Below are 69,915 nucleotides of genomic sequence, written 5' to 3' on the forward strand. Positions count from 1 at the left end.
CCCCCACCACCACCACCACCACGACCCCCACCACGACCTCCACCACCACCACCACCACGACCCCCACCACTACCACCACCACGACCCCCACCACTACCACCACCACGACCCCCACCACTACCACCACCACGACCCCCACCACTACCACCACCACGACCCCCACCACTACCACCACCACGACCCCCACCACTACCACCACCACGACCCCCACCACTACCACCACCACGACCTCCACCACTACCCCACCACCACCACCAAGACCCCCACCACTCCCACCACCACGACCCCCACCACTACCACCACCACCACGACCCCCACCACTACCACCACCACGACCTCCACCACCACCACCACTTTTACCTGTCGCCCAATCTATCTATCGTTGTCTATCTGTCTGCCTCGCATATCTATCTAGTTGTCTACACATTACCCCGTCTATCTGTCCTTAATCCTCCCCCCCCCCCCCACCACCACCTCCACCTCACACACCACCCACAAAACCTCACCTTCCCACACACACACACGCACACACGCACACACATCTGTCCCTCCCTTCACCTGTGCATCCGCCTCGCTTACCTGCCGTCACCGCAAGCCGTCTAAATTACGTGTTTATCTCGCCATTTAAATACTCGCTCGCCGCCCTTCCGCCCCCCCCCCCCCCCCCGCCCCCCAGCCAGGTGTCAGGGCAAAGGTGGCGCGGAAACGAGGTGTATCAAAGCCATTCATCAGGGTTAATTGATGTTGGGGGGAAGGGGAAGGGGGGAGGGTGGTGGTGGTGGTGGTGGTGATATTGGTGAGTGTGTGTGGTGAGTGTGTGTGTGTGTGTGTGTGTGTGTGTGTGTGTGTGTGTGTGTGTGTGTGTGTGTGTGTGTGTGTGTGTGTGTGCGTTTGAGATAAAGACACTCAAGTACTTGCTCTTCTTACCTACACACACACAAAAAAAAAAAAAAAAAAAAAACGCAAACGGAAGATAAAGAAAAAACAGGGACAAACACAGACAGACAGACAGATACAAAGGGTACGAAAATTGAACCACCTCAGCATTCCCACATCCTCAAATCCCTCATCCATATTTAATCTCCCAATAATACCTTTCTTCCTCTCCTAATGAATCACCTTAACCCTCCCTCTCATCCCTCGCTCCCTCCCCCCCGCAGACCACAAGACGAAGAGGAGGAGGAGGACAGACCGATCAGCAGGATGTCCCACCACGCCCAAAGCCTTCTGCCCCTCCTGCTGGCCTTTCTGCTGGCTCCCTGCTGCCCGGCAAGACCCACGGTAGGAGGTAAGGACGTCAAATACGGGACGAGGAGATGGAGGAGGTATTGAACGAGGAGGAGGAGGCGAAAGAGGATCAAAAGAGCTTGTTGAAGAGGGCGAGATGAAGAAGAAGGAAGAGGAGAGGCAGAAGGGGATCAGATTGCGCGGGTGGAGAAGGATGAAGTGGAGGAGGAGGAGGAAGAGGAGGACAGAAGCAGAATAAACAGAACTAGAAGATAAATAGAAAGAGAAGTAAGAGAAGAAGGAGGTGGAGGATGTGGAGTGAGTAAGAGAAGAAGAAGGAGGAGGAGGAGGAGGAAGAAGAAGAAAAGAAGAAAGAGAAGGAAGAGGAATTGAACTAAGAGAAAGAAAAAATAAAAGGAGAAAGAAGTTAAGAGAGATAAGACGGTAAGGAAAGAAGGAGGAGAAGGAGGAAGAGAAGAAGAGGAGGAGGAGAAGGAGGAGGAGGAAGAAGAAAAGAAGAAAGAGAAGGAGGAGGAATTGAACTAAGAGAAAGAGAAGGAGAATAAAGTGGAGCAAAAATAAAAGGAGAAAGAAGTTAAGAGAGATAAGACGGTAAGGAAAGGAGGAGGAGAAGGAGGAAGAGAAGAAGAAGAGGAGGAGGGGGAGGAGGAGGAAGAAGAGAATAAGTAGCAGGAGGAAGAAAATATATGACAGGAACATTAGCAGGAGGAGAGATAAGAGGAAAGTGATGTGACAATTTCAATAGAAGACATGAATTGAAGAGATAGGAAAGGAAAGTTAAAATGAACTGAACTGAAGACCACCATCATCACCACCACCACCACCATCATCATCATCACCATCATCACCACCATCATCACCACCACCACCACCATCATCATCATCACCATCATCACCACCATCATCACCACCATCTCCACTATCATCATCACCACCATCATCACCACCATCATCATCGTCACCACCACCACCACCATCATCATCACCATCATCACCACCTCCACCATCACCACCATCATCACCATCATCATCACCACCATCACCACCACCATCACCACTATCATCACCATCATTATCATCACCACCATCATCATCGTCACCACCACCACCACCAGCATCACCACCATCACCACCACCATCATCACTATCATCACCATTATCACCACCACCACTATACCTTCACCATCACCACCTCATCCATCCTAAATCACCATCACCACCACAATCACCTCCCACCACAACCATCTCCGTCACCACCACAACCATCACCATCACCACTATCACCACCACCACAACCACCATCCCATCACTACCACAACCCCCCCCCCACCCCCACTTACATCACCATCACTACTCACCACACTAACCCTCCCATTTTCCCACAGATGACTCCAGCAACGAAAAAGGACTGCAGGGGCGGGGGGCGGGGGGGCTGGACCCCTTCTGCGGCGCCCCCAATGGCCTGTTCCCCCATGAATGGCACTGCGGCCAGTTCATCTCGTGCGCTAACGGCCTGGGCTGCCTGCTCGAGTGCCCCAGGGGAACACTCTTCCACCGGGGGCTGAAGATCTGCGTGTGGCCCTTCCAGGCGAAGTGCACCCCTAGTAAGTATTGGGGAGGGGAGAGGAGGAGGAGGGACAGGGGAGGAGGAGAGAGTGGAAGGAGGGAGGAAGGGAAGGGGGAGAGAGAGGAGATACATGGTTAGATAGATAGATAGATAGAGAGAGAGAAATAGAAAAAAACTTTCAAGAATAAATTTTCCCCGTGTGTGTGTGTGTGTGTGTGTGTGTGTGTGTGTGTGTGTGTGTGTGTGTGTGTGTGTGTGTGTGCACTGCAGCCCTCCCCCCGTTCACGCGTGTTTCTTTGTGCTGCAGAGCAGGGCGCGATGCCCCCCACCTGGCCACCCCTCGACAAGTGTTCAGAGCTCAGCCACCAAGGGGGGCAGCGTCCCCACAGCCCCCCACACAGCATCACACGTCCCCCCATCACTGCCGCTCCCATCACCATCACCCCCAGGCCCCCCCGCCCCCCCATCACCACCAGGCCCTTCACCCGCCCCCCCTACCCCATCACCTTACCTCCCCACACCACTCCCGCCCCAATCCTACCCATCACCCCCTACCCCTGCACCTGCCCCATCGTGTACCCACACCCTCACCCACACCCTGGACACCCTGCACAACCAGGACAGCCGGGTCAACCAGGGCAGCCGGGTCAACCAGGGCAGCCGGGTCAACCAGGGCAGCCGGGTCAACCTGGGCAGCCAGGACAACCAGGGCAGCCGGGTCAACCAGGGCAGCCGGGTCAACCAGGAATGCCTGGACAACCAGGGCAGCCGGGTCAACCAGGAATGCCTGGACAGACACCTCACCCCGGCTGGCCATTCCCTCTGCCTGGTCAGCCGGGTCAGCCAGGAACACCGGGTCAACCAGGAACACCGGGTCAACCAGGGACACCGGGTCAACCAGGAACACCGGGTCAACCAGGGACACCGGGTCAACCAGGAACACCGGGTCAACCAGGAACACCGGGTCAACCAGGAACACCGGGTCAACCAGGAACACCGGGTCAACCAGGGACACCGGGTCAACCAGGGACACCGGGTCAACCAGGGACACCGGGTCAACCAGGAACACCGGGTCAACCAGGGACACCGGGTCAACCAGGAACACCGGGTCAACCAGGAACACCGGGTCAACCAGGGACACCGGGTCAACCCGGAACACCGGGTCAACCAGGAACACCGGGTCAACCAGGAACACCGGGTCAACCAGGAACACCGGGTCAACCAGGAACACCGGGTCAACCAGGGACACCGGGTCAACCAGGAACACCGGGTCAACCAGGAACACCGGGTCAACCAGGAATGCCTGGACAGACACCTCACCCCGGATGGCCATTCCCTCTGCCTGGTCAGCCGGGTCAACCAGGAACACCGGGTCAACCAGGGACACCGGGTCAACCAGGGACACCGGGTCAACCAGGGACACCAGGTCAACCAGGGCAGCCAGGACAACCAGGGACACCGGGTCAACCAGGGACACCAGGTCAACCAGGGCAGCCAGGACAACCAGGGACACCGGGTCAACCAGGGACACCAGGTCAACCAGGGCAGCCAGGACAACCAGGAACACCGGGTCAACCAGGAACACCGGGTCAACCAGGACAGCCAGGACAACCAGGGACACCGGGTCAACCAGGAACACCGGGTCAACCAGGGACACCGGGTCAACCAGGAACACCGGGTCAACCAGGGCAGCCAGGACAACCAGGGACACCGGGTCAACCAGGAACACCGGGTCAACCAGGGACACCGGGTCAACCAGGGCAGCCAGGACAACCAGGAACACCGGGTCAACCAGGGCAGCCAGGACAACCAGGAACACCGGGTCAACCAGGGCAACCTGGACAACCAGGAACACCGGGTCAACCAGGGCAGCCAGGACAACCAGGAACACCGGGTCAACCAGGGCAGCCAGGACAACCAGGAACACCGGGTCAACCAGGGCAGCCAGGACAACCAGGAACACCGGGTCAACCAGGGCAGCCAGGACAACCAGGGACACCGGGTCAACCAGGGACACCGGGTCAACCAGGGCAGCCAGGACAACCAGGAACACCGGGTCAACCAGGGCAGCCAGGACAACCAGGAACACCGGGTCAACCAGGGCAGCCAGGACAACCAGGGACACCGGGTCAACCAGGGCAGCCAGGACAACCAGGGACACCGGGTCAACCAGGGCAGCCAGGACAACCAGGGACACCGGGTCAACCAGGGACACCGGGTCAACCAGGGCAGCCAGGACAACCAGGAACACCGGGTCAACCAGGGACGCCAGGACAACCAGGAACACCGGGTCAACCAGGGCAGCCAGGACAACCAGGAACACCGGGTCAACCAGGGCAGCCAGGACAACCAGGAACACCGGGTCAACCAGGGCAGCCAGGACAACCAGGGACACCGGGTCAACCAGGGCAGCCAGGACAACCAGGAACACCGGGTCAACCAGGGACACCGGGTCAACCAGGGCAGCCAGGACAACCAGGAACACCGGGTCAACCAGGGCAGCCAGGACAACCAGGAACACCGGGTCAACCAGGGACACCGGGTCAACCAGGGCAGCCAGGACAACCAGGAACACCGGGTCAACCAGGGACACCGGGTCAACCAGGGCAGCCGGGTCAACCAGGGCAGCCAGGACAACCAGGAATGCTCAACCAGGGCAGCCAGGACAACCAGGAACACCGGGTCAACCAGGGACACCGGGTCAACCAGGGCAGCCAGGACAACCAGGAACACCGGGTCAACCAGGGACACCGGGTCAACCAGGGCAGCCAGGACAACCAGGAACACCGGGTCAACCAGGGACACCGGGTCAACCAGGAACACCGGGTCAACCAGGAACACCGGGTCAACCAGGGACACCGGGTCAACCAGGGCAGCCAGGACAACCAGGAACACCGGGTCAACCAGGGACGCCGGGTCAGCCAGGACAACCAGGACAACCAGGAATGCCTGGACAGACACCTCACCCCGGATGGCCATTCCCTCTGCCTGGTCAGCCGGGTCAACCAGGTCAACCGGGTCAACCAGGGGAGCCGGGTCAACCAGGAAAGCCGGGTCGACCAGGTCAACCGGGTCAACCAGGTCAACCGGGTCAACCAGGAAAGCCAGGTCAACCAGGAAAACCAGGAAGGCCTGGTCAACCAGGTCAACCGGGTCAACCAGGAAAGCCGGGTCGACCAGGAATGCCTGGACAGACACCTCACCCCGGCTGGCCATTCCCTCTGCCTGGTCAGCCGGGTCAACCAGGAAAGCCAGGTCAACCAGGAAAACCAGGAAGGCCTGGTCAACCAGGTCAACCAGGCAGTCCCATAGTCTTCCCACAGCCTGGCCTGCCCATCGTCGTTCTCCCACACCCTCAGCCTGGCCAGCCTGGCAAACCGGGTCAGCCAGGAAAGCCGGGTCAACCAGGAACACCGGGTCAACCAGGAACACCGGGTCAACCAGGAACACCGGGTCAACCAGGAATGCCGGGTCAACCAGGAACACCGGGTCAACCAGGCAGTCACATAGTCTTCCCACAGCCTGGCCTGCCCATTATCGTTTTCCCACACCCTCAGCCTGGCCTGCCTGGCAAACCGGGTCAACCAGGAAAGCCGGGTCAACCAGGAAAGCCAGGACAACCAGGAAAGCCAGGACAACCAGGAAAGCCAGGACAACCACCTCACATCGGCTGGCCCTACCCTCTGCCTGTTGCTCCCCAGCCTGAGCCACACCCACAGCCTCCCCCTGTTGTGCCCCAGCCCCAGCCCGGCACGCCCAAGCCGTGGTACCCTCACCCCGGCCGGCCCCAGCCCCCGCAGCCCACACACCCCGCCCCGCCCCCGCCCTCCGTCATCATCGTGCCTACCCACCCGGCGCCGCCCCCGAAGCCGCAACCCTCCCACCCACATGACCGGCCCACGCACCCGACGGGGAAGCCGGGCGTGGACACCTTGGTGGGCGGCGGCACCAGCGAGGAGGACACGAGCAAGGAGGACGACAAGAGCAGGGAAAAGGAGTGCTGCCGATGCGAGGACGAGGACGAGAAGAAGGGGACGACCGACGACGACCGGAACAAGAGTGATGGGGATAGGAAGAAGAGCAACGAAGAGAGGAACAAGAGCGATGAAGATAGTAATTCCAGTAATGGTGATGATGATAGGTACAGGCTAGGCTGGCCGGCTGTCCTACCCTACCATGGCCTGCAGCAGGGTTACCACGCCTACCCCTACCAACACAGCCCTGCCACCTCCTACGGCCTGCACAACATACCCTCTGCAAATGATAGAAAATCCGGGAAGTAAGTTTTTTTGTCCTTTTCGTCCTCTTTTTTTCTTCCTTTTCGTCCTCTCTCTCTCTTTTCTTTCTCTTCTTCCTTCCTTCCATCTCTTTCCCTCTTTTCCTCCCGACTTCCAATTATGTTAGATAGGTAAAGTAAGTGTTTTGTCTCTTTTCCTCTTTTGTTTCCTTTTTTTTCCTCCTTTCCTCTTTTAAGTTAGATAGGGAAAGTAAGTGTTTTGTCTCTTTTCCTCTTTTTTCCTTTTTTTCCTCCTTTCCTCTTTTTCCTCCTCCTCCTTTCCCCTTTCGATGATATTATTAATTCCTTTTCTTCTTCCTTCTTCTCATCTTTTATTTAGTTTCTCTCATTTCCGCTTTTTCTTCCTCCGTTTCTTTCATTTTGCGTCTCTTTCTCCTTTCCTCTTTCTTCCTTCTCTATCTTTCCTGTCCTTTTTTTTTCTTTCCTTACTCCTCATATACTCTCCTCTTTCTATGACTTTCTCCTTCGCCCTTTTTCTTCCTTCTCCTTTCCTTTAATTCCTATACTCTGTCTATCTCCTTTACCTCACAATTACAGATTAGGGAGTTTTTTCCCTATACTAAGGTAAGTAGTTTTTTTTCCCCACAGACTAAAGTATTTTTCTCTCTCCCTAGACTGATACATTTTTTATTTTCTACCCCAGACTAAGGTATTTTTTTCTTTTTCCCCCTAGAGCCCCCGTGGTGATCGTGGTGGGGGGAGAGGGGGGCGGCCCAGACATGAACTGGCTCAAGAGACTGCTAAGGGAAGGGAAGTAAGAGAAACAGGAGTGACAGGGGGCAGGAGGCGATGGCACGGTTTTAGAAAGAGGAGAAACTGTCTGACAAATTTGTGCGAAGTGGATGGTAGAATTTTTTAGTTTTTATTGTTTGTTTCTGTTGTTGTTTTGTGTTTGTTTTGTTTGTTTTTGTTTGTTTTGCTCACTCATGGCGTTGTTTTTGTTTAGACGTTAGTGTTTGTTTGTTTGTTTGTGTGTGTACAGGCGTGTGCTTGTATACCTGAGTTCAATACGTGTATGGTATCAGAGCTACAGGTGAACGTGGAAGGTATTAGTACACACACACACACACACACACACACACACACACACACACACACACACACACACACAGCAAAGTAATCTACTGTTATTCCCATATCTTCCCCCCCCCAAAAAAAAACATACAGCTTCTTATTAACGTGGATTCTGGGCATTGTTTGACATTATGTGAAGGAAAGTTTGCTAATGCACATGAAGTTTGTTTGTTCGTTTTTATTTAGCTACGAATGCATTGCTGACTCTGCTGCTGTTAAGGAGAGAATGAATTTGAAAGGAAGTGCAAATATATCTGAAGAGAAAGAGAAGGAATATGTTTTAAGAGGAAGAGGAGTGGAGGAATGAAAGAGAAGGAATATGTTTTAAGAGGAAGAGGAGTGGAGGAATGAAAGAGAAGGAATATGTTTTAAGAGGAAGAGGAAGAGTGGATGATAGAGGAAGGGAGGAATAAAAGAGGGATATGTTTTAAGAGGAAGAGGAAGAGAGATCAAAAGTGATGAACGAAAGGAGAGAAATAAGGTTTAAGAGGAAGAGGAAGAGGAGGAGCGAGTGTTTGCTTGCGTGGCTTTGAGGAAGAGGAAGAGTGGATGATAGAGGAAGGGAGGAATAAAAGAGGAATATGTTCTAAGAGGAAGAGGAAGAGAGATCAAAAGTGAGGAACGAAAGGAGAGAAATAAGGTTTAAGAGGAAGAGGAAGAGGAGGAGCGAGTGTTTGCTTGCGTGGCTTTGAACGCAATCACAAGCTAAAAGATTATCTCGTTATCATCTTTATTATGATTATTGTTACTATTATCATTACTGTTATTATTATTGTTGTTGTTGTCATTATTGTTATGGTAATGTTGTTGACGCTGTCGCTGTTATCATTGTTATTCTCGCTAAATGTTGATTGCGAAATGAATAAAGAAGAAAATATTGATGTCTTTTTTTTGTTATCATTGAGATTATGAGAGAAAAAAGGAATTGATGAAAAATTATATAATATGAAGACAATAAAAAGAAAAGCATTGGAAGAAAGACACAAACAAAGACCCCCTCCAACCCCCCCCCCAAAAAGAAAAAAAACATACACCAATACCTATAATAAAAATAATAATAATAATAATAATAATAAAAAAAATAATAAAAAAATAATAATAATACCAATACTACTACTACTAACAATAATTATCTTAAAAACATATGAAAAAAACAACATCAAAGAGAAGAAAAAACAAAAAACAACAACAATATAAATAAAAAAAAAAACTTACCTGGGCAGAACGGACGAGATGGTTAAAGTCCTTTCTCTCAGGTAGAGGAAGAGAAGACTGACTGTAGGAAGACGAGGAGCAGGAAGAAAAGGAGGAGGAGGAGGAGGAGGAGGAGGAGGAGGAGGAGGAGGAGGAGGAGGAGGAGGAGGAGGAGGAGGAAGAGGAGGAGGAGGCCGACCAGGTACCCCAGACTCGCTTTCACCTGCCCGGGGAGAGAAAGTTACACCAGGTGAGACAAAAATAATTAAAGGGAATACTTAAGGATAAAATATCAAGCAGGTAAAGATAACAAGGAGCCAATTAGTACAGGTGTTATAGGAAGGTGTGTCAATTAAGGTGTTTGTGTCTAATTAGCGAGGGACAGGTGAGGTACAGGTGAGGATATTTGGAGTGGCAGGTGAGTATGTGCAACCCCTTGAGAGAGAGAGAGAGAGAGAGAGAGAGAGAGAGAGAGAGAGAGAGAGAGAGAGAGAGAGAGAAAAAACTGACTCTGAATTTATATCTATCCTGTTGAACCAAGGGCCCATGTTTTTAAATATAGTCGAGTTTACCTTTGAAAATCCGAGTTTTCTTCAATGTTCACGATAAAAAAAAATAGTTTTCTTTAGTGCTCACAATACGAAAGTTATACATTATACCTCTCTCTCTCTCTCTCTCTCTCTCTCTCTCTCTCTCTCTCTCTCTCTCTCTCTCTCTCTCTATATATATCAATCTATATATAATATATATATCTATATATATATATATATATATATCTAAAACTTCGTCGACAGACGACTTGGTCGACAGATTTCGATCGCCGATAGAGTTCGTCTTTGGTTGGTCTCTCCTTACGGGCCGCCTTTTGCAAGGCCCGCGCTCTCTGGAGCAATCTTTCCTCTTCACATATATATATATATATATATATATATATATATATATATATATATATATATATATATATATATATATATATATATATATATATATATATTAAGAGTTAAAGCACAAACACCATAACATACATCAATGACATCAACAAAAGACAAATAAAGGATTGCAGAAATAATTGTATCTTTATTGTATTATTTTTATCTTCTCTCCAAGGAGTCCCAGGAAACAGCATCCGGCTTACTATCTCTCTCTCTCTCTCTCTCTCTCTCTCTCATCCGGTCTGCCCTTTCTCACTTATCTAACACAAATCAGTCCAGTGGAAGCAGCCAGCAACACTACTACTACTACTACTACTACTACAACAACTACTACTACCACTACTACTGCTACCACTACTACTACTACTACTACTACTACTACTACTACTACTATTACAACTAGAGCATGGCGAGTTTCGAGGTATGGCAAATAATAGTTCATTCATAAGTAAATTAAAAAAAAAAAACATCACCCATTACTTATACTATTTAGAAGCAAAAATATAAGTGATGAAGCTAATACTGTTGAAATAAATAAATAAAATAAGTTAGTAAGAAATAGTTTAGAGGACGAAAAAATATATCATGTGAGATTTTATTATTGTCATTAGTAAGGTAAGGTAAGGTATGGTAATGTCAAGCATAGGTAAAGTAAGAGTAAGGTAAGGTAAAGTAAGATACGGTAAGGTAAGGCGAGAAAAGGTTAGGTAAGGTAAGGTAGGATAAGGTAGAGTAAGGCAAGTTAAGTTGAGGTTAGGTTAGGTAAGGTGAGGTAAGGATAGGTTAGGTTAGGTAAGATAAGGTAAAGTAAAGAGAGGTAAGGTTAGGTTAGGTTAGGTAAGGTAAAGTAAGGTGAGGTAAGGATAGGTAAGGTAAGATAAGGTAAGGTAAAGTAAGGCAAGTTAAGTTGAGGTTAGGTTAGGTAAGGTAAGGTAAGGATAGGTTAGGTTAGGTAAGGTAAGAGAAGGTAAGGTGAAGGTAAGGCAAAGTAAGGTAAGGTAAAGCAAGGTAAGCTAAGGTAAGGGGAATGGGGAAGTAAGGGGAAGGGAGAGGGGAAGAGAAAGAGAGGGGGGAGAAGATAAAGGAAGACAAAGGGAGGAGGGAGGCGGCTTTAGCAAATCTAACAACACAACCTTAAAAAAATAACAGTCAATAATTTTACACAATGTTAATACTTTTTTTTGGGGTGTGTGGCATTTCCTCCCTGCTTCCTTCCCCCCCACACTCCCTCACCCCAACACACACCCTTCCCCCTTCACACCCTCCCTGACCCCCACACACACACCCTCACACCCCTTTTCCCCCCCTCACACCCACACTAACACTCTCCCTGCCCCCCACACACTAGATACCTCCCCCACACCCCCCCTCCTTCACCAACTCCCTCATCCCCCACACACACCCTCACACTCCCTCTACCCCCCTCACACCCACACAAATACCCTTCCTGACCCCCCCACAATAGATATCTCCCCTACACTCTCCCTTCCTCACCCACTCCCTCACCTTCCCTCACACACAAACCCATTCTCCCTCCCCCTCCCCCCCCCCCCCCTCACACACAAACACACCCTCCCTGACTTTCTTTCCTCACCCCTACAATTCTCCCCAAACCTTTCCCTGACTCCCTTCCCTCCCTCCTCCTTCACAGACCAAACCCACCACCACAACCGCAGACGAGGAGGAGGGGTGGAGCAGCGGCCTCTTCTCAGCCTTCCGCAACAAGCCCTTCCCGTCCATCTTTCCGCCCCATGCCACACCTGTCACCTGCGATGTTCTCTACGTGGGAATGATGTGCGGCTTCATCGTCATCTTCGTCTCCTTCCTCAGCATCTTCCCCACGTTCATGGGCGCGAAGGACGTGAGTGAAGGAGAGAATGGGAGAGTGGAAGGAAGGAAGATAGGATGGGAGTGGAGAGGAAGAAGGGGAGAGGAAAGAAGTGGATGAGAAAAGAGAGAAAGGAGGGAAGTGGAGAAGGGGAGAAGGGGAGAGGAGTGAGAAAAAGGGAGAGAAAGGAGAAAGGGAAGAGAGAAAGGAGGGGATTGGAGGGGGTGAAGTTGAAGAAGGGGAGAGAATGAGTGAGAAAATGGAGAAAGGGAGAATGGGGGAGGTAGAAAAGGAGTGACGGAGATGAGGAGGAAGAAGGAGAGAAAAGGGAGATAGGGAGGAAAGGAGAAAGGAGTAGGAAGAAAGGAGAAAAGAGGGGAGTGAAATGGGTGAGAAAAGGGGAGATAAGGAGGAAGAGGGGAGATAAGAAAGGGGAGTAAAGGACAAAGGTAGAAGAAAGGAAGGAGAGGGAAGACGAAAGAGAAGGGAGGGAGGAGAGGGAAGAAGAGGAGGAGGAGGAGGAGGAGGAGGGGAGGTAAGGGAAAGGGAAAGTGGGTCGTGCAAAGAAAAAAGAAAAGGGGTGGATGGTGATGATGATGATGATGATGATGATGGTGATGATGATGATGATGGTGATGATGATGATGGTGATGATGATGATGATGATGGTGATGATGATGGTGATGATGATGATGATGGTGATGATGATGGTGATGATGATGGTGATGATGATGATGATGATGGTGATGATGATGATGGTGATGATGATGGTGATGATGGTGATGATGATGGTGATGATGATGGTGATGATGATGGTGATGATGATGATGCGACAGGTAACACTTATTTCTCTCTCATTATAGAAGGCGAAGGTGTTTTCAAGGGTCGTCTGTGGCCTGACTCTTGGCACGGTGATCATGGGTGAGTTGAGGTCAAAGGTCACTCTCTCTCTCTCTCTCTCTCTCTCTCTCTCTCTCTCTCTATTTATCTATTTCCATCTCTCTCTCCCTTCATATCTCTCTCCATCTCTCTCCTTTAATCTCTCTCCCTTAATTTCTCACTTCATTCATCTCTCCATCTCTCTCTTTTCCTTTATTTTTCTCTCCCTCTCTTTTCATCTCTCTCCCTTTATATCTTTCTCCATCTCTCTCTCTCTCCTTTAATCTCTCACTTAATTTATCTCTCCATCTATCTTTTCCTTCATTTTTCTCTCCCTCTCTGTTCATCTCTCTCCTTTAATCTCTCTCTCTTCCTTTACTTTCCTCTCCATCCCTCTCTCCTTTCATCTCTCTCTCTCCATCTCTCTCCTTTAATCTCTCTCTCCCTTCATTCATCTCTCCATCTCTCTTTTCCTTTATTTTTCTCTCCCTCTCTGTTCATCTCTCTCCATTAATCTCTCTCTCTTCCTTTACTTTCCCCTCCATCCCTCTCTCCTTTCATCTCTCTCTCTCCATCTCTCTCCTTTAATCTCTCTCTCCCTTCATTCATCTCTCCATCTCTCTTTTCCTTCATTTTTCTCTCCCTCTCTGTTCATCTCTCTCCTTTAATCTCTCTCTCTTCCTTTACTTTCCTCTCCATCCCTCTCTCCTTTCATCTCTCTCTCTCCATCTCTCTCCTTTAATCTCTCTCTCCCTTCATTCATCTCTCCTTCTCTCTTTTCCTTCATTTTTCTCTCCCTCTCTGTTCATCTGTCTCCTTTAATCTCTCTCTCTTCCTTTACTTTCCCCTCCATCTCTCTCCCTTCATCTCCCTCCCTCTCCCTCCCCAGCCTGCAATTTCGGCCAGGAGTGGGAGATCGGCTCTATAAGGACCCACACACCGTATCGAGCAGGCAGCGGGCAGGGGATTTACGCTGACGTGGGCCTGCGTCTGGGCCTCCGATCCGTCAATATTACGCTCAAAGGTGAGATTGAGGGGGGGAAGGGGGCGAGGGGGTGGTGAGGTGGTGGTGGTAGTGGTGGTGATGATGGTGGTGTGGTAGTGGTGGTGGTGTTACTGCTACTACTGCTACTATTACTACTACTACTACTACTACTACTACTGTTATCTCTGTTCCTGGTACTGTTCTTATTCTACTGCTTTTGTTACTACTACTACTACTATTACTACTACTGCTACTACTTCCCCTACTACCACTACTACTGCTTCCATTCCTACTAACCATTCCCATTCTCTAGCAACAGCCTTCCACATTTCTCTAACACTCGTTCTCCCCTCTCAGCTGTGGAGGCGCCGCGTGGCCACCTGGCGGGCGAGAAGATCAACTACAATGAGCGGTTCTCCTGGGCGTGGGGACAAGGCAACCCCGGCTTCGGCCCCCAAGGTGAGATAGATAGATAGATAGATAGATAGAATGATAGTTACTGATATATATAGAGATGTGGATAGGTAAAGAGATGAGTAGTGTAGAGAAGTGTTAAGAGAGAGAGAGAGAGAGAGAGAGAGAGAGAGAGAGAGAGAGAGAGAGAGAGAGAGAGAGAGAGAGAGAGAGAGAGAGAGAGAGAGAGAGAGATATACATAGATAGAAAATCAGACCACACAGACCCCATGGTCCAGACTTGGTGGTCTGTCCTTAAACCTAAGTGATTTTACATTAATCAGAAGACTCCAAAACGTTGCATTTCTACTCTAGTTGATATTAAGTTGAAGGAAGTGACGGTCGAGCTTATTTTTGAAGGAGTCAATCGTGTTACACTGGACCACTGACGGTGGGAGCTTATTCCATTCTCGCACTACAACGTTGGTGAAGAAAAATTTGGTGCAGTCTGAATTTACTTGTCTACATCTGAGTTTTACGCCATTGTTCCTCGTGCGCAAAGTGTCATCGATCATAAACAATGTTGATCTGTCTACATTCGTGAAACCATTAAGTATTTTAAAACATTCGATCAGTTTTCCTCGGAGGCGACGTTTCTCAAGAGAGAACATGTTAAGGGTAGAAAGCCTTTCTTCGTAGGATTTGTTGCGCAAGGAAGGGATAATTTTCGTTGCCCGACGCTGAACACCTTCTAATTTAGCAATATCCTTTGCATGGTGGGGAGACCAAAACTGTACCGCATATTCCAAGTGGGGTCTGACTAAACTGTTGTAGAGCGGGAGTATTACATCTTTATTCTTAAATGAAAAGTTTCTTTTAACGAAGCCAAGTATTCTGTTCGCTGTATTTGCTGCATCGATGCATTGCTGTGAGAATTTGATGTTTGACGATATTTTGACCCCAAGTCCTTGACGCATTGAACGCTTTTGAGTTTAACGCCGCGCATTTCGTAATCAAACTTTTTATTCCTCGTTCCAACTTGAAGGACCTGGCACTTGTCTACGTTAAAGGGCATCTCCCATCTATCCGACCAAGCTGAAATTTTGTGCAAATCCTCTTGGAGGCTTTGCCTGTCTTCTTCAGTGAGAACCGAGTTGCCAATCTTTGTGTCGTCTGCAAATTTACTAATGCGGTTATTGAGTCCAACATCCACGTCGTTGATGTAAATAATGAAGAGCACTGGGCCAAGAACCGAGCCCTGAGGGACGCCACTAGTGACAGGCGCCCACTCTGAGTTAAATCCGTCAATCACTACTCTTTGTTGTCTGTTGCTCAACCAATTCGCGATCCATTGGTTTACCTGACCGTCAATACCTATTTGTTTTAATTTGTAAAGTAATTTATGATGCGGGACTTTATCAAACGCTTTCTGAAATCAAGATAGACTACGTCCAGTGATTTGGTTACGTCATAAACAGTGAAGAGGTCGTTATAAAGGTTAATAGATTTGATAGGCAGGATCTTTTGTTTCGGAAGCCATGTTGTGAGTCCCCAATTAATGAGTGGCTTTCAAGGTAACTCACAATTTTGTCTCTAATTATGCCCTCAAGTAGCTTACCTACAACCGAAGTTAGACTAATGGGCCTGTAATTACCTGGTACTTTTTGTCTCCTTTCTTAAAATCGGTGTCACGTTAGCCTTTTTCCAATCTGAAGGGACAATGCCTTGTCGCAAGGACATATTGAATACGGTTGTGAGGGAGGAGAGTATTTCGCTCTTTGTTTCTTTCAGCAGAGTTGGATATACTTTATCAGGTCCAGGACTTTTATTTGTTTTAAGTGATTTGAGGGCTTTAAGGACTTCATCGGGTTTTATTTCAAAGTTAGACAATGCATGCTCAGGATTTACATTAGTACTGGTGTTGGTGGTGGTGGTGGGAGGACTGTTATTATTAAACACCGAGGAAAAGTAATTATTTAATAGGTTTGCAACGTGTTGGCTGTCAGTCACTAGTGCACCGTCGCTGTTTATTAAAGGTCCAATTCCACTTCTGATCGCCTTTCTGTTGTTTATGTAACTGAAGAAGGATTTCGGATTATTTTACAGTTGGCTGCAATATTTTCTTCATATCTACGCTTTGCCTGATGCACTAATCTTTTTACTCGTCGCCTTGCATCATTGTAAAGTCTAATGTTTTCGGGCGTGCTTTGGTCTTTCTTTAACCTGTAAGACAATTTTCTCTCCTTGACTGAGTGTTTAATTTCGCTATTAAACCAAGGTGGACTTTGATTAGTGTTAATTCGCTTCTCGCACAAGGGGACAAATGTGTCCTGCTGAGTGAGTAAGTGATTTTTAAAGTTTAGCCAGGCGTCCTCTGCATTGCCGTCATCTGATAGTTGCATATCTATTAGTTTTCGTCGGATTTCTACGAAGTTGGCTCTTTTGAAATTGGGCACCTTAACTTTATTTTCAGTCACCGATGTTTGAGCTCTAATGTCAACGCGCACTAGTTTATGATCGCAGGAACCGAGGTGTTCTCCTACCGTGACATTACTGACTAGGTTATCTTGGGTCGCTATAACAAGGTCAAGTATGTTATTTTGTCGAGTTGGTTCAGAAACCATTTGGCTTAGATAATTTTCCTCTAGAAATTCGATCATTCTATGGGACTCACCTTCTGTACCCGACAGTGTCGCCCAGTCGATATGGGGGAGGTTAAAGTCTCCTAGTATCAGTGAGTCGCTGTTATTAAGTGACTGCCTTAAGACGCTGTACATATCAAGATCGCCATCAAGTGATTGCCCCGGCGGCCTGTAAGTGACAGATATATTTAAATTGACTTTTGCAATGTTTACTCGCACGCACAAATGTTCAACGTTACTGTTTCTTGGTGTTTTGTCAGTAGGTTGCAAGTAGCTTTTGACAAAAAGGCGACACCACCCCTCTACGGTTTACGATCATTGTTGAAGAATCTGTAGCCATCTATGTTATATTCGGAACTTAAATCAATATTAGTGGTGTCGATAAATGTTTCGGTTATAGCAATTACGTCAATGTTTTCTGTCAGAGCAAGACATCGCAGTTCATCAAATTTGTTTCTTAGGCTACGCGCATTGAAACTAAGGACTCTTAGGTTATCTTGAAGCTTGGTAATAGAGGTACTGGAGGGTTCAATGTTACGAGTCTGTTGCGGTGTGAGGTGTCTATTTACACGGGCGGGATGGAAGGACGTGGCTGAGAGTCGTTTTTTGTTGTTCGGGCGTTACGTACGGCGTTGTTGAGGAGCCTTCCAAATCTGGCTGCCCCGATGGGGGACAGGTGTATGCCGTCCCTTTGGAAAAGTCTACTCTGGCCGTAGAAATCGTTCCAGGCGTTAAAGAATTCGACGTCAAGCTCTCCGCAGAGAGTCTGCAGGCGGTTGTTGAGGCTGAGAGAGAGAGAGAGAGAGAGAGAGAGAGAGAGAGTTCTAATCTACTAGTAGCTGAGTAAACCGCCCATCCCCAGGTAAATCATATAGTACAGGTCGGCCAGGTAGAAGTGGAGGCATGCGTCCACACCTGTCTAATAGCGCTCAGGTGTGGGGAGAAAACCATGCCGAGGGTGATGAGTGGATGGGTGGATGGTTGACGCTAATTGTAGGCTGATTATAATTAAGTATACCTTGCTCTAACACCTGGATGAAGGATTGGTAATGGATGGGTAGAGAGATACAGATAGGTGGTTAGATGAATAGATAGATAGTTAGTTAGTTAGATGGTATGGTAGGTTAATAAGATAGACGGATAGAGGTTGATAGGTGAACAGATACAGATAGATGGTTAGATAAATAGATAGATAGTTTGCTAGTTAAGTGGTTTGGTAGGTTAATAAGATAGACGGATAGAGGTGAACAGATACAGATAGATGGTTAAATAAATAGATAGATAGTTTGCTAGTTAGATGGTTTGGTAGATTAATAAGATAGATAGAGATAGATAAATGAACAGATAGGTAGATAGTTAAAGGTGGGTAGGTGCATACTGAGAGTTAGATAGATAGACAGATGGATAGATATTGAAGATAGTGACACAGATGAATTAATAAGAAGATAAAAAGATATAGATTGATAAAAAAATGGATGCTTAGAGAGAAAGATAGACACGCCTATAGAGAGAAAAATAGACCGCTAAACAGATAGATAGATAGATAGACAGACAGAGAGAGAGAGAGAGCGTAATAGAAATGCAAACCGAGAGATAAACAGGCAAGCAGACATGAACACACACACACACACACACACACACACACACACACACACACACACACACACACCTGTCTACCTATCTACCTAACTATCGAATTATACACATACATTTCCTTCTATGTATTCCTTGTTGTTGTTGTTATTATTATTATTATTATTATTATTATTATTATTATTATTATTATTATTATTATTATTATTATTATTATTTCATGTTATTCCTTATTTTTCTCTTCATTTAGTATATCATTCCCCTTTCTATGTATTGCTATGTTTCCTATGTATCCCATCAACCCTTCTATTCCTAAGTATTCTTATGTCCTCTATTAACCCTTCTAATCATCGTTTCCCTTTACCTGTACAATTATCTACCCATTTGTTCACCTGTCCGCAGCGGGGGCCATCCAGCGGGCGTACAGGGCGGCCCAGGTGAGGGGCGCACCGCTGCCTATCCTGTGGGTTGCGGAGTACTTCACCATAGACGGGGAAGGACTCAGGTTTGGCAGGCACTACAGATTGGCTGGCTGGTACGCCCATATATGTGTCTGGTGAGTGGTGGTGAGTGTGGTGATGGGTGGTGATGGGGTGATTGTGGTGGTGGTGATGGTGGGATGATTGTGGTGGTGATGGTGGTAGTGGTGGTGGTGGTGGTGGGTGCAACAACAACAACAACAAAATCCTACAAACCTATCCTTCAGTCCTGCAAACACACAGCGCCCCCTCAAAAAAAAAAAGAAACACTAATCAAACATATCCTACAAGCACATCCTACAGTCCCACGCATCTATCCCCCCTTAACAGGACCGCCTTCCCGCTGTGGATTCTGACGCTGATCCTATTCAAGATGGTGGTGAGGCTCGGCGCGCAGGCCCTCACGCTGACAGGGACAATGCTCACCTGTGCCTCGCTCATCTGGGCCTTCAACAGGAACCCCATTGAGCTGCAGATCCCGTTCGAGGCCGGAATACTAAAAACGCACTTCGGGATCCACTGGTACCTCTCGCTTGTTGTGGGTACGTGGGGACAGGTATGGACTGGACAGGTGTGTGTGTGGGCGCTTGTACAGGTAAGATAAAGGTGTGTCCAATCAACTACTCTTCGGAATCCATTGGTAACTTTTGCTTCTGATTGGTATGTATGGACAGGTGTGGACAGGTGTGTGGGGGGTGCTGGTACAGGTAAGATAAAGGTGTCCAATTAACTACACTCCTCGGTATCCATTGGTATACCTCTCGCTTATAATGTGGACAGGTGTGGACAGGTGGATGGGTTTGTACAGGTTGAGGTGAGGAAAAAAGGTGTTGTTTTGTGTATATTGGGAAAGTAAGATGAAGGTGTGTTCAATTACCTGTATGTGTCTGCCTATCTATCACTTTATCTATCTACCTCCATAGCTATCTTACTGCGTCTACTACTTTGCCTACCTATCAATCTACCTACTTATCTATATTATTAACTGTCTACTTCTCTGGCTATCTATCAATTTGCTTATTTACCTGCTCAACTATCTTATCTTTCTATCATTTTTTCCTATGTACGAATTAAGCGGGCTACCAATTAACCTGTCTCATCGTCTTTCTACCTATCTACTACTTCACCTATTTACTATTTTGCCCAATTACCTGTCTACCTAATCACCTAACCCATTACCTGTCTACCTGTCCATCTACCTGCTAACCTTTCCCATTACCTTTCAACTTTTCAACCTATCTACCACCCTATTCATCTGCCTGCTCACCTACCAATTATCATCTACCTGTCTGCCTTTTCCCCGCAGGTGTGTTGTGCATGGTATCAGGTATGACGATCTACCTGATTGATTACCACTTCCCAGGTACGCTGAGCTCGGTTTTCGGCAACAACCCGCTCAGCATTGTGGAGCAGGAGACGACAGGTGTGTGATATTGGTAGTGGTTAGAGTAGTGGTGGTGGAAGTAGTAGTGGTAGTGGTAGTAGTGGTAGTTGTTGTTGTTCTTGTAGTAATGGTAGGAGGTGAAGGAAGTGAGGGGGAAATACTAACAATTTAAATAATGAAAACAACACTACAGTAATGATGTTGATGATGATAATGGAAGTGATGATAGCAATAACTTCGCCCTTCCCACAGAGGAGGAACAACCCCAGGCGAGTGATGAGCCGGGGACGAGCAAGAGGATGAGCATGCAAGCGGCTGGGGTGAGTGTCTGCATACAGTTAGACTCACTCGCTCTCTCATCCCAGCCACTTCTCAATACCTTCCCTCCCTTCCCTCTCTCACTCCTTCCCTGCTGCAATCTCCTCCCCCTATACATGTTCCCTTCCTTCCCCCCCTCCCTTTCTCTCCCAACTTCCCTTTCTTCCTTTTCTCCCACTTCCCTCTCCTACTTCAATCTCCTTCCCCTTCCCTTCCTCCTTTCCTCGCTCAACTTCCCTTCCGTCCCTCCCACTGCCTTATCTCCCTTCCTCTCCTACTCCATCCCTGCAGCAATCTCCTCCCCCTTCCCCTACACATGCTCCCTTCCTTCCCTTCCTCCCTTTCTCCCTTCCTCGCCCAGTTTCCCTCCTCACACCTCCTCAATGCCTTCCTTCCCTCCTCAATCTACTTGTACTCACCTACTTGTAAAACACTACTTGTATTCCCTTCACGCGCGGGTCACACTTGTAATTCCCGGGTCTGAAGGTCTTGAAAATCACTAAAAATATAAAGAAAAATTCCTAAGAGTAAAAATAATTATAGAAGTAAAAAACAAAAATAAAAACTTACATGAAAAACTGCTGAAAGTAAAAATAAAACCGCTAAAAGTCTGAAAAAAAATGCTAGACGTAAAATTACCTGCTGAAAGTATATAAGAAAAAATCCCCCAAAACGGCAAGTTGTAAAAAAATGCTAAATGTAAAATAAATGCTTAAGTAATAACCTGTTTGAGGTATAAAATAAACTGCTTAAAGGAAAAATAGTGAAAAAAACTGCTAAATGCTGAGGCTGCTAAAATTGAATACTAAAAAAATGTAAAAAAACAAAACAAAAAACACCAAAACCAAAGACAAAGAAACAAAAAAAAAAAACGACAAACAATAAAAAAATTAAGTGTAAAAAAACAAAACACCGAAACTAAACAAAGAAACATGAACACACAAAAAACAACAAAACAATAAAAAACAAAAACAATGTAAAAAAAAAGAAAGCAAAAAACACGTAGACAAAAACAACAAAACAATAAAAAACAAAAAAAACAGAGTAAAAAGAAAAAAGCATAGAAACACATACACAAAAAACAACAAAACAATAAAAATAAGACACAACCTCCCCTTAAGACCACTGGATCCCTCTGCACACATCAATCTGCTAAATGCAAAGTCTGCTAAAAGTGAACACCAAAAGACGTGAAAGCAACACAAAACACCGAACCAAACAAACAAACACACACACAAACAATACAATCACCCCCCCCAAGTCCCACCCACCCCCCTCGAATCCCACAAGCTCCCCATATTGAAGAGCATCGGGTCCCTCTTGGCAGCGGTGCGTGGTCACTACCCTGAGGCTCGTGGGCAGCAAGAGGCAGCTGAAGAGGGTGACCGACTACCCACAGGACTTGCGAGGTGAGTAGGGTAGGGCAGAGGAGGGAGGGATGGAGGGAGTGAAGGGAGTATGTATTTGGGAGTGAGTGAGTGAGTTAGTGAGTGAGTGAGTGAGTGCATAAAAGGAGAAGGAAGATAAGGATGTGAAGAAGAAGTACTTACATATATTTTTCTCTCTCTCCCTTCTACAGCATCTCAGAGTACCGACAGTCTGGTAAGCTATCTAATTCTTTCCTTTATCTTGTGTCTCATTCAACTGTATTTCGTAAAGCAGTAAGCAAAAAACATGAACAGAGTTGCTATAAACTTACTACTACTACTACCACTACTACTACCACTACTACTACTACTAATACGACCCCTTGTCTCACTCTCCCCAAGGCCAGAGTTGAGGAAGACGACGACGACGAAGAAGGGACAGAAACACAAACAGAAGGAGAGCCACTACGGCCTGTCCAATCCCTCCTCACCTGCCCGGCCTCGTACAAACACGGAGAGGTAATGATACACCTGGACGACGAGGGTACCACCGCCTCTACCTCACAACCCACCACGGGCAACGACAACCCAGCCTATGATGGTGGTGATGGTGATGGTGATAAGGTTGTTTTGCGGAAGTAGTTGGTGGTTCGTATGGATTGTTGAGTGGATGGTGATGGTGATGATGATGAGGAGGAGGAGGAGGAAGATATGATGATGATGATGATGGTAATAAGGTCGTTTTGCAGGATTTGGAGTAGAGGGGAGTGTAAAGCGAATGAAAATGATGATGATGATGATGATGACGGAGAGGGTAATAATAATGTGTTGCAGAATCAGTCGGGAGTTTGAATGACATGAAAAAGTTGTGAAAAGAAATATGAAGTTGATTACAATTTTTAAGAAAGAGAATGTTTGATTTTTTAGTATAATATGAAGATTACAATTTTTAAGAAAGAGAATGTTTGATTTTTTAGTATAATATGAAGTTGATTACAATTTTTAAGAAAGAGAATGCTTGATTTTTTAATATAATATGAAGATTACATTTTTTAAGAAAGAGAATGTTTGATTTTTTAATATAATATGAAGTTGATTACAATTTTTAAGAAAGAGAATGTTTGATTTTTTAGTATAATATGAAGATTACAATTTTTAAGAAAGAGAATGTTTGATTTTTTAGTATAAGTGTAGAGGAGATTATGTAATTTTCTTGTTGTTTTAATGATTTGGGTGTATTTTTTTTCTTAGCAAATTTTCAGATCTTTGGAAAAATGTATAGACAGTTTGATTAAGGTGTATATGAAAAGATGATGTCCCTTTTTCGTGTGTGTGGTGATAAATTTGATGTCTAATTGGGTTAAGTATTTTTTTATATATATTACGGAAGGGCGATTTAATGAGGGAATGTTGAAGTTTGTGGATTTAAGGGGAATATTAATTCGGGGGATTTAAGGGATGAGAATGTTGAATTTTGTGGATTTCATTTAAGGGAAGAGAATGTTGATCTTTAGGGTTATAAGGGATGAGAATGTTGAATTTTGTGGATTTAAGGGAAAAAAATGTTGATCTTTAGAGTTATAAGGGATGACAATGTTGAATTTAGTTGATTTTAGTTAAGGGAGGAGAATGTTGAGTTTTGTGGATTTAAGGAAAGAGAATGTTGGTTTAGGGAGCTTTAAGGGAAGAGAATGTTAGTTTTATGTATTTAAGAGCGGAAGATGATTTTTTTGGATACATTTAAGAAAAGAGAATGATACCTTTCTTTGGATTTAAGAAGAGAATGTTGATTTACTTCTTGATCACTGTTTTGTTTTTTCGTGTCTTAACTTCAGTGACCTGTTCTCAAGTGTATTCCATGTTTTGTTTTGTTTTTAATTTCTTGGCTATTGTTTTGTGTTCCACGTCCTGACTTCCTGATTACCGCCTTTACGAAATATATTAAAAGCTTCACACGTTTGTTTCATTTAAAAAGACACGATGCAAGTTTCGACTCTATACATTTGTTGGGTTAGATTCCTTGATCAACATGAAGGGCTTGTTTTATAACGAGTAACGAAGGATGTGGGAAGTGTATGGAAATATCGAGGTGGTAACGGAGGAATGGGTGTGAAGGGGAGATAAAGAGAAAAAAGGGTATTGAAAGGGAAGGGGAAGAGAGGGGAAGGGGGAATAGAAGCTGAAGGGGAAAGGGAGGATGGGAGTGGAGTGGGAAAGAGGGAAAGGAAAGGGGAGGGGAAATGGATGTTAGGAGGAGATAGAGAGAAAGAAAGGGTATTGAAAGGGAAGGGGAAGAGAGGGGAAGGGGAGATGGGAGCTGAAGGAGAAAGGGGGGATGGGAGTAGAGAGAGAGAGAGAGAGAGAGAGAGAGAGAGAGAGAGAGAGAGAGAGAGAGAGAGAGAGAGAGAGAGAGAGTGTGTGTGTGTGTGTGTGTGTGTGTATCAGTTCACATTTTTGCGTTACCGTAATCAGATTCCATTGCGAGACATGATAATTGCGTATAATTGACCCGCTATATAATTAATGTCTAGAGAGAGAGAGAGAGAGAGAGAGAGAGAGAGAGAGAGAGAGAGAGAGAGAGAGAGGCACTGTGGTGTGACTCTCTCTCTCTCTCTCTCTCTCTCTCTCTCTCTCTCTCTCTCTCTCTCTCTCTCTCTCTCTCTCTCTCTCTCTCTTCTTTTTCCGTCAATTCCCCTCAATTTCAACTCTTATTTTATCTTTCAATTTTCCTCGCTATCAAAATCCCTCCATTTCTACTTTTTTTTTTTTTACTCTCCTCTCTCTTTCCCCCCTCTGAAAATTCTCCTCCCCAACTCTCTCCATTTTCTTGTATTTCCTTTCTCTCCTCTGTAAATTTCCTTTCCCATTAATAAACCTCAATCCCAACTTTTTCTCTCTCCTCTCTTTCCCTTTTTAAACTTTTTCCTCAGCTTACTTTCCCCATTCCGTATTTTTCTCTCCTCTCTCCATTTCCTCCCCTTCCAAATCCCTCCATCCCAACCGTTTCTCTCCTTTCCTTCCCCTTCTGAATTTTCCTCCTCAACTCTCTCCCCTTTCCTTCCGCTTCTGAACTTTCCTCCTCAACTCTCTCCCCTTTCCTTCCCCTTCTGAACTTTCCTCCTCAACTCTCTCCCCTTTCCTTCCCCTTCTGACTTTCCTCCTCAACTCTCTCCCCTTTCCTTCCCCTTCTGACCCTTCCTCCTCAACTCTCTCCCCTTTCCTTCCCCTTCTGAACTTTCCTCCTCAACTCTCTCCCCTTTCCTTCCGCTTCTGAACTTTCCTCCTCAACTCTTTCCCCTTTCCTTCCCCTTCAGGTGTCTCCCCATCACGCCCCATCCCCCAGCCTCCCCACCACTCAAAGCTACAAAAATGGGACTCGCTCGCCACTCCCAACAGATGCCCTGCCTGCTGTCTTGCCTGCTTCTGCTGTCTCTACTCTCCTTAGGTTCTGCTGTCGTGGGTAAGTAGTGGTTTTAAGGTATAAGAGTTCTAATTAACAGGTGGTTTTAATTAAACTTTTAAACACCTGTCTGTAAGCTCTAAAATTTTGCCTTCTTTATATAACCTTTTAAAGTAAGCTCTTGCAGAAAGGTATTTACGGAAGATATCTGAGAAAGGTCTTTAAATGCGTTCTGTAACTTTCCCTTTTTTTGTAGATTCATAGTGTTGGAATTTTGCGGGCTTCTTATCTCCCTATTTTTGGTTGCCCTTCTCTGCTTCCTCTGGTGTGAAAGAAAAATAGGGGAACATGAATCCAAGAATCCAATATTATCCCAAAGAGTTCTAATCTAGCTGAGTAAACCGCCTATCCCCAGGTAAATGATTTAGTACGGGCCGGCCAGGTAGAAGTAGAGGTACGCGTCTACACTTGTCTAATAGCGCTCAGGTGTGGGGAGAAAACCATGCCGAGGGTGATGAGTGGGTAGGTGGTTGACGCTAATTGTAGGCTGATTATAATTAAGTATACCTTGATCTAACACCTGGATGAAGGATTGGTAATGGATGGGTAGACAGATATAAATAGGTGGTTAGATGAATAGATAGATAGTTAGTTAGTTAGATGGTTTAGTAGATTAATAAGATAGAAAGATAGAGATTGATAGGTGAACAAATACAGATAGGTGGTTAGATAAATAGATAGATAGTTTGCTAGTTAAGTGGTTTGGTAGATTAATAAGATAGATAGAGATAGATAGATGAATAGATAGGTAGATAGTTAAAGGTGGGTAGGTGCATACTGAGAGTTAGATAGATAGACAGATGGATAGATATTGAAGATAGTGACACAGATGAAAAGATATAGATTGATAAAAAAAATGGATGCTTAGAGAGAAAGATAGACACGCCCATAGAGAGAAAAATAGACCGCTAAACAGATAGATAGATAGATAGATAGATAGATAGAGAGAGAGAGAGAGAGAGAGAGAGAGAGAGAGAGAGAGAGAGAGAGAGAGAGAGAGAGAGAGAGAGAGAAAGCACTTAGACAAGGCTACCAAACACATCCACGAACACACGAACACACACACACACAAAAAAAAAAGTTAAATCCCTTCCCCTTTTTTTCCTTTCCCCCTCTTCTTCCACCCTCCATTTTCCCTCCCCCTCCCCCCCCCGGACTAAACACTTATTCCCTCTCTGCCTCCCCTTGGCCCCCCCCCGTGTCAGATCCCACCTGGACCCAGCTGGACGCCCCCGGGACCCACGAGGACTTGGTGCACCCCTGCCTGAGGATATGCCAGAAAGGGGACCAGCGGGTGTGCTTCTATAAGTTAACGGTGAGGAGGAGGAGGAGGTGATGGTGGTGGTGATGGTAGTGGTAGTGGTGGTAGTAGTAGTAGTAGTAGTAGTAGTAGTAGTAGTAGTAGTAGTAGTAGTAGTAGTAGCATAGTAGTAGACTAGATAACAACACTCAAATGAATAAATAGGAAAACAAATAAATACCCAAATAAACAAGAAAAAAAATAACAAGATAAATAAACAAACAATCAGTCAACAAACAAAACAAACAAACACAAACACAATAACCAAGCTACCGTAACATCCTCCCCTCCCTCTGTCTAACCCCCCAGGTGGAGCACTACAGCACCATGGGGGAAGCCTGCGGGGACTGTCCCTTCACCCCGGGGGACTGCGGGCGGCCGGGGTGCGTGGCTGCGGACGGCATGACGCGAAAACTGGTGACCGCTAACCGTAGACTGTCCGGGCCGATCATACATGTGAGTGGAGGGGGGGGGAGGGGAGGGAAGGGGAGAGGGGGGTGAAAGAGGAAGGGAAGGAGGGGAAACGGGGGAAAATACTGAGGAGATAATGGAGGAGAAATGGTATGGAAAAGGAAGGGAAAGAGAGGGGAAACGGGTGTAGGAATGGAATGGGAGTGGAAGGGGGAAAGGGAGTGGAAGAGAAGGGGGGATGGGAAAGGGGGGGAAAGGGAGTGGGAAAGAGGGGGGAAGGAAGTGGAAGGGGAATGGGAGTGGAAGAAAGGGGAATGGAAGGATGGGAGTGGGAGGGGGAAGGGAAGGAAAAGAGGGGAAGGGGGTATGAATGAGAAAGGGAAGGGAGTGGAAGAGAGAGAAGGGGGGATGGGAAAGGGAGGGAGAAGGGAGTGGAAGAAAGGGGAAGGGAGTGGAAGGGAGAAGGGAGTGGAAGAGAGGGGAAGAGTGGATGGGAGTGGAAGGGGAAAGGGAAATGGGTGGAAAAATATCAATCTAGATCCCTTCCACCCTTCCACTCCTCACCCATACACCCTCACAACACCTTCACCCCTAATGCCCCCATTCAGGTGTGTCAGGGGGACGAGGTGGAGGTGGAGGTGGAGAACAGGCTGGAAGTGGAGGGGACATCGATCCACTGGCACGGTATCCACCAACACGGCACTCCCTATATGGACGGTGTGCCCCACCTGACCCAGTGCCCAATCTTACCTGGCGACACCTTCAAGTACGTGTGTGTGTTTGTGTGTGTGTGTGTGTGTGTGTGTGTGTGTGTGTGTGTGTGTGTGTGTGTGTGTGTGTGTGTGTGTGTGTTTTCTTTCTCTCTCGTTTTGGTATTATTTGCTTGTTTGTGTTTTTCTCTCTCTCTTTCTTTCTCTCTTTGTTATTCCTATTGTTTATTTTTGTTGTCTTCTTTATCTGTCTGTTTTCATATTTCCTGTTTTCTTGTTTGTTTGTCTTTCGTGTGTGTGTGTGTGTGTGTGTGTGTGTGTGTGTGTGTGTGTGTGTGTGTGTGTGTGTGTGTGTATTACAGGTCATTTTCTTCACTTTTACAGGTACAAATTCACCGCCCACGAGCCTGGCACTCATTACTGGCACTCCCACTCAGGTAAGAACAGACTCCCTTTATTCTATCTATCAATATATTCACCTTCTTTTATATCTATCCTCTATATTCTTTCTGTCGATCTTCATTTCACTGCCTTTCACCTCATTTTTTATCTTCCTCCCTTTCTATCTTCTTTTTTATCTTACTTCATCCCATCTCTATCATCTCTAATCTTCCTCCTTTTCTCTATTTTTCTTTTTTTTATCTCTACCTCATCAGCCTCCTTCCCCATCCCTGCTCATCCTTGCCTCCATGCTTTCTACTGTCTCTTCCTTCATCTCATCTATCTCCCAACACCTCTAACTTCCCAACCTTTCTATTTTCTTTTATCTCTTTTAGCTCATCTCTCTCTCTCCCCATCTCTTTTCATCCTCACCTCCAAGCTTTCTACTATCTATGTTTCATCTCTTCTGTTTCATCTCCTCCAGCCTTCCTTCCCCTTCTATCTTATCTCTATCTCATCCCCTCTCTCCCCTTCCCTTCCCATCCTCACCTCCAAGCTTTCTACTAATTCCTACTTCATGTCATCTCTGTCTCATCTCCTCCAGCCTCCCTCCCCTTCTATCTTATCTCTATCTCATCCCCTCTCTCCCAATCCCTTCCCATCCTCACCTCCAAGCTTTCTACTAATTCTTACTTCATGTCATCTCTGTCTTATCTCCTTTAGCCTTTCTCTCCTTCTATCTTATCTCTATCTCATCCCCTTCTCTCCCTATCCCTTCCCATCCTCACCTCCAAGCTTTCTACTAATTCCTACTTCATGTCATCTCTGTCTCATCTCCTCCAGCCTCCCTCCCTTTCTATCTTATCTCTATCTCATCCCCTCTCTCCCAATCCCTTCCCATCCTCGCCTCCAGGGTTCCAGCGCACTGACGGGCTGTTCGGCTCTCTCGTGGTGCACCAGGCGGCCAGCACCGACCCCCACGCCCACCTGTACGACACTGACCTCCCCCAGCACCTGCTCGTCCTCACCGACTGGCTCAAGGACCTCAGCCACATCCTCTACGACAGCCTTCACCTGGCCCCGGTAAGTAAGGACACCCACGGCCTTAACAAACACCTAGATTAGTTTACCTGGTTCTCGTTAATTAAACCCCTGACCCACTTTTCCCTTACCTGCCTCAAAGTACTCAGCCAGGTAACTGCAACCTTCACCTGGCCTTGATAGTTAAGGACACCCATGGCCTTAACAAACACCTAGATTAGTTTACCTGGTTCTCGTTAATTAAACCTCTGACCCACCTTTCCCTTACCTGCCTCAAAGTACTCAGCCAGGTAACTCTGCAACCTTCACCTGGCCTTGATAGTTAAGTACACCCATAACCTTAAGAAACACCTAGATTAGTTTACCTGTTTCTCGTTAATTAAACCTCTGACCCACCTTTCCCTTACCTGCCACAAAGTACTCAGCCAGGTAACTCTGCAGCCTTCACCTGGCCCTTTTTCCTTCCCTCCTGCCTTTCCTTCTTTCATTCCTCCCTCCTTTTCTTCCTCCTTTCTTTCCTTCATCCCATCCTCTCTTCTATCCTTTCTTCTTACACCCCTCTCTTCTTTCCTTCCTCATCACCCTCCCTCCCTCCATTTCCTCCCTCACCCTCCCTTTCTCCCTCAGGACGAAGATAAGCCCCACAACATCTTGGTGAACGGCAAGGGACCGTACCAGGCGTTCAAGAAGGGGAGGGAGGAGGAGGCGTTCACCCCCCTGCACGAGGTCACCGTTACGCCTGTACGTGTGTGTGTGTGTGTGTGTGTGTGTGTGTGTGTGTGTGTGTGTGTGTGTGTGTGTGTGTGTGTGTTTTCCTTTTGTACTACTCATTCTATAATCACACACACTCATTTTTTTCCTTTTTACATTAATCACACCCTCAATTTTTCATTTATGTTAGCTTAAGTTCTAATTCCATTCTCCATAACGCATATTTGAACCCACTTTCTTTGATTTAACCGACAATCCCATTTTCTATAACCAAAACACAACTCCATTTTCTATAACCAAAACACAACTCCATTTTCTATAACCAAAACACAACTCCATTTTCTATAACCAAAACACAACTCAATTTTCTATAACTAAAACACAACTCCATTTTCTATAACCAAAACACAACTCAATTTTCTATAACTAAAACACAACTCCATTTTCTATAACCAAAACACAACTCCATTTTCTATAACCAAAACACAACTCAATTTTCTATAACCAAAACACAACTCCATTTTCTATAACCAAAACACAACTCCATTTTCTATAACTAAAACACAACTCCATTTTCTATAACCAAAACACAACTCCATTTTCTATAACCAAAACACAACTCCATTTTCTATAACCAAAACACAACTTCATTTTCTATAACCAAAACACCCACCAAACCCATTTTCTATAACCAAAACACAACTTCATTTTCTATAACCAAAACACCCACCAAACCCATTTTCTATAACCAAAACACAACTCCATTTTCTATAACCAAAACACAACTCCATTTTCTATAACTAAAACACAACTCCATTTTCTATAACTAAAACACAACTCCATTTTCTATAACCAAAACACAACTCCATTTTCTATAACCAAAACACAACTCCATTTTCTATAACCAAAACACAACTCCATTTTCTATAACTAAAACACAACTCCATTTTCTATAACCAAAACGCCCACCAAACCCATTTTCTATAACCAAAACGCCCACCAAACCCATTTTCTATAACCAAAACACCCAACGAACCCATTTTCTATAACCAAAACGCCCACCAAACCCATTTTCTAAAACCAAAACGCCCACCAAACCCATTTTCTATAACCAAAACGCCCACCAAACCCATTTTCTATAACCAAAACGCCCACCAAACTCATTTTCTATAACCAAAACGCCCACCAAACCCATTTTCTATAACCAAAACGCCCACCAAACCCATTTTCTATAACCAAAACACCAAACCCATTTTCTATAAAAACGCCCACCAAACTCATTTTCTATAACCAAAACACCCACCAAACCCATTTTCTATAACCAAAACGCCCACCAAACCCATTTTCTATAACCAAAACACCCACCAAACCCATTTTCTATAACCAAAACGCCCACCAAACCCATTTTCTATAACCAAAACGCCCACCAAACCCATTTTCTATAACCAAAACGCCCACCAAACCCATTTTCTATAACCAAAACACCCAACGAACCCATTTTCCCCATTAAAATCAACAATCCCATTTTCTATAACTAAAACACACAAACCCATTTTCTATAACCAAAACACCCACACACACATCAAAACCATTCTCTGTGACTAAAAACCCACCAAACCCATTTTCTCTCTCTTCAAGCCCGTGTAACCCATTTTCCTTAAGACTCGTGGATGCTACAAAGGAAAACGTCTTGCAGGGTACACGCCACAGGTTCAGGGTGATGAGCAACAGCGTGAGGAACTGCCCCATTGTGGTGTCGGTGGACCAGCACAAGTTACTCATCATAGCCTCGGACGGACACCCAATCCAGCCCGTGGAAGGTGAGAAAGGGAGGGGAGGACAGGGGAGTGCAGGACCATTTCATCATAGACACTAGCTAACACCCCACCAAAGCTTTACAGGGTTTGGGACGCGGGGAAGAGTTGGGAGGTGGGTTGGGGAAGGTTAGAGGATGAAAGAGCGAACAGGTGGGACTAGGGTGTGTAAGACCTCATTAGCTGTAAATAAACTCCCTATTAGGATGAGAGGAAGGGAGGGTAGAATAGGGGAGTGCAGGATCGTTTCATCATAGACACGAGCTGACACCCCATCAAAGCTTTACTGGGTTTGGGACGCGGGGAGGAGTTGGAAGGTGGGTTGGATTTGCGGATTTCCTACAGTTAGACCTCACCAATCTACAGGAATGGAGCAAAAAGTGGCTGTTACAATTCAATGAAGAAAAATGTAAAGTCCTGCACCATGGGAGGGGATATCTAGCACACCAATACCACATGGGAAACACTCCACTATCCACCACAGAGGCAGAGAAAGACCTGGGAGTATAATGTTACCAGGCTACCAGGGAAGGCCAAATCCGTGCCAATCGCAGCGGACGGGTTAAAAGATGAAAGGAAGAGAAGGTAGGATGGGGGTGTGCAAAACCTCACTATAGCTAAAAATAAACTCCCTATTAGGAAGTTAAAGTCGTTGTGAGTCTGTTTGCATCACCAAGGTCACTGACATTGTTTTTGCCTATGATGTTGTAATCCTGGCGGAGTCGCTGGAGGTTCTGGTAATGGCTCTCGAGGCACTGCACGAGGAGGCGAATCCCTTGGGACTCCATTACTCCTGGGCCAAGATCATGGTACAGGTGATTGGAGGCTTGCTAGGTAAAACAATACAGTCTGTTCATGCGTGTGGCGAGGGCACTGATATCTTGGAAAGTTTCATATACCTTGGCTGCGTAGTGGAAAACAACGACGGGTCTCGTCAAACAGTCTTAACCGTGGATCTTCAGTCAAACCACGATTTCCGCTGGCGTGCTTCTCATATTTCCGTGGTTTTCTGACGAGTCCACGATCTTCCAAAGCTACGGTAGATTTCACTGAAGGACGACGGTATTACTCATCATCATCAGCAGCAATAACAAGAAACAAATGAGAACCACGCTAGCGGAAATCGTGGTTTGACTGAAGATCCACGGAAGATTTGCCCAGTGTAATAGCCCTTTAGCGGACCTTGGCCCCACGGACTCAGAACAGAACGATGATATGATGCCGATAATATGAAGAGGAAAAGGACGATCTCCAAGTCCCATGTGCTCCCTGCCTTACTTTATACCTGCGGGACATGGACACTGTGACATGACGAAGTGGCGGATTGATCCTTCATATAACCTTCCATCCTCCCTCCTTCCCTTCCCGCTACAAATCACCCTGTCGTTATTTTCTTTCATATGACCCTCCACCATCCCTCCTCCCTTTCCTTGTTTTCCCTCCCTCCCCTTTCCTTCCATTCTCTTCTCTGATATATCTCTCCCGCCACTTCCCTTCCTTTCCCTCCCCTCCCCTTCCCTTCCCTTGTCTTTCCCTTCGTTTCCCTTCCCATCCTAATTTCCCTCACCTTCCTTTTCTTTTGCTTCCGTCGTCTTTCGTTCCCTTTCTTATCCCTTCCCTTCCCTTCCCTTTCCATCCCTTCCCTTCCCTTCCCTTTTCATCCATTCCCTTCCCCTTCGCTGGACAGTCGAGTCGTTCACAATCTACGGCGGCGAGCGTTGGGACTTCGTGCTGACGGCTGACCAGGACCCGGGGGCCTACTGGATGAAGTTTCAGGGTGTGATGCATTGCGGCACGCGGCACAAGTCAGCATACCAGGTGATTATGCTGTTTTATTTTAGTTATTATTATTATTTTTTTTACAGAAGAGGAGTCAGTTCAAGGGCATAAAAAAGGAAACATGTGAAAAAAAAGCCCGCTACTCACTGCTGTTTGTGTGTATGTTTGTCTGTTTGTTTGTCTGTCTGTCTCTGTGTCTGTGTTTGCCTCTGTATTAGTTTATGTTTGTGTGTCTGTCTGGCTTTGTTTTTGTCTGTCTGTCTGTCTGCCTGGCTATTTGTGTTTGTGTGTTTGTCTGTCTATTTGTCTCTCATCAATATTTTTTTTAACTTCATTTTAAATCGTAAGGTAAACACACACACACACACACACACACACACACACACACACACACACACACACACACACACACACACACACACACTCTTCTTATAATAACCTGTATTAATCAGTATTCAAAACATGTCTTCTAATACCTTCCCTTCCTTCCTTCCTTCCTTCCTTCTCACCTTCCTCCTTCCTTTCCCTCCCTTCTGTTCTTTTCCTTTCCTTTCCTTCTCCCTTAATCTCTACCTTCACTTTTCCCCTCTCCTTCCATTTCTTTTCTCCAACTTTTCCTTTCCCCTCTCTACCTTTCCTTTCAAATGTTCCTCTCTCTCTCTCTCTCTCTCTCTCTCTCTCTCTCTCTCTCTCTCTCTCTCTCTCTCTCTCTCTCTCTCTCTCTCTCTCTCTCTCTCTCTCTCTCTCTCTCTCTCTCTCTCTCTCTCTCTCTCTCTTCTTTATCCCTCTCTTTTGGCTCTTCCTTCTTTTCTTTCTCCTCTTCCTTTTCCTTTCATCTCCCTCTTTCTCTCCTCCTTTCCCTTCAATTATTCCTTTCTCTCCCTTTGCCCTCTTCTTTAACCCCCTTTTTCGGCTCTTCCCTCTTTCCCTTTCTATCTTCCCTATATCCTCTTCCTTTAACTTTCATATCTTTCCCTCCTCTCCTTTCTCTCCCTTTTCTCGCCTCCCCTTTCCTCCTCTTCCCCTTTCCCTTCAGGTGGGCGTGTTGAGGTATGAAGGGGCGAAGGGGTACCCAGGAAGCGTGAAGCGGATGACATACCTTTCCACTATACGGAAGGGATATGTGAGTACGCCTGGGAAGGGAAGGGAAGGGAAGGGAAGGGAAGGGAGGGGATGAAGAAGTGAGGTGAGGGATGGGAAGGGCTGGGAAGATGAGGGATAGGAAGGGAAGGTGAGGGAAGGGAATGGAAGGGAAGGGAAAGGAAGAGAAGGGAAGGTGAGGGAAGGGATGGGGAGGGGATAGAGAGGGAAGGTATGGAGCGGGATCGGAAGGGAAGGGAGGGGATGGAGAGGTGAGGTGAGGGAGTGGAAGGGCTGGGAAGGTGAGGGATGGGAAGGGAAGGGAAGGGAAGGTGAGGGAAGGGAGGAAGGAAAGGGAAGGTGAGGGAAGGGAAGGGAAGGAACGGGGAAAGAAGGGAAGAGGTGAGGGATGGGAAATGAAGGGAAGGGAAGAAAGATATGAGACAATGTGATGGAAAGGAAAAGGAAGGGAAGGGAAGGAAAGTGAAGGGGAAGGGAAGGAAATGAGAAGAAGGGAAAGAAGGAAAGGGGGACGGGAGACGACGATGATGATAATGATGATAATAATAATAATAATAATAATAATAATAATAATAATAATAATAATAATAATAATAATAATAATAATAATAATAATAACAACAACAACAACAACAACAATACTCTCTCTCCCCCCTCCTCTCCCACTCCCCCCCCCCCAGACGATCAACACCATGGACGCTGCCCCGGGTGACCTGACCTTCCTCACGGCTGCCGAGGTTCGCGCCCTGACCCCCGCGCAGGATGACATCGCGCGCGCCCCCGACCACACTTTCTACCTCACCTTCGACTTCTACAGTGAGGGAAGGGAAGGGAAGGGAGGGGGTGGGAAGGGAAGAGAGGGGAAGGGAAGGGAAGGAAGAGAGATATATCAGAGAAGAGAATGGAAGGGAAGGGGAAGGAGGGAAAACAAGGAAAGTGAGAGGAAGGGAAGGGAAGGGAATGGATGGAAAGGGAAGGGAAGGGAAGGGTAAAGGTAAGGGAGAGACTTTTTTTTTACTCTAACTTACTTTTTTCCTAACTTAAAAAAAAAAATCATCACCTTTACCAATGTGACACGACTTTTTTTCCCTGGCGGCCGTGTACAGGCACAACAAAAAGTATGTAAGTAAGACGAATAAAAAGAAAATCACACAAACATAAAAATAGAGCAATTTGGTGGATAGAGAGAAGGGAATAATCCACACCAAAGAAACAGAAAGAATAGAATAGAGAAAAAAAAGAACAATTTGGTGGATAGAGAAAACGAAATAATCCACACCAAAGAAACAGAAAGAATAGAATAGAGAAAAAAAAGAGCAATTTGGTGGATAGAGAAAAGGGAATAATCCTCACCAAAGAAACAGAAAGAATAGAATAGAGAAAAAAAAGAACAATTTGGTGGATAGAGAAAAGGGAATAATCCACACCAAAGAAACAGGAAGAATAGAATAGAGAAAAAAAAGAACAATTTGGTGGATAGAGAAAACGAAATAATCCACACCAAAGAAACAGAAAGAAGAGAATAGAGAAAAAAAAGAGCAATTTGGTGGATAAAGAAAACGAAATAATCCACACCAAAGAAACAGGAAGAATAGAATAGAGAAAAAAAAGAACAATTTGGTGGATAGACAAAACGAAATAATCCACACCAAAGAAACAGAAAGAAGAGAATATAGAAAAAAAAAATACATTAAACAAAAAAGAGCAATGTGGTGAAATACAAGAAACGAAGCAACCAATACGAAAGAAAATAGAAAATAATAGAGAAAAAAAAATTAACGGGCACAGAACACTCACCCTCAGTGCTCAACTCCGTAACCTTGCCTTCGCACCAGACGGGGAAACACGTACACGACCTCTGAAATAGATAAACAGATGAATAGATAAACGGAGAAATCGATAACCACTTAGATAGATATAGAGATAAATAACATGTATCAATAGGTAATTAGGAATACCCATCAACCTATCTACCTGCATTTCTACCTTCCCTATCCTCCCTTACCTACCCTTATCTACCCTCCCCCTTCCTCTCTCCCTCTTCTCTTTCCTCTTCCCTCCATGTAAGAGATTAATAACATGTATCAACAGGTAATTAGGAATACCCATCAACCTATCTACCTGGATATCTACCTTCCTTACCCTCCCTTACCTATCTTTACCTATCCTCTCCCTTCCTCTCTCCCTCTTCTCTTTCCTCTTCCCTCCACAGCTACCCTCAATCACCTCTTCATTACCTTCTCTTTCTAATCTTTTCCTTTCCTTCCTTCTACCTCACACACACACACACACACACACACACACACACACACACACACACACACACACACTTGCCCCCCCACCCACCCCACATACATCTATATTTCCCTTCTTCCTTTCCTTTATTTTTCCCTTTTCTTCCTTTTACTCCTTTTCCTCCTCCTTCTTCTTTCCTTTTCTCCATTTTCTTCATTTGTCATCAACACACAAGCAACCAACCACCACTACCACCACCACCACCACCTCCTCCCTCACCACCTCCACCCCTTTTTCACCCAATGACTAACTCCCCTTCTCTTACCTTCCCTTTCCTTCTGTAACCTTCCCCTTCTTTACCCACTGTTTAACTCTACTCCTATCCCTCTTTCTCTTGCATTACCTCCCCTTCTCTCTCTCTCTCTCTCCTTCCTCATCCCTTATACCCCCTCTCTCCCACAGTGGACAAGAGCACCTCCCACATCAAGGTCCAAATGAACGGTATCACCTTCGTCCTGCCCCCCGCCCCGCCGCTCTCCCAACCCGAGTCAATCAACGCCTCCGCCTTCTGCTCGGCCGAGGACAGAGGGGAATGCGGGGATGAGGGAGTCTGCTCCTGCACACACCTCCTCAGCGTTGATATGGACAGCCTGGTGGAGGTGGTGCTGGTGGATCAGAGTGAGTGGAGGTGGTGTGTGCGTGTGTGTGTGTGGTTGGTTGCTTGTGTGGTGGTGAGTAAAGGGAGAAAGGGGAAGAAGAGGGAGGAATAGGGAGAAAAGGGAAGAAGGGGAAAGAAGGGAAATGTAAATGTGTGAGGAAGGGTGTGTATGTGTGTGTGTGTGTGTGTGTGTTTAGATTTTCACTGTGTCTGTCTTTAGTGTTTTTTTATTGTTGTTGTTGTTTTAAGTGTCATATATGGTTGTATGTAAGTTTGTTTGCGTTGCTGGCTAAATTACTCTTTATCTCTCTTTTTTATTCCTTTCCTTCTATAGTCTATGTTAACCACCTCATTGTATTATTCCCTAAAATCTATCTCTTCTTTCTTATCTACCCCTTCCATTTCCTTTTTTCGTTAACCATCCCTCTTATCTCCCCTTCCCTTCCCTCTTTCTTACCTCTCCTTCCTTCCATAACCCTCCCTTCCCTTTCTCTCATCTCCCCTTCCTTTCCATAACCTCTCATATTTCCCTCTCCTCATCTATCCTTCGTTCCACTACTTCCCATTCTCTCTCCCCTTCCTCCCACAGGCTACGTCAACCACCCCTTCCATATCCACGGGCTCGCCTTCTACGTTATTGCGATGGGACAGCTGGGGGATGAGGCCACGGTGGAAAGGGTGAGTGATGGGATGGGATGTGAGGAGGGAATGGATGAGGAAATGGGTGAAGGGAGGAAGAACATGGAGGGAAGTAAGACATGAAAGGAAGTTAGACATGAAGGTAAGTTAGACGTACTGAAGGAAGGTAAAATGAAGGAAATTAGACGTGAAGTAAAGTTAGACGTGCTGAAGGAAGGTAAAATGAAGGAAATTAAACATGAAGGGAAGTTAAACGCACTGAAAGGCGGAAAGACAGGATGGGGAGTGAGGATGGGATGGGCGAGAGGTGAAGGGAGGGAAGGAATGATTAAAAAATGGGGTTATACATAATGAAAGAAGAGAATGCATGATGAAAGACCAATCCCATATCTTCAGTTTCAACCCCCCCCACCCCCCCCACCCCCGTATCTCCACAGTTTCACCATCCTCCGTTTCTTCTTGTTTCACCCCCTCGTTTCTTTTTCACAGTTTCAGGAGTTGGACGCGGCGGGGGAGGTCCAGCGGAACTTCGATCACCCCCCCCTGAAGGATACGGTCACGGTGCCCAGCGGGGGGTATGTGGTCATCAGGTTCTTCGCCAACAACCCAGGTGAGATTTTGTTTTTGTTTTCATCTCTCCTCCCTGGGGTAATAGCATTTTCCTCTTCATCTTCACTCTAGTTTATCTCTCCTTCCTCTTCTTTGTTAGTTTTCTTTTCCTCTTTCGATTTTATTTTTGTTTTCTTTCCTTTATTTGTTAGTTTCTTTTTCCTCTTTTGATTATCTTCTCCTCCCTTACTTCACTAACCTCATTTTCACCTGATTTTCCTCTTAATCTTCGGACCATCTTCTCTTCCCTTACTTCACTAACCTCATTTTCACCTGATTTTCCTCTTAATCCTTGGACCATCTTCTCCTCCCTTACTTCACTAACCTCATTTTCATCTGATTTTCCTCTTAATCCTTGGACCATCTTCTCCTCCCTTACTTCACTAACCTCATTTTCACCTGATTTTCCTCTTAATCCTTGGACCATCTTCTCCTCCCTTACTTCACTAACCTCATTTTCATCTGACTTTCCTCTTAATCCTTGGACCATCTTCTCCTTCCTTACTTCACTAACCTCATTTTCACCTGATTTTCCTTTTAATCCTCGGACCATCTTCTCCTTCCTTACTTCACTAACCTCATTTTCACCTGACTTTCCTCTTAACCCTAGAACACTAACCTTAGAAAAAGTCACACCACTACTAACCATGGGTACATCATACCCGATTTTGAAAAAAAAAAAAAAAATTAAATGTAAAGTTTTAATGGAATAAAGTTACATGAAGGGACTTCAAACTTTGTATCTTGACTTAACATTAAGAAGAACTGAAAAACGTATTGTTTTGGTATGAAAATCAGGTACTGAAAAATGTTACTAAAAATAGGAAAAATGTTCAAAAAAAATTATCATCCGATGGCTTCCAAACTTCTTGTATGGCCTCCCAGGTCCTGTGATCCACTGCACAGGTGATCACTAAAAAAGTACGTAAACAATATGTATCCTAGGGACATGTACAACACCCTGTATCACCAACCATGGGTATGCCGCACCCGAATGTAGGCCTACAACAAAGGTGAGCAGAGAGAGCGAGACAACGTGACCTTCCCCTACACTGTCAAGCGGGCACATGAAGCTACTGAGGAGGTGGGTACCCTCAGAGCACCGGAACCATACACAATGGCAATGACGTCATTCGCTTCGGGTACCTCATACCCATGGTTAGCGTTCTAGGGTTAATCTTTGGACCATCTTCTCCCTTACTTCACTAACCTCATTTTCATCTGATTTTCCTCTTAATCCTTGGACCATATTTTCCTTCCTTACTTCACTAACCTCATTTTCATCTGACTTTCCTCTTAATCTTTGGACCATCTTCTCCTCCCTTACTTCACTAACCTCATTTTCATCTGATTTTCCTCTTAATCCTTGGACCATCTTCTCCTCCCTTACTTCACTAACCTCATTTTCACCTGATTTTCCTTTTAATCTTTGGACCATCTTCTCCTCCCTTACTTCACTAACCTCATTTTCATCTGACTTTCCTCTTAATCTTTGGACCATCTCCTTCCTTACTTCACTAACCTCATTTTCATCTGATTTTCCTCTTAATCCTCGGACCATCTTCTCCTCCCTTACTTCACGAACCTCATTTTCACCTGACTTTCCTCTTAATCCTCGGACCATCTTCTCCTTCCTTACTTCACGAACCTCATTTTCACCTGACTTTCCTCTTAATCTTTGGACCATCTTCTCCTTCCTTACTTCACTAACCTCATTTACACCTGACTTTCCTCTTAATCTTTGGACCATCTTCTCCTCCCTTACTTCACTAACCTCATTTTCATCTGATTTTCCTCTTAATCCTTGGACCATCTTCTCCTCCCTTACTTCACTAACCTCATTTTCATCTGACTTTCCTCTTAATCCTTGGACCATCTTCTCCCTTACTTCACTAACCTCATTTTCATCTGATTTTCCTCTTAATCTTTGGACCATCTTCTCCTCCCTTACTTCACTAACCTCATTTTCATCTGATTTTCCTCTTAATCCTCTTAACCTCATTTTCACCTGATTTTCCTCTTAATCCTCTTAACCTCATTTTCACCTGATTTTCCTCTTAACCTGTTCCTACTAGACATCACCAATAACAACCCAATTCACAACAATGTCGCCCAAAGCTATTTAACCCCTTAACTCTTTAGCAGCCCCCTGACCCTCCTTCCCACTCCCCAACAGGTTACTGGCTGTTCCACTGTCACCTGAGTTTCCACGTGGAGATGGGCATGTCCCTCGTGTTCCGTGTGGGGGATGACTCCATGCTGCCCCCCGTGCCCGAAGGCTTCCCGCGCTGCTGACCACAGACTTAAGACGACTCCTACCCAGCGTGCCAGATTGTCGTACTCAGCCTCCTATGTTTGCCTATTTCCGACCCAAAAGATGCCTCCTCGACCCCAATAACTGCCTTCATATAGAGTTATCGTTAAAGTGGTTAATTATTGGTGCTTTTGGCAATAGCTATGGCTCAGAAACCGGTAAATACGAGCCTCTGAGTACGATAATCTGGCAATGGTGCTCCTACCCAGCGTGCCAGATTGTCGTACTCAGCCTCCTATGTTTGCCTATTTCCGACCCCAAAACTGCCTCCACGACCCCAATAACTGCCTTCATATATAGTTATCGTTAAAGTGGTTAATTATTGGTGCTTTTGGCAATAGCTATGGCTCAGAAACCGGTAAATACGAGCTCTGAGTACGATAATCTGGCAATGGAGCTCCTACCCAGCGTTGCCAAATTGTCGTACTCATCGCATTTAATTTTCGTAGTTGCTGACCGATAACTCTGACAACAAAGAACGAAAAGCATCAGTATTCAACAGTTTTAGCGCCGACTTTGATTTCCGAACGTTAGTTATGTAGGTACGGGAGTTTGGGGCATAAAAATGATAGATGCGATGTGGTTAATACGATAATTTGGCAACGCTGCTCCTACCTCACTTTTGACTCTCATAACATGTCCCCAAAAGCCAAAGAGGAAATTGGGTTTGCATTTTTTTCTCACGGTCATGGTACAGAAGCCTTGTCAAACTACCATTAGGCTGACAAAATGATCCATGGAAATGCTCACCAACTCCTACGAAAGCCTTGTCCAATGTGGGTCTCTCTCTCTCTCTCTCTCTCTCTCTCTCTCTCTCTCTCTCTCTCTCTCTAAGCCCCGCCCGAAATGTATGAGAATATAGGAAAATATAGGCCTCTTCTGCTTCCTTCCTCGACGGGCCAAATTTGTGGCTTTATCGTGTACCAGCGACGGGCCAAATTTGTGGCTTTACCGTGTACCAACGACGGGCCAAATTTGTGGCTTTACCGTGTACCAGCGACGGGCCAAATTTGTGGCTTCACCGTGTACCAGCGACGGGCCAAATTTGTGGCTTTACCGTGTACCAACGACGGGCCAAATTTGTGGCTTTACCGTGTACCAGTGATGGGCCAAATTTGTGGCTTTACCGTGTACCAACGACGGGCCAAATTTGTGGCTTTACCGTGTACCAGCGACGGGCCAAATTTGTGGCTTTACCGTGTACCAACGACGGGCCAAATTTGTGGCTTTACCGTGTACCAGCGACGGGCCAAATTTGTGGCTTTACCGTGTACCAACGACGGGCCAAATTTGTGGCTTCACCGTGTACCAGCGACGGGCCAAATTTGTGGCTTTACCGTGTACCAGCGACGGGCCAAATTTGTGGCTTTACCGTGTACCAGTGATGGGCCAAATTTGTGGCTTTACCGTGTACCAGTGACGGGCCAAATTTGTGGCTTCACCGTGTACCAGCGACGGGCCAAATTTTTCCAATGATATAAGCCCCCAAAATAGATGATGCATAAACTGATCACAAATACGTTGATATATATTATGAAATGGTTTGCGTGCGTAATGATTTTTTTCTCATTTTTCTCGCTCAGAGGGACCATTAAGAAACATGATCCCTGCAGCTACCGGGTTAAATATCCCTCGACAAAGCATTCAAGTCCTTATCTTTCTCTTCTTTCACCACCCTCAACACCATCATCAGCAGCAATAGGAAGGACAAGGCAGGTTTTTTTTTGGGGGGGGGGTGGGGGGGGGGGCTGCCTGTAACAACCAACAACCAACGATAACAATAATAAAGTCTGGAAACTATATTATAATGGTCTACTTTTTCACTTTTCCTCTGGACTGCGTCGTGATGGCTAAACTCTATAGTTGTTGAAGTTAACTTGGGAAACCTTAATTCTCACCCCAACCCAACAGAAGAAGGGAAGGTAAGAGAGAAGATGGGAAAGGAAGAAAGGAGAGATGGAAGAGAAGAGAATGGAAGGAAGGAAGGAAGGAAGAAAGGAGAGATGGATGAGAAGAGAATGGAAGGAAGGAAGGAAGAAAGGAGAGATGGATGAGAAGAGAATGGAAGGAAGGAAGGAAGGAAGGAAGAAAGGAGAGATGGATGAGAAGAGAATGGAAGGAAGGAAGGAAGGAAGGAAGAAAGAAGAGATGGATGAAAAGAGAATGGAAGGAAGGAAGGAAAGAAGAAAGGAAGAAAGGAGAGATGGATGAGAAGAGAATGGAAGGAAGGAAGGAAGGAAGGAAGAAAGGAAGGAAGAAAGGAGAGATGGATGAGAAGAAAATGGAAGGAAGGAAGGAAGGAAGGAAGGAAGAAAGGAAGAAAGAAGAGATGGATGAAAAGAGAATGGAAGGAAGGAAGGAAGGAAGAAAGGAAGAAAGGAGAGATGGATGAGAAGAGAATGGAAGGAAGAAAGAAAGAAAGAACGAAAGAAAGAAAGGAAGGAAGGAAGGAAGGGACAGACTGCCTCCATGTTACCTTTCCTCCTCCTCCTCATCATCATCATCATTATCTGTTTAACGTCAGGTTGAAAACAATGAAAAAAAGTGTCTGACATAAATATTAGTCTTGCATCTTCATAATAACCACCACCCGAAACTGACCTCTTTACTTTGGTCTATTATGGGAGCGGTGAGTAGCAGGCTTTTTTTCTCTCTCTGCACTCTTTTTGCTGCCCTTGAGCTGTCTACTTTGCTGTAAGAAAAATAATAATAAATAAATAAATGAATAAATAAAAAGAGACAGATTCATGACCCTTTCTAACACTCATGGTACATACAAAATAAAAATCCTTCTGGTACTTACATCAATCAAAGTGGATCATGTGGTTCTCCTCTGCCACATCATGCTACGGTGAGCTTCAAGTATGTGGTCTGACGGTTTTCCTAGTCTATTTAGAGGAAGGAGTTTGTTTCATGTTGGTATTGGGACCTCTGGATATGCCTGGTCTTCTCTGCACTGCCTGAAAGTATTGGAAAAAAGGGAGATGTTATAGAATTTGTCTCCACCTAAAATAATGAAAAAAGGGATATTATAAAAATTTGTCAGAGTTGTTTTGATATGCATAAGGTACAACAAATTATTACGATCATTATCATCATCATCATTATAATTATTACCTCATTTCCTGCAGTATCGATGAGGTCATGACGGCCATTCAGCAAAAAGATGTATAACTGAATAAATGTCTGTTTCTTGTTGTATTTTGGACCTCTGGATATGCCTGGTCTTCTCTGCACTGCCTGAAAGTATTGGAAAAAAGGGGGATGTTATAGATATTTGTCTCCACCTAAAATAATGAAAAAAAGGATATCATAAAAATTTGTCAATGTTGTTTTGATATGCATAAGGTACAGCTAATTATTACGATCATTATCATCATCATCATCATCATATTACCTCATTTCCTGCAGTATCGATGAAGTCATGACGGCCATTCAGCAAAAAGATGTATAACTGAATAAATGTTTGTTTCTTGTTGTATTTTGGACCTCTGGATATGCCTGGTCTTCTCTGCACTACCTGAAAGTATTGGTAAAAAGGGGGATGTTATAGATTTGTCTCCACCTAAAATAATGAAAAAAAGGATATTATAAAAATTTGTCAATGTTGTTTTGATATGCATAAGGTACAGCAAATTATTACGATCATTCTCATCATCATCATCATATTACCTCCTTTCCTGCAGTATCGATGAAGTCATGACGGCCATTCAGCAAAAAATGTATAATTGAATAAATGTTTGGAAGCACACATATGGAACGCTTCCCATCACAGCCAAGAAGTGAATATAACAAAGGCATTCTTGAAGGGTTGAAAGATGCCACATGATCATAATTCTCCTTTATTCTCAAAGTTTGCATTACACACATTCATAGACTTTCACAGCAAGAGATATCAGCAACTGTGAGTGTCCTTCATGCAGCAATACATGTGAATATACAATACTTGCAGGATTATTCAATGATTAAATTCGAAGGTAAAAAAAAGATATTTTCTCCTTTATTCTCAATTTTTGCATTACAGACATCAACAAATTTTCAGGGCAAGAGATATCAGCGACTGTGAGTGTCTTTCATGCTGCAATACGTGTGGATATATATTGCCTGCAGAATTATTCCACAGTCAAAGGAAAAAAAAACTACACATTTTCTCCTTTATTCTCAAATTTTGCATTACAGACATCAACAAATTTTCAGGGCAAGAGATATCAGCGACTGTGAGTGTCTTTCATGCTGCAATACGTGTGGACATATATTGCCTGAAGAATTATTCCACAGTCAAATTCAAAGGAAAAAACTACACATTTTCTCCTTTATTTTCAAATTTTGCATTACAGACATTAACAAATTTTCAGAGCAAGAAATATCAGCGATTGTGAGTGTCTTTCATGCTGCAATACGTGTGGATATATATTGCCTGCAGAGTTATTCCACGGTCAAATTCAAAGGAAAAAAACTACACATTTTCTCCTTTATTCTCAAATTTTGCATTACTGACATCAACAAATTTTCAGGGCAAGAGATATCAGCGACTGTGAGTGTCTTTCATGCTGCAATACGTGTGGATATATATTGCCTGCAGAGTTATTCCAGTCAAATTCAAAGGAAAAAACTACACATTTTCTCCTTTATTCTCAAATTTTGCATTACTGACATCAACAAATTTTCAGGGCAAGAGATATCAGCGACTGTGAGTGTCTTTCATGCTGCAATACGTGTGGATATATATTGCCTGCAGAGTTATTCCACGGTCAAATTCAAAGGAAAAAAACTACACATTTTCTCCTTTATTCTCAAATTTTGCATTACTGACATCAACAAATTTTCAGGGCAAGAGATATCAGCGACTGTGAGTGTCTTTCATGCTGCAATACGTGTGGATATATATTGCCTGCAGAGTTATTCCACGGTCAAATTCAAAGGAAAAAAACTACACATTTTCTCCTTTATTCTCAAATTTTGCATTACTGACATCAACAAATTTTCAGGGCAAGAGATATCAGCGACTGAGTGTCTTTCATGCTGCAACGTGTGGACATATATTGCCTGAAGAATTATTCCACAGTCAAATTCAAAGTAAAAAACAAACGATTTTCTCCTTTATTTTCAAATTTTGCATTACAGACATTAACAAATTTTCAGAGCAAGAAATATCAGCGATTGTGAGTGTCTTTCATGCTGCAATACGTGTGGATATATATTGCCTGCAGAGTTATTCCACGGTCAAATTCAAAGGAAAAAAACTACACATTTTCTCCTTTATTCTCAAATTTTGCATTACTGACATCAACAAATTTTCAGGGCAAGAGATATCAGCGACTGTGAGTGTCTTTCATGCAGCAATACGTGTGGATATATATTGCCTGCAGAGTTATTCCACGGTCAAATTCAAAGGAAAAAAACTACACATTTTCTCCTTTATTCTCAAATTTTGCATTACTGACATCAACAAATTTTCAGGGCAAGAGATATCAGCGACTGTGAGTGTCTTTCATGCTGCAATACGTGTGGATATATATTGCCTGCAGAATTATTCCACGGCCAAAGGAAAAAAAAATACACATTTTCTCCTTTATTCTCAAATTTTGCATTACAGACATTAACAAATTTTCAGGGCAAGAGATATCAGCGATTGTGAGTGTCTTTCATGCTGCAATACGTGTGGATATATATTGCCTGCAGAGTTATTCCGCAGTCAAATTCAAAGGAAAAAAAACTACACATTTTCTCCTTTATTCTCAAATTTTGCATTACAGACATTAACAAATTTTCAGAGCAAGAAATACCAGCGATTGTGAGTGTCTTTCATTCAGCAAGATGTGTGGATATACTCTATACATTGACCTGCATAATCATTCCACTATCAAAGTCTTTAAGGAAAAAAATGACACCTTTATAACATGTGTATAACTCGACAAACTGATTTAAACTTAACTTCCGAGCACCAGACAAGAGAACTGAATTTCAATGTGTAAACCAATTCTTTCTCTTGAATCTAATAAACGTAGACTAAATAATTCATCAATACCTACTGATACTGCCATAGAGATAAAGTATATATACCTGCTACATCTGAATAAGTGATGCCCTTAACAGAAAAAAAAGCACATACATAATTATTGTGTACCATTATTTACTAGAAAGCAGTTAGAGTTGACACAGTCCTTTATTGAGGCATCAGGAATGAATGCCTCTGATAACCAAGACCAAGACCAAGCAGCAGCAGCAAGAGTGACCCATTTTCTATGTTGCCTCACCAGGGAGACTCAATAAAAATCTATAACCTCACCAAGATTTAGCGACGTAACAACATGGGTCCATCTTCTTATTATTTTGCTGAGCTGACATGAGAAAAGCCCGTAACAACTTGCCAGAATTATATTAAAGTTATATCTCATTTTCTATATTATTTCGCTGGGCAGACACGAGAAAAATCTGTAGCACATCAGCAGAATTTAGATAAAGATACGTAACCCATTTTCTTTATCTTTTTCACCGGACACTCAAGAAAACTCTGTAACGCCTCACCACGATTTAAAGACATCCAAAATAAGAGATGAGATATATACCTTCCCCTATATACACATTTCATGCATACTAAACATATAATTAATTAATCCATCAAGGCAGTAACCATTGATGTGTTCACTAAATACATATACAGTTTGATACACATTGTCATATGGTGGGCTTGTATTTTTTCTGGATCTTTTTTTGCCGATGAGCTGTCTTTGTCGGGAAAAAAGATCACAGTGTAAGGCTATGTACCATCACCTCTCAGCCTTGTTTGTCTTATTTACATTCTGGTCTCCTCGCTGCACTGTCTGTATCACTTTCTATGCTAGTGGGCTTTGTTTTTTGTATCTTTTTTTTGCCTTTGATTTGTTTCCTTGAGTGTAATAAGAAAAGGTAAATCACTGTACAAGGCTATGAAGTGTCGCCTCTCAGCAGTGGCGGATTTAGGGAGGGGCCGAGAAGGCCATGGCCTCAGGCCCCGCGCACACAAGGGCCCCACGCCCACAAGGTTCCGTGCACCTGAAAGGCTACAAGGGCACCTTGGTCCGTAGGGTAGAACTTTTTTGGGGTACGGTATTATTAGGAAACAAGTATTTTTATTAGTTACTCGTTAATTTGTTATTTGTTTGTTGTTTTTCCTGTCACAAAAAATCACAATACAAATAAAATAAAACTAGAACTTATTTAGATCAATTTAGCAATTAATATTTTCTTCCATAAATAATAGACATATAGTTTTGTAATTAATGAACAAAATTATTTTCATTATTTAGTTTCATGAATTTACAAATATGTAATTACAATTAGTTTGATGATTATCTTGATTATAATTAACTTATAAATGACACCCCATGCAGCTTTGAGGTCCTGTTTAGGGCCACGCATTCCCACTGGCATTGGGCCCCACACACCATAAATCCGCCCCACCTCTCAGCCTTGTTTGTCATATTTACATTCTGGTCTCCTCGCTGCACTGTCTCTATCACTTTCTATGCTAGTGGGCTTTGTTTTTTCTGTATCTTTTTATTACCCTTGCTTTGTTTCCTCGAGTGTAAAAAAGGTAAATCACTGTACAAGGCTATAATGTGTCATCTCTCAGCCTTCTCTACTTTATTTACATTCTGGTCTTTATCACTTTCTATGCTAGTGGGCTTTGGTTTTTCTGTATCTTTCTTTTGCCGTTGATATGTTTCCTCGAGTGTAAGAAAAAAGGTAAATCACTGTATAAGGCTTTTAAGTATCACCTCTCAGCCTTGTTTGTCTTATTTACATCCTGGTCTCCTATCGCTCCCTATGGTCAGGCACCCAACCCTGAGGTAACCCTGGGCTAGTTCACTTCACGTCCTCTTTGGTTGGCCGCTATACTTGACTGCACTCTCGGGAAAATGCGTTCCTTTCCTCGTTCTTCTTTTCTCTATCCTTAAAATTTTAGTTGTTTTTCGGTTTGTGTTAAAATCTTCGACTTGAATTTTCTTTTTTTCTGTCTCGTCTAGGATTTTTTTTTAACATTTCCTTCGTCACAGTCATCCATTTCTACTCTAAAATTCGTAATCCTCTTAATCCTCTTATAAATCTCTTAATCCTCTTCCTCCTTTCTCCTGCCTCATAATATTCTCAGTGTTTGATGCCTTCCCTTCACTTATCAATTCTTTCTTACTCACTCCACCTTTTCATCTCTTTTGTAGCCTCTTCATCCACTTCTGCTCTATTCATCTTGCTTACAACTTCATCATCAGCGCTTATGTTCCCTCCCTTCTTCACCCACTCGAGTGTGAAAACGATACAAATATTAATTCATATATGCTGTACTTACTAACCTAACCCACGTCTCAACTTGCAAATACCCAAACACAATTCAACGTAGCAAAACAGGGAGTGCACAGTGAAAGGAAACAAGTGTGGTGCTAAGAAACTCGGGTTGAAAATCAGGTGAGAGGAAGAAAACAGATGAGTAATATAATCACGTCTTACCCCTAAGAGTGACAACGCACGATTACAAAACACGAATAAAAGTGCGGTGTGGCTCGCAACACAACGAACAGGTGAGGAGACAGGTAAACAGTGTAATCATGTGCCACGCTCTATCAAACCAGCTCGTCTTGTCCGTCAAGGTGAGAACACACTTACGAAACACAAGTGAAAGTGAAACACAGCTCTCATCAACACAACACAGGTGAGGAGACAGGTAAACAGTGTAATCGTGCGCCACGCTCTACCAAACCAGCTCGTCCTGTCCGTCAAGGTGAGAACACACTTACGAAACACAAGTGGAAATGCGACACAGCTCAACACAACAGGTGAGGAGACAGGTAAACAGTGTAGTCACGCGCCACGCTCTACCAAACCAGCTCGTCCTGTCCGTCAAGGTGATAACACACTTACGAAACACAAGTGGAAGTGCGACACAGCTCTCATCAACGCAACACGCAGGTGACCAGACAGGTAAATAAAGAAATCATGCACCATATTCTGTACCATACCACCTCATCTTCTTGCCCTACAAATTGCAATCGTAATTATGAAACGAGTGCGAGTGTGGTGTTGTTTGTGGCTCTGAACGCACTGTACACTTGAGAGGACCGAAAGTGACGTAACCATATGCCACGGTCTCTGTACCAAACCAGCTTGTCTCGCCGTACAAAGAAGAGAACACACGATTAACACAAGTGGGAGTGTAGTGTGCCTCTCAAGTTCTCAACACAAAGAAGGGAATCAAGTGCATGTCTACAAGTTATCAGCAGGGCATTAAGGCACACAAACTACTAGGCTACAGAGGCACTGGAAATCCAATATGAAGATGCGTTTTGACGAGACGGAGCGTTCGCGACACGCTGACCTCGAAATACCTTGCAGCTATGAATGACTATGTATGTATGATATTAATATTACAGGACACTCTTCTCTCTCTCCTCTTCATACCACTTTCTAATGAGGACAGCAAGACTATGTGAGGTTTGTTTCCATGCCTTAGTGATAAGTAGAGGAATATTACAGAGAAGGAGGTTGGAATATTACAGGGAAGGAGATTGGGATATTACAGAGGAGTTTGGGATATTACAGAGGAGGAGGTTGGGTGGAATGGGGAAGGAGAGAGAGAGGGAGATTTCAGTATACAAGAATGCAAGGAAAAAAAAAACTTGATTGAGTTCTGAATTGGCAAATGATAAACAGTTTGAGAGAAAAATATCTAGGTGAATAAACACAGATAAGGACAAGTGAAGAAACAGTGCGATAGGTATAAGATGAATAGACACAGCTTAGTATATGATAGATACTACTAAATGGACACTAATGAATATGTACTTAGATAAATGGGTAGCTAGGGACACATGAATATCGTATAAGTGTATAGATCAGATGGCGGTTAACCTAATCTCGGGACAACTACCACTGCAACCAAAACAACGGCAATGCTGATGCTAAGAGTTAAGAGTTTGTCCATCACCACCACCCCATCACTAGTTGTCTATCTCCAGGGCATTTAACCATCATCTCAGAGCACCCCTTCACAAACACCTGGCTTGACACATCCCCCATTCCTCACCAGAGACGCAAATAAGTGTTTTTTTTGGGCCCTGTTCTGTGTTAACTTATTCATGCATACCGAGCACTCCAAGTTCATGTTGTTATTGCGAATCGTGAATAAGGATGTGTTTTTTGAGGTCGCTCTTCCGTGCAAACATGTTCCCGCAGTATGGACACTGTAAGGTCTTCATCTGAGAGTGGATGAGGCTGTGGCTCTTGAGGTGACTCTTGCGGAGGAAGGTTCTGAGGCACTCCACGCACTCGAACCGCCTCTCGCCGGTGTGGGTGAGGATGTGCTTGTTGAGGTCGCTGCTCCGTGCAAAGAACTTCCCACAGTGAATACATTCGTAGTCCTTAACGCCCGTGTGGACCAGCTTATGCACCTGGAGATGAGCCTTCCGAGCAAAACACTTCCCACACTCCATGCAGATGAAGCTTTTGACCCCCGTGTGAATGTGCGCGTGTTTGGTGAGGTCATGCTTGCGGGCGAACATCTTCCCACACGTCATACACTGGAACTCCTTGATCTGCGTGTGGGTGACGGAGTGCATTTCCAGGTGGCTCTTCCGCCCGAACGTCTTGCCGCAGTCCTCGCACTCGAAGTTCTTGGCGCCGGTGTGGGTCAGTGCGTGTTTTGTGAAGTCGCTCCGTCGGGCAAACTTCTTCTCGCATTCAGGGCACTCGATGTTCTTGATGCCAGAGTGGGTGAGGAGGTGCAGGTCCAGGTGGCTCTTCCGGCCGAACTTCCGCAAACATTTCGGACAGTCGAACTTCTTGATGCCGGTGTGGGTGAGGGTGTGCCGGGTCAGCGTGCGTTTGTTGGTGAACATCTTCCCGCAGTCGTGACACATGAAGTTCTTCGGCAGCTGTTTCTGAGTGATGTTCATGGCCACCTGCGTCCCGCCCTCCACGCCCGCCAGTCGTCGCCTGCACTCATCACAGTCCCCCAGTTCGTGCCGCGTGTGGACGAAGATTGAGGTGACGGAGCACTCCTCCAACTCGACGCTGGCGGTGGGCACGTCATCCATGTCCGTCGTGACTGTTATGTCCGTCGCCTCCTCCTCAATCCCATCCACCACCAACACAGTCTCGGTCTCCGTCTCCTCCTTGATCGCCATCGTTTCAGGCATCATCTTGTCCGGCCAGTGACGATACCAGCACACCTGTATCTAGGGAGGAAGAGATGCTGCTGACCCAGATGGAGTTAGTCTCAGGGTTGCTTTACTCCTGTCTTGAGTTACTCCTTTGTGTGTTTATTTGTCCTTCCAAGGGAGTCCTGCAGGTGGGCCAAGCAGGTGAGGTGAGGGGCTCAGATCACCACCTTGGCCTCTTCTCTGCACCTGTAAGAAAGGAGAGCGTTAGTATCAAGACGTCATGACATGTCTAAATCTGAACCCTGCCATGATACGAATTTCTACTGATGCTCATAACATTTATTCGTTATATTTTTTACCAGGGCGAGGCAGTCTGAACCCCAGTGCTGGCAGGTGCTGTCAGGAAGGGCTTCTGGTTCTATGTCTCGAGTCACACCTTAAAACAGGGCCCCCAGAGGAATACAGGTAAGGGCTAAGATGGACAACTTACTTTCAGGGTGAAAACGTAGATTGTTGGAGCTACATGTTCAGAAATTCAAGGTTTTGGGACACTTTCCTTTTGTATTTGATTATTTATGGATTGGTTTTGATGTTTTTTGTCACTAAAGATAACTTTCATCAAGGGATATTCTATTATGTTAAAGAAACATAAACCAAAGCGTAAAAAATAGAACCTCATTCTATAGGTCTAATAAAAAATATAAATAATTGGTCAGTTTCCCTCCATGCTTTATGTAGAAATCATAAGTACAGAAGGATGCTGACTGTGTGACGTCACAGCCACGTGAGTAGGGAACAATCACCACGTTGGATAAGCCGCTTGCCTCTCTTAAAGAGACTTGCCACACACTACCCCCCACGCCGGGCAAGTTTGACAGAAAAATCATGCAACTTTAGCCTTATGAATCATCCTCCCCTCTAAGGTCGCCTTTCCCTTAGCTTGCCTCACCACATGATGCAGCAGGAATTCAACCATAAGAAGCTGCCAAAAACTCAATACCATCCGATTTGGTTTGGTCGCCCCTTTTACACTATATACCTCATGTTAACCTCCTATTAGGGGGGCTCTGCCCCCACTTAATCCATATGTGTTTTCACATTTTGTTGCACTGGGCCACTCCGCCTCCCATAGCTGTGTGGGTTAACACACATATTTCATGATTATTTTGACCTGTAGGTTCTTTGCTGTGGTTTTCTGGAAGGTTTGACCTTTGGTAATGACACACGACAATACAGAAGGACTGCTAAAGGTAGGAAGAGATATGGACACATTAATATAACCAACCTTAACTCAGATGGAAATAGCCAACCTACCTTCCTTGTGTACACCCGGCCTGGGGTGCCGCCCGCCAGCAGGGCCGAGACCAAGGCGTCTGCCCGTGACAGCCAGCCAGTCAGTCAGCTGCTGCCTTCCCGGGGCGGCCGTGTGGTGGCAAGGCGTCCGTCTAACCCGTTTTCTCCTCCTTGTCCTCCTGTCTTCCCTTCCTCGCCCTCCTGTCTTCCCTGCCTGGCGTGGCTGTCCTGTGCTATGACGCAACTCGTTGGGAGGGGAGATGCTTCGCCCTCCTGTCTTCTTCCCGCCTTCCTCCTGCTCCTTCTTCAGCCCAAAATCTTCCTTGGCCTTGATGTATCTTCAAGGCGGCCTGAGAGTCTCCCACACGCCCCGCAGAGAGGGAGGAAAGGCGTGGCGCGGCTCTTCCTGCACGGCGGGAGGACAACAACACGGCCCGGCTGATGATGGTGATGATGATGGCGTCTGGCGGCCTTTACAACGGGGCGCCAATATTTACTTTTCATCTCTTTAGTTTGTTTATGGAGTTTTAATCTGTTTTGTGTAGCCTCAGTTGTAAATTCGAGGTAGATGGAAATGATGAGTTTGTTTTGGGGTCTTTTTCGAACGCTAAAAACTTGTACTATGGAAAAAAAAATGGCTTCCTTAGTTTACTTGCAACAATAAACCATCAATCAATCAATCAGTTTAGTTTTTAGTAATTTATTGTATTTATCTAGTTTTTCTTCTCCTCAGTTATGAATTTCAGGCTATTGATAAATGTGGGTTTGTTTTTGAGTCTTTGAACTGTGGGAATTTTCAACGTAGAATTTTTTTTTATTTATTTTGATATTCTATGATTTCCTTCGCCTCACTTATATATTTGAGGTGAATAATAAAAGTGGGCTTGTTTTAGGGTCTTTTCCGAACGTTAAAAACTAGCAATGTGGAAAAAAATTCCTTCCTGTATACCTCTAACAATTAACTATCCAATCAATCCTTCTATTTCAATTAATCATTATTTTCCATAATATTTCCTTCCCCTCGCTTTAAAAACTGGAGTAAATATTAATGGTGGGTTTATTTCAAGATCTCCAAACTGTAAGACCTTGTACTATATGGCAAAATGGATTCTTTGCTTTACTGTACCGTAGTTTTTTCTAACCTTTTCCTTCCCCTCGCCTTTAAAATTGGGGTAAATATTGGTAAGGCTAGCAAGGTCACAGGAGAGGTATGGGTGATGGAAATGGGTAGTGATGGCAATGCTGTAAGGAAATGGGTAAGATAAGTAAGGTCACAATAAGGGGAATGGGTATGATATGGGTGGTGATCATCAGGCTGTAAGGAAATGGGGAAGGCTAGCAAGGTCACAAGAGGTATGGGTGATGGAAATGGGTAGTGATGGCAATGCTGTAAGGAAATGGGTAAGATAAGTAAGGTCACCCTAAGAGGAATATGGGTAATGATATGGGTGGTGATCATCAGGCTGTAAGGAAATGGGGAAGCTTAACAAGGTCACAAGAGGTATGGGTGTTGCTGGGAAGGGTGTAAGGAAATGGGCAAGCTTAACAAGGTCACAAGAGGTATGGGTGTTGCTGGGAAGGCTGTAAGGAAATGGGTAAGATTAACAAGGTCACAAGAGGTATGGGTGTTGCTGGGAAGGCTGTAAGGAAATGGGCAAGCTTAACAAGGTCACAAGAGGTATGGGTGTTGCTGGGAAGGCTGTAAGGAAATGGGCAAGCTTAACAAGGTCACAAGAGGTATGGGTGTTGCTGGGAAGGCTGTAAGGAAATGGGCAAGCTTAACAAGGTCACAAGAGGTATGGGTGTTGCTGGGAAGGGTGTAAGGAAATGGGTAAGGTTAACAAGGTCACAATAAAAGGAATGGGTGAAGGTGCAAGGAAGTGGATAAGGTTAGCAAGGTCACAGGAGAGGAATGGGTGATGGAAATGGGTGATAATGGCAATAATATAAGGAAATGGGGAAACAAGAGCACAGGAATGGGAAATGGTATGTAAGGAAATGGAGGGAAGTTAAGTGTCATAACAACAACGATGGGTAAAGGTGAAAGATGCATAAATAAATAAATAAATAAATAAATAAATAAATAAAATAAATAAATAAGCATATATATATGTACTAAACTTTGCACTCTATTGTGATTTTCTCTTTAGTTTAGTTTAAATTTGTATCTATTGTTTGTTTTTTTAATCTCTAGTCTACTACTGTATATGAATGTGGCATGCTATACTCTCTCTCTCTCTCTCTCTCTCTCTCTCTCTCTCTCTCTCTCTTCTCTTTTTCTTTTCTTTTGTCTTTTTTTTATTCCATCTCTCTCCTTTTTTCTTCTTTATTTCACCTCTTCTCTTTTTCTTTCTCGGTTTCTCCTCCCTCTCTCTCTCTCTCTCTCTCTCTCTCTCTCTCTCTCTCTCTCTCTCTCTCTCTCTCTCTCTCTCTCTCTCTCTCTCTCTCTCTCTCTCTCTCTCTCTCTCTCTCTCTCTCTCTCTCTCTCTCTCTCTCTTTTCTCTTTTTCTTTTCTTTTGTCTTTTTTTTTATTCCATCTCTCTCCTTTTTTCTTCTCTATTTCACCTCTTCTCTTTTTCTTTCTCGGTTTCTCCTCTCTCTCTCTCTCTCTCTCTCTCTCTCTCTCTCTCAATTCTCTTTTTCTATTCTTTTGTCTTTTTTTTTCTATCATCTCTCTCCTTTTTTCTTCTCTATTTCTTCTTTCTCTTCTCTCTCTCTCTCTCTCTCTCTCTCTCTCTCTCTCTCTCTCTCTCTCTCTCTCTCACACACAGCAAACACGGGTATGCTATATAAATGATTTATTCGCCACATTACAAAGTCATGAAGTAAACACACTACTAATGTCCGAGTCTCAAGCTTCAACAACAATTATTTTAACCTGATCTAGTACGCAAATAATTTCCAAAAAGACGTAATTCGAACTCACTCCGAGGCAGGGCAGGGTGGGGGTGGGTGGGAGGGCAGGGTAGGTGCACACACACGCACGCATGCACGCGCACACACACACATACATAACCCTCAATACCTCAAACCTACCCAGCCTGACCCACCCTAACACCTCACCCATCAAGCCACCCAGCCTGTGCCCACCAACACCTCACCCTAATGCCACACCCAAGGTAGACGAAAAATAGCAATAGCGGTCCTCCTTTACGCACCCATTCTCCGTCGTCATCACTTTGCATTATGGCTCACAAACAATCGTACGAATAGAATACATTTGGAACTTAACATCATTGTCATCCGTCATCGTCAGCTCAACTCTCTGCTGTGTGTAAGGACCCGTCCACATGATCAGGCAATGCCCACAGGCACAAGTGAGCAGTTTGTCTCTTGATGGACTTACCACTTGTGCCTTGTGGGCAAACTAGTAAAATACCCACGTTGGTGGCTGAGGGACTTCACCAGGCACTGCCCAGAAGTACACACACACCTTTTTTTTCCCTTTTGTTCCTTTTTTTCACACATAGAGCATAAATGATCATGCTACACAGTGCTGGCTTTTTCCAGTCCTTCCCACTACACAAATATCATATTAAACACAGCTTCAATAAGTGAACCCGCCCTGCCTGGCTGCCTGGCTTTGAATGTGCCAGACACTGCTGTGTGGACGAGAATACAAGTGTGTCTGCAGACTTTGCCCGGTGAAGGGCAGTGCCCGATTATGTGGACGGGGCCTTGAAGTGGGAAGGTTACCACTCATCACATCTTAGAGGCAAGAAGCGAGTAACCCGCCACAGAATGTAGGGAAAGGAAATGAAACAGTCACTTCTCAGAGGGAAGAAATGACTAACCAGCCACAGAAAGACGGGAAAGGAGAGAAACGGAGAAGTGAGGTGGTTGTCGTCTTGGGCTAGTAGTGGCAGTCATCGTAACATCTCTCACACATAGTACTGTACCAATATACGTATGTACACATGCCCTTCTGCACGTCTGTCTGTCTGTATGTATGTATAGTTACCTTTAATTATACGGCAAAGTGTTTTCCCATGACGGAGAAACACTAATTTTTATATCTCAGCGAAGGAAAGCAAGTCGTCAGCAGATGATCAGGGGACACTAACCCATTGCTGGCGAGTGTGTGTTTACCGAGATTCAGTGTTAACCTACCACAATAAATGCAGTAGTAACCATAGCAGTAGTAGCAGTAGGGGTCATAATAATAGTAGTAGTAGCAGGAGCAGCAGGGGTCATAACAGTAGCAGTTGTTGTAGTGATCGTATGCAGACTATCGTGAATGCAGTGCTTAGGCTTAGAAAAAGTATGAGGCATTATAAAAAGTCTGGTTAAGTTCCTGATATCCACACACCAAGTAACTTTAATAATAATGCCTATATCCACAGCGCCCTCGGCTCCCGGAAAATGTACAAAGGAGGATAATAATGATAATAATAATAATAATGACGCAACACACACTGGACAAGTCTCCGCACACTTATATACTTGGTTCACGGTAAGCACCATAGGAGGATTAAAAATTATATATAGGCTATTAAGTAAATTATAATATTCTTTATGTACAAAAGGACTGTCGTGAAGGATAACATTTACTTACAGACCGGGAGATGTCACGGAACCACAGGGGGAGAGGGAAAGAGGACATAAGAACATAAGGAAATAAAGAAGAGTGACATAAGGAAGGAAATAGGAACGTAAGGAAAAAGAATAACATAGAAAGAGATAGAAGACGAATGCAAGAGACTGGAGAGACAGGCGAGTTTGTAGTGTTTATAAGTGCTATTCTGGATATTTTTAAGAGGGGGAAGAAACTAAAAAGAACAAGGAGACTGCTGCAGGAGGCCAGAGCGAAAGGTGTGTTGGTAGAGTTTATATCGACAAGAAAACACCGATTTTGGATACTGTGAGAATGGAAAAACTGAAACTAATGGATTGGCTATACTAAGATTAAAGAACATGAGGAAACTGATGCAAGAGGAAGGGGCAGAAAGCATGGTTGGTAGAGTTTATATCGACAAGAGAACTCCGATTTTGGATACTGTGAGAATGGAAAAACTGAAACTAATGGGTTGGCTATACTAAGATTAAAGAACATGAGGAAACCGATGTAAGAGGTAGGAGCGGAAAGCGTGATTAGTAGAGTTTATGTCGACAAGAAAACACCGATTTTGGATACTGTGAGAATGGAAAACTGAGGCTAGTGTGTCTGTAGAGTTTATATCAATATGGAAACTCCTATTTTGGGTACTGTGAGAAGGGAAAAACTGAAGCTAATGAACTGTTTACACTATGGAGCTAAGGACATAAGGAAACCGATACAGCAGGTCAGACTAACAGGCGGATTTGTAGTGTTTATAGTGATATGAAAACCACTATTTCAGACATTTTATAAAGAGGGGAAAGAACTAAAACTAATGGAGTGTCTGTACTAAGGTGCGTCAAGGTATACAGAAAACACAAGTAGGGAAAATAACAAAGGAAAGGAAAATAAAAGAAAAATGGCACTGTTAGCTAAGAATCTTTTTGTATAAGTTCTGTAAATAATAAATGGAATAACTACAAACACATTCACGTCCAGGAAAATATCAAAAGAAAAGAATAAAAAATACAAATATGAAGGAAATGTATGATCTAATTCCTTATGGAGGGATATAAAAAGTGTTAGCTAGATAGATTTGTGATGTTCTTAGGCTCAAAATTGTATAAGGTTAACTATAAGAAAAAATGTGTATGTTGTATTTTCTTAGGGATGGGTTTGATAGTGTTCTTAGACAGTTTTGCAATCTTCTAACCTCAAAATTTGTATAGAGTGACATCAGATAGTTCTATAGTGTTCTTAGGCTCAAAATTGTATAAAGTTAACTATAAGAAAAAATGTGTATGTTGTATTTTCTTAGGGATGGGTTTGATAGTGTTCTTAGACAGTTTTGCAATCTTCTAACTTCAAAATTTGTATAGAGTGACATCAGATAGTTCATGTGTTCTTAGCCTCAAAATTGTATAAGAAAAAATCTATATACTCTGTTTTCTTATGGGAGGGTTTGATAGTGTTCCTAGACAGTTTTGCAATCTTCTAACCTCAAAATTTGTATACAGTGACATCAGATAGTTCTCTAGTGTTCTTAGGCTCAAAATTGTATAAGAAAAAATCTATACACTCTGTTTTCTTATGGGAGGGTTTGATAGTGTTCCAAGACAGTTTTGCAATCTTCTAACCGCAAAATTTGTATAGAGTGAAATAAGGAAATGTATAATCCGTTTCCTCTTAAAGTGTAAAGCAGTGTTTGCTATACAGTTTTATAATCTTTCAATGCTCAGTTTGTAGAAAAATTGAAATAAAGTACAAACCAAAGTTCTAATGGACTGTAAAAAAAAATGTTAGCTAGATAGTTTTATAATGTTCTTAGGCTGAAAACTATATAAGGAAGGGGAACTATAAGAATCCTGATAATTGTATAAGGAAGGGGAATTATAAGAATCCTGATAATTGTATAAGGAAGGGGAACTATAAGAATCCTGATAATTGTATAAGGAAGGGGAACAATAAGAATCCTGATAATTGTATAAGGAAGGGGAACTAAAAGAATCCTGATAATTGTATAAGGAAGGGGAACTATAAGAATCCTGATAATTGTATAAGGAAGGGGAACTATAAGAATCCTGATAATTGTATAAGGAAGGGGAACTATAAGAATCCTGATAATTGTATAAGGAAGGGGAACTATAAGAATCCTGATAATTGTATAAGGAAGGGGAACTATAAGAATCCTGATAATTGAATAAGGAAGGGGAACTATAAGAATCCTGATAATTGTATAAGGAAGGGGAACTATAAGAATCCTGACAATTGAATAAGGAAGGGGAACTATAAGAATCCTGATAATTGAATAAGGAAGGGGAACTATAAGAATCCTGATAATTGTATAAGGAAGGGGAACTATAAGAATCCTGATAATTGAACAAGGAAGGGGAACTATAAGAATCCTGATAATTGTATAAGGAAGGGGAACTATAAGAATCCTGATAATTGTATAAGGAAGGGGAACTATAAGAATCCTGATAATTGTATAAGGAAGGGGAACTATAAGAATCCTGATAATTGTATAAGGAAGGGGAACTATAAGAATCCTGATAATTGTATAAGGAAGGGGAACTATAAGAATCCTGATAATTGTATAAGGAAGGGGAACTATAAGAATCCTGATAATTGTATAAGGAAGGGGAACTATAAGAATGCTGTTTGTGGAAAAATTGAAATAAAGTACAAACCAAAGTATACTATTGGTTTACCTGTGCATGAGCCAAGAGGTGTGCAGATAAGAGGAATCTACCGGCGTGGGCTTAACAAACATCGCCTCAAGACGCAACACGAACCTCCCAGTGAAGGGCGACCAACTTACACGTTAACTTATCACGTAATAATAAAAACAAGGAAAAACAAATGGACTTACACTAAAAAGGTTATAACAAACATCACAGACTAAATTATGAAACCAGAAGAAGAGAAAAAAATAAAGTGATATGCTACATAATTACAAAATATAAATTCTGAATAGTATAAAAAAATCTACACGTTTTCAAGAGCTGCAAAACAAAGAAACGCTCGTCGGTGAATCTGTAGTGTTGCCGCAAGCTCTCCGGCAACACATAGAATGCTAAATTAGACCGTGAGGAATAAAGTCCGTGTGTTGTGGTGTTGCTGGTAAGTCAACACCACCACCATCACCACCACTATCATCACCACCAACACACACACACACACATACCTTGGTTGACTAATTGATTGACTGATGACGATACTGGCACCCACATCACCATTTTATTTTCTCTCTTTTTTTTTTTTAGTGGTGATGTGTGTATGTGTGTGCGTGTGTGTGTTCCGGTGGCTACAATCCGCTTACACACAGTGGATGAGTGACAACAATAAGCAGCATTCACAATTCACCAACGAGAAAACCGAGTCACATACATATATACCGACAAACACATGCGCGTAACTTTCTTTGTGAGTGTATAATAGCCCTTTCACATTGTCTTAATCTCGTTTTCTTTATCTTTTCTTTATCATCGTTTTCCCTGCCCTGAATCATCCGTACGGTACGCTATGGTAAGGTAAAACCATTACCTCGGAAAGATACTGGTCTGGGGTTCAAATTGCTTACGTTGAACGAATAAGTGGATTTTCAGTTTTTTAGTGCATCAAAATTTTATACTCTTAACCGATATGAAAGCCTAAACAAAACCACTGAAAACCTGAAAATTTGCCCGCTCCCTCAACGTGATCAACTCGAAACCCAGGCCAGTGTCGTTTGGAGGCCACAGCAAAACAGGGTACGGGTGGGTATGGTATTAAAACAGGGTATGGTATGGTAGTTATGTGGTACAGTAACGTTATACAATTTCCCTGACTGACGAATCGCAATGCACGACGTTTTAAATCACTCACTCGCTCGCTCGCACAGACGCGTAAAAAAAATAAAAAAATAAAAAAATAAAACGGCTTCAGATCAGATCATTCAACTCCCCAAACACAGAAACAAAAACAACTCTAAGAACGTGCTAAGGTAGGCTAGGCTAGTTCCCCCTCACACACACCCTGGGACGAAAGAAAACGGACAAAAAATGAAAACGTAACACCCTAATCATGCGACAACTTGGCTATAAATGATGCAGCACAAAGGATCTATGTAGCGAAGGTTAGTTTTAGGGTGAGGAGTGCACGGGAAGAGGAGGAGGAGGAGGAGGAGGAGGAGGAGGTGAGGGTTTGAGGAAGAGGAAGAGGCAAAGGAGGAGGGGATGGGTGGATGGGTAGGTGGAGGTGGGTAAGAGGAAGAGGAGAGAAAGTGTAGAAAGATCGCATGGGTTAAAGGAAGAGGAAAAAAGTGAGGAAGTAAAGGAGGTGAGGGTTAGAGGAAGAGGAAGAGGAAAAGTAGGAGGGGATCGGGGTGGATGGGTAGGTGGAGGGGTTAAGAGGAAGAGGAGAGGAAGAAGAATGGATGGGTAGAGATGAGAGATGAGGGGCTGAAGGAAGCGGAAGGAAGGCGGAGGAGGAGCAGATGGGTGAGGAAGAAACGGAGGTGGAATAGACAAGATTGTGCTGTACAACTTCGCGACATGAGGCAGCGGCGGCGGCGGCGGTGGCGGTGGCGGCATAAACAGCTGACTCGGTGGATGGTTGGCGGCTAAGATATGTGTTCTGAGGATGGCAAAACCTCGGAGAGTCATCGGCGAGTTATATACAGCCACAAGGATGGGAAGGAAGGAGCGAAGGAAGGAAGGAAGGGAAGAAATAGGAAGGAAGTTGTTAAGTGGTTGGATTAGTGTGTTTGTCTGTCTATCACCTTGCCTAACTCACAACACAGGTGACTTAACTGACTAACTGACTGACTGACTGGTTGGCTGGCTGATTGGGAGAGGGAATAAGTGGTCTAGTTGTTGATGCTTTTCGAAATATATCAAGTAGTAGTAGTAGTAGTAGGAGGAGGAGGAGTAGGAGGAGGTTGTTATGGGTAGTATCATATAGAAATAGGAGTTTATCAATGGTAGTATCATGGCTTACAAGGGGGCACACTGGGGGAGGCTAACACCCCCTCCTAATCGTCTCTATCAGGAAGGCCGCACATCGCACCTAATATCTCTTGTCGTGGGTGTGTGTAGTGTGTGTTACCGTCGTCTCCGGGAGGTACGAACGAAACGCCTGCACGAACTCCTCGTCGGGAGAAACATAAAACAAAACGAGACTCTCCCTAACATTCACATCCGAGTTGCAATACAAAAAGCAAGTGTGCAAGACAGTTATTAACTAGACAAAGGTGTGTGTGTGTGTTCCGCTATGGGAAACTCGTCTATATGTATGTATACTTGAGTGTTGGTGCCCCCGCCCACACACACACGAAGGAAGGCTACACGACTCTCACTCACGAACGCACATACACACATGCACACGATCTCGCTCTTGTCTCTCTATCTATCACACACACACACACACATACACATACACATACACAACCTCATTTTCTGTCTCTCTCACATACACGCATTAACTCTGTCTAGTCTCTCTCTCTCTCACACACACACACACACACACACTCTATCTCTTACACACACACACACACACACACACTCAACCTCTCACACACGCATACACACATTGGTAATTCGAGTGACCGGCAAATCCAGTAAATCACCACAAAGGAGTTAATTCATCTGCTATCCATAAGTCCGAGGAATGATTAGCGCAGTTTAAATATTGTGAAAGAACGATTATTAGACCACTGAAATGCAAAAACTGTGTGTGTGATCTTTTTCTTTCTGCCTCGCTTTGAGTGGGTGAAAAAAATTGAGGCCTATAATTAGTTTTTTGTGTGTGTGGTTTGTGGCGAGAGGAATTATAGGCCTATGGTTCCTTTGGGTAAAAAATAAAAATAAATAAAAATAGTTAAAAGAGAATAATAATAATCGTAATCTCGTCGCTTTTATTCCCTCTTGAAATAATTAAAAGAAAATGATGAGATATGCAAGTCCCCCCTCCCTCCCCTCTATACTCCTATCAACAATAATAATAAAAATAATAATAATAATAACAATAATAATGCTTTATATCTCACTTTTTCAGTCTTTCTACATTCACGAGTTTTTCAATTTTTATCATTAATATCTACTAGTTTTTCTCTCTCTCTCTCTACGCCTCAGAGCGGACTTGATCTATTCTATCGTTAACAAAAGTACAATTATCGCTAGACGGAACTATACATAATATGCTACTGTGGAAACCTAAGTGACGCTATTTTTACGATATTTTTTTTTTTTTGTATGGCTTTTTGTTTTGTCGTCCTCCGCTCACTTGCTACGGTTTGTTGGGTTTTGTTTATTTTTGTCCGAGGAGAGGAATTCATCAGCGGACTGACCGTGAACAACTGTATGAAGGGTGGATAAACAGGAAGAATCAAAAAAATAATAAAGAAAAAAAATCGAGTGACAAATAACAATAATACGATAGTAATATACCGTTAGCTCATCTTTTTTTTTTTGGCTATGTTTTTTTTTCTACGTCAAGACATTAAGCGTATCAGGAAAAACAGATCTCACACACACACACACACACACACACACACGTACGTACGCAATCATACACACACGCACACGCACACACACACACACACACGAGGACCAGATCAGACATGCTTCACCCCTAACCCGCTAAACAAAACAGCCATAAATATATTACACTGATCCCACGGCACAGGTGAAGCTCGTTAGCCCACCTGCAGAGAGCCAATCGTAATGACCTAATTAACGTAGATGTGATAGATTCTGTAACGCACCTTAATTTTTTTTTTCCCTTTCTTTAGCCTTTGATTTCCCGCGTTAATTTTTTTTTTTTTAATTCTCCGAGTGACTTTGTATTTCTGTCTTTCTTCCTTTGGTTCGCATTCTGTGACGCACCTCAATTTTTTTTTCTTCTCTTTCCTTGACATTTGATTTTCTTCTGTAATTTTTCATAGTGTGACTTTTCTTCTCAGCTTTTTTTCTTCGTTTTCTTTAACCTTCGACTTTCTTCTGTAATTTTTCTTCTCAATTTTTTTTCTTCTCTTTCTTCAACCTCCGCTTTTCTTCTGTAATTCTTTGTACCGTGTGATTTTTCTTTGCGATTTTTTCTTCACTTTCTTCAACCTTCAATTTTCTTCTGTAATTTTTTGTACCGTGTTGATTTTTCTTTTGCCTTTGTATTTGTATTTTTTTGGTTCATGTAATTTTTTTTTTTTAATTTTGGATCATTTTTCTTTTCCACATCATCTTCATTTTTCTCTAACTTTCTATCATTTCTTTCTTAATGGCTTTTATTTCTCTATCTTCCTGTCTCTTTCTTTTCTCCACAGCATGTTAATCTCTTTCTCTCTAACTTCTTCAATCTCTCTCTTGCACATCATCTTAATCTATCCCTTCTCTTTCTTTTCCCACACCTCCTAATTATCTCTCTATATAACTTTCTATCTCCTTTTTTTCTTCCATTATTTCCATCACGAATAACAAATCAATTCACTACGGTTGATAAATTCCGTATGTCAATTTCTCTCTCTCTCTCTCTTTCCGTCACATCCATTTCTTCCACCAACATCAACGAAAACAATTTACCGAAGATTTTAATTCTCTATACTACCTTTCGTTCCATCTATATATTTCATGACCTGTTTCTTTTGTTTATGCTGCAATTACTACTGCTTACTAACACTACGAAATCTTGTATCTTTGTTTTATCTCTTTGCCTCTCCATAAACTACTAAATCTCTTTCTCTCTCCTTCTCTCTAATCTACTCAATCTCCTTCTCTCTCTCTCTCTCTCTCTCTCTCTCTCTCTCTCTCTCTCTCTCTCTCTCTCTCTCTACTTCTCCCTAAACTACTAAATCTCTCTTTCTCCCTAAACTACTCTATAACCTTTCTTTTCCTTGTTTTCTGGTGGCTGTTCTGTCCCCTTCTTCCTCTTCCCTCTTCTAATCTTCCTCATCCTGCTCCTCTTCCTCTGGCGTCCGCTCTTCTCTCCGTCTTCTCGTCTAGCGGCCGCCAGACTTGGAGTGGGAGATGAGCCATTGGAGGGTGATGTCTATGTTGTCCTTCTCTTTGCAGGATATGGAGTAGCAGCAAATCTCTCGGTCCTGGATGGCCGAGAGGTTCCTGTGAAGGGGGAGAGGGATTAGTTGGGGTTGGTGAGGCTGTGGGTGCAAGGTTGTGTTCATACAGTAAAGAGAGCAGTTCAAGAGCAAAGAAATAAAAGACAAAACAGGAAAGTTCACTGGTGTGAAGTTAGGTTTTATTTTTTCTTTGTGTATGTTTGTGGATTTCTTTTAAGTAGTAGATGGATGAATGGCAGTCTGGTTGGTAGGTGGTTGAATAGATTGGTAACTGCATGGAGAGAAGAATGGCTTAGTAAGTAACTGGATGAAATAACAGATGGGTCACAGCGCACTAATCTGAATTGTGCATGATCATGCTCTGGTGACTGCTGGCCACACAGCGTGTCTGATTTCAAGGACAGCCTACACATGAGAAATGGTTGTCATTATCAATAATATAAAGAACCAATTATGAATACATGTATATGCACAAAGTTTCTATGGTATTTTTTTCAAAGCAATTAACTAAAAACTAGAGTCTGTGAAACAAAAAGAAGATTTTATGCTTTATTTGAGTCTCCCCTACACATTCACCCAAATTTCATGAAATTCATAGAATGTCATCGCTTTACACCAACAAACATCATACTACAATTTCAAAGCCTTAAGACATACTGTGCCCAGGAGGGACCCCCACCTGGCACCCTCCTTAATAATCAATCAAACAGCTGTCTGTGACATAACTAATAATTTAAAAATAAAAAGTGACGATAAGTGACGGTACTCATCACTGCTGCTTGTATCTTAGTGATAATGACAACCATTTCCTGTGCTCAGGCTATCGTGTATTCTCCAAGAGATAAGACACGCCGTGGGTCAACAGGCGTGATAGCTTGCAACTTACGGTATAAATCAACAAAGAATAACCTTGCTTTGCTGTATAAAAAGTCTCATTAATAAGGAAGTATATATGAATTTTCTGAGTCAAGGGTTTCGTTAGACTTGGAGTGGGAGATGAACCATTGCAGTGTGCCGTCTATGCCGGCCTTCTCTTTGCAGGATATGGAGTGGCAGCAAATCTCTCGGTCATACCCTTGGTTCAGGATGACCGAGAGGTTCCTGTGAAGGGTTTGTCCGGTGGGAACTTACGGTATAAATCAACAAAGAATGACTTCACTTTGTTGTATAGAAAGTCCCTAGTAAGGAAGCATGTATGAATTTTCTGAGTCAAGACCTATAGTAACTGTTTGGGGTTACATTAGGTTAGGTTAGGTTAAGTTTAGGGTATCTTCAAACACATGATAGATAGGAACTTATGGTATAAATCAACAAAGAATGACCTCACTTTGTTCTATAGAAAGTCTCATTAGTAAGGAAGCATGTATGAATTTTCTGAGTCAAGACCAATAGTAACTGTTTGGGGTTTCATTAGGTTAGGTTAGGTTAAGTTTAGGGTATCTTCAAACACATGATAGACAGGAACTTATGGTATAAATCAACAAAGAATGACCTCACTTTGTTCTATAGAAAGTCTCATTAGTAAGGAAGCATGTATGAATTTTCTGAGTCAAGACCTATAGTAACTGTTTGGGGTTTCATTAGGTTAGGTTAGGTTAAGTTTAGGGTATCTTCAAACACATGATAGATAGGAACTTATGGTATAAATCAACAAAGAATGACCTCACTTTGTTCCATAGAAAGTCTCATTAGTAAGGAAGCATGTATGAATTTTCTGAGTCAAGACCTATAGTAACTGTTTGGGGTTTCATTAGGTTAGGTTAAGTTTAGGGTATCTTCAAACACATGATAGACAGGAACTTATGGTATAAATCAACAAAGAATGACCTCACTTTGTTCCATAGAAAGTCTCATTAGTAAGGAAGCATGTATGAATTTTCTGAGTCAAGACCTATAGTAACTGTTTGGGGTTTTGTTAGGTTAGGTTAGGTTAGGTTTAGGGTATCTTCAGACACATGATAGATAGGAACTTATGGTATAAATCAACAAAGAATGACCTCACTTTGTTCTATAGAAAGTCTCATTAGTAAGGAAGCATGTATGAATTTTCTGAGTCAAGACCTATAGTAACTGTTTGGGGTTTCATTAGGTTAGGTTAGGTTAAGTTTAGGGTATCTTCAAACACATGATAGCCAGCACTTCATGGTATAAATCAACAAAGAATGACTTCACTTTGTTCTATAGAAAGTCTCATTAGTAAGGAAGCATTTATGAATTTTCTGAATCAAGGCCTATAGTGACTGTTTAGGGTTTCATTAGGTTAGGTTAGGTTAAGTTTAGGATATCTTCAAACACATGATAGATAGGAACTTATGGTATAAATCAACAAAGAATGACTTCACTTTGTTCTATAGAAAGTCTCATTAGTAAGGAAGCATTTATGAATTTTCTGAATCAAGGCCTATAGTGACTGTTTGGTGTTTTGTAAGGTTAAATTATATTAAGTTTAGGGTATCTTCAAACACATGACAGCCAGCACCTTATGCTATAAATCAACAAGGAATGACCTCACTTTGTTGCATAGAAAGTCTCATTAGTAAGGAAGCATATATGAATTTTCTGAGTCAAGACCTATAGTAACTGTTTGGGGTTTTGTTAGGTTAGGTTAGGTTTAGGGTATCTTCAAACACATGATAGCCAGCACCTCATGGTATAAATCAACAAAGACTGACCTCACTTTGTTGCATAGAAAGTCTCATTAGTAAGGAAGCATATATGAATTTTCTGAGTCAAGACCTATAGTGACTGTTTGGGGTTTTGTTAGGTTAGGTTAGGTTTAGGGTATCTTCAAACACATGATAGCCAGCACCTCATGGTATAAATCAACAAAGACTGACCTCACTGTGTTGTATAGAAAGTCTCATTAGTAAGGAAGCATATATAAATTTTCTGAGTCAAGACCTATAGTAACTGTTTGGTGTTTTGTTAGGTTAGGTTAGGTTAGGTTTAGGGTATCTTCAAACACATGATAGCCAGCACCTCATGGTATAAATCAACAAAGACTGACCTCACTGTGTTGTATAGAAAGTCTCATTAGTAAGGAAGCATATATAAATTTTCTGAGTCAAGACCTATAGTAACTGTTTGGGGTTTTGTTAGGTTAGGTTTAGGGTATCTTCAAACACATGATAGCCAGCACCTCATGGTATAAATCAACAAAGACTGACCTCACTGTGTTGTATAGAAAGTCTCATTAGTAAGGAAGCATATATAAATTTTCTAAGTCAAGACCTATAGTAACTGTTTGGTGTTTTGTTAGGTTAGGTTTAGGGTATCTTCAAACACATGATAGCCAGCACCTCATGGTATAAATCAACAAAGACTGACCTCACTTTGTTGTATAGAAAGTCTCATTAGTAAGGAAGCATATATGAATTTTCTGAGTCAAGACCTATAGTAACTGTTTGGGGCTTTGTTAGGTTAGGTTAGGTTTAGGGTATCTTCAAACACATGATAGCCAGCACCTCATGGTATAAATCAGCAAAGACTGACCTCACTGTGTTGTATAGAGTCTCATTAGTAAGGAAGCATATATAAATTTTCTGAGTCAAGACCTA

At 43.6% G+C, this 69,915-nt stretch overlaps 5 protein-coding genes and 3 long non-coding RNA genes across 13 annotated transcripts in view; 4 read left to right on the forward strand and 4 right to left on the reverse strand.

Annotated features, from left to right (window-relative positions):
* Nucleotides 1-1,203: 1,203 nt before the first annotated feature.
* On the forward strand, nt 1,204-6,264 carry LOC126981634 (uncharacterized protein DDB_G0290685-like). The gene is made up of 5 exons (XM_050833072.1): nt 1,204-1,288; nt 2,634-2,821; nt 3,123-5,033; nt 5,088-5,429; nt 5,480-6,264. The coding sequence occupies exons 1-5, from the start codon at nt 1,204-1,206 to the stop codon at nt 6,125-6,127; spliced, it is 3,174 nt and encodes a 1,057-aa protein (XP_050689029.1). The 3' UTR covers nt 6,128-6,264.
* A 4,358-nt stretch (nt 6,265-10,622) lies between these two features.
* LOC126981841 (dual oxidase maturation factor 1-like) lies at nt 10,623-23,974 on the forward strand. The gene is made up of 12 exons (XM_050833418.1): nt 10,623-10,733; nt 11,964-12,173; nt 13,004-13,061; nt 13,909-14,043; nt 14,362-14,463; nt 19,035-19,188; nt 19,442-19,653; nt 20,418-20,534; nt 20,748-20,815; nt 22,141-22,222; nt 22,393-22,415; nt 22,583-23,974. The coding sequence occupies exons 1-12, from the start codon at nt 10,719-10,721 to the stop codon at nt 22,820-22,822; spliced, it is 1,416 nt and encodes a 471-aa protein (XP_050689375.1). The 5' UTR covers nt 10,623-10,718; the 3' UTR covers nt 22,823-23,974.
* A 1,524-nt stretch (nt 23,975-25,498) lies between these two features.
* On the forward strand, nt 25,499-43,062 carry LOC126981839 (uncharacterized). Its single transcript, XM_050833413.1, has 15 exons — nt 25,499-25,640; nt 26,846-26,955; nt 27,250-27,396; nt 27,960-28,117; nt 28,446-28,498; nt 29,356-29,525; nt 30,111-30,224; nt 31,891-32,014; nt 33,696-33,826; nt 34,824-34,910; nt 35,569-35,704; nt 37,586-37,801; nt 38,371-38,459; nt 38,910-39,030; nt 41,206-43,062. The coding sequence occupies exons 1-15, from the start codon at nt 25,550-25,552 to the stop codon at nt 41,322-41,324; spliced, it is 1,866 nt and encodes a 621-aa protein (XP_050689370.1). The 5' UTR covers nt 25,499-25,549; the 3' UTR covers nt 41,325-43,062.
* A 2,110-nt stretch (nt 43,063-45,172) lies between these two features.
* LOC126981847 (gastrula zinc finger protein XlCGF17.1-like) lies at nt 45,173-54,231 on the reverse strand. 4 transcript variants are annotated; one of them, XM_050833436.1, is made up of 3 exons: nt 53,793-54,231; nt 47,061-52,724; nt 45,173-45,482 (listed from the first exon to the last, which is right to left on the reverse strand). In XM_050833436.1, exon 2 carries the CDS (start codon nt 52,515-52,517, stop codon nt 51,486-51,488), a length of 1,032 nt encoding a protein of 343 aa, XP_050689393.1. In that variant the 5' UTR covers nt 52,518-52,724; nt 53,793-54,231; the 3' UTR covers nt 45,173-45,482; nt 47,061-51,485. The 4 variants fall into 4 exon arrangements, with proteins under 4 accessions (XP_050689393.1, XP_050689391.1, XP_050689389.1 ...); XM_050833434.1 differs by having other exon boundaries at nt 46,747-52,724; XM_050833432.1 differs by having other exon boundaries at nt 46,588-52,724.
* A 2,323-nt stretch (nt 54,232-56,554) lies between these two features.
* LOC126981849 (uncharacterized) lies at nt 56,555-59,060 on the reverse strand. Its single transcript, XR_007734226.1, has 2 exons — nt 58,922-59,060; nt 56,555-58,784 (listed from the first exon to the last, which is right to left on the reverse strand). It is a non-coding gene; the product is annotated as an uncharacterized LOC126981849 (long non-coding RNA).
* Nucleotides 59,061-65,412: 6,352 nt separating this feature from the next.
* The window catches only part of LOC126981848 (ADP-ribosylation factor-like protein 8B-A), a 12,358-nt gene continuing 7,855 nt past the window's right edge, over nt 65,413-69,915 (reverse strand). Inside the window, exon 4 of the mRNA XM_050833437.1 lies at nt 65,413-66,401. Coding sequence (XP_050689394.1) covers nt 66,281-66,401 — 121 coding nt within the window. The 3' untranslated portion in view covers nt 65,413-66,280. The remainder of the gene's footprint in view (nt 66,402-69,915) is intronic.
* Nucleotides 68,558-69,915, forward strand: part of LOC126981850 (uncharacterized) — a 2,687-nt gene continuing 1,329 nt past the window's right edge. Inside the window, exons 1-2 of the long non-coding RNA XR_007734227.1 lie at nt 68,558-68,957; nt 69,123-69,462. This is a non-coding gene — a long non-coding RNA (uncharacterized LOC126981850). The remainder of the gene's footprint in view (nt 68,958-69,122; nt 69,463-69,915) is intronic.
* The window catches only part of LOC126981851 (uncharacterized), a 1,232-nt gene continuing 628 nt past the window's right edge, over nt 69,312-69,915 (reverse strand). The window contains exons 2-3 of one of the 3 annotated variants that reach the window (XR_007734230.1): nt 69,590-69,749; nt 69,312-69,429 (exon numbers count right to left, since the gene is read on the reverse strand). This is a non-coding gene — a long non-coding RNA (uncharacterized LOC126981851). The remainder of the gene's footprint in view (nt 69,430-69,589; nt 69,750-69,915) is intronic. The other 2 variants (XR_007734229.1, XR_007734228.1) reach the window with 2 other exon arrangements.

The sequence above is a fragment of the Eriocheir sinensis genome, chromosome 49 (genome assembly GCF_024679095.1).
Source record: "Eriocheir sinensis breed Jianghai 21 chromosome 49, ASM2467909v1, whole genome shotgun sequence".
NCBI classification, from domain to species: Eukaryota; Metazoa; Arthropoda; class Malacostraca; order Decapoda; family Varunidae; genus Eriocheir; species Eriocheir sinensis.

What these genes read in the sequence shown, in the direction of transcription:
- LOC126981634 (XM_050833072.1), top strand. Translation starts at nt 1,204, where the DNA reads ATGTCCCACCACGCCCAAAGCCTTCTGCCCCTCCTGCTGGCCTTTCTG. An exon ending in ACCGGGGGCTGAAGATCTGC is followed by an intron (nt 2,822 to 3,122) that starts GTGTGGCCCTTC and finishes TTTGTGCTGCAG; the next exon opens with AGCAGGGCGCGATGCCCCCC. An exon ending in GGGTCAACCAGGGCAGCCGG is followed by an intron (nt 5,430 to 5,479) that starts GTCAACCAGGGC and finishes CAGGGCAGCCAG; the next exon opens with GACAACCAGGAACACCGGGT.
- LOC126981841 (XM_050833418.1), top strand. An exon ending in CGTTCATGGGCGCGAAGGAC is followed by an intron (nt 12,174 to 13,003) that starts GTGAGTGAAGGA and finishes CTCTCATTATAG; the next exon opens with AAGGCGAAGGTGTTTTCAAG. An exon ending in TCTTGGCACGGTGATCATGG is followed by an intron (nt 13,062 to 13,908) that starts GTGAGTTGAGGT and finishes CTCCCTCCCCAG; the next exon opens with CCTGCAATTTCGGCCAGGAG.
- LOC126981839 (XM_050833413.1), top strand. Translation starts at nt 25,550, where the DNA reads ATGGGACTCGCTCGCCACTCCCAACAGATGCCCTGCCTGCTGTCTTGC. An exon ending in TGTGCTTCTATAAGTTAACG is followed by an intron (nt 26,956 to 27,249) that starts GTGAGGAGGAGG and finishes CTAACCCCCCAG; the next exon opens with GTGGAGCACTACAGCACCAT. An exon ending in CCTCACCTTCGACTTCTACA is followed by an intron (nt 35,705 to 37,585) that starts GTGAGGGAAGGG and finishes TCTCTCCCACAG; the next exon opens with TGGACAAGAGCACCTCCCAC.
- LOC126981847 (XM_050833436.1), bottom strand. Translation starts at nt 52,517, where the DNA reads ATGATGCCTGAAACGATGGCGATCAAGGAGGAGACGGAGACCGAGACT.